This window comes from Triticum aestivum, chromosome 7D (genome assembly GCF_018294505.1).
Source record: "Triticum aestivum cultivar Chinese Spring chromosome 7D, IWGSC CS RefSeq v2.1, whole genome shotgun sequence".
NCBI lineage: Eukaryota > Viridiplantae > Streptophyta > Magnoliopsida > Poales > Poaceae > Triticum > Triticum aestivum.
Window position 1 is genome coordinate 614,860,284 of NC_057814.1, and position 72,089 is coordinate 614,932,372.

The window sequence follows — 72,089 nt, forward strand, 5'->3', positions numbered from 1 at the left end:
GTCCTTCAGCCCGAAAAGGAAGAGGAGGCCCGAGGAGGAGGAGGACGAGTAAGCACCTCGCCCTTCATCATTTCTATCCCTCAGCCTATGCCATCTTCGCTGACATGATCTTATCTTTGCAGCGACACGGAGACGCTGGCCCAGAGGGCGGCGAAGAGGGCCAAGGCTTCGACGGGCGACAAGCCCCCGGCGAGCACTCCGCGCACGCCGGTGTTAGTGGAGATCAGCCCGGACAACAGCCCTCGACGCAGCCCCCGCTCCAGCCCCCAGCGTGAGTTCATTACTCACTCCTCATCGATGGGCGTTGGGGCATGAATCCTTGGTGCTGACCTTGCCGGGTTTGCAGGAGGAGAGCGGCAACAGGAGGAGCCACTGAGGGCCGCCCCCGACACGCCGCCCCCATCGACCACGCCGCCCGGAGGGGCGTCCCCGGCAAGAACATCCACCGTCGAGCCCACGCGCACGGAGGAAGAGGAGGCGGGTTGGGTGCTGGCGGCTCCGTCCCGGCCACGAACGTTGGCGGTGAGGGAACCACTTCTTCTGAGCTTGGTACGGGTAAGCGGCCTGCTTCCCGCCCCTGTTTTTTTTCTTTTCTTTATTCTGAACCTTGATTTTGGCCTCGTTTCATTCTCCTTTCTAGTTTCCAGACCCTCCCTCGACGGACCAGGAATATATCAACATCGTCATCGAGGAGGTCGCCAAGGACGCCGAAGCCAAGGCCGCCAAGATCGCGGCTGGGAAAGCCGCCAAGTCTGCCACCGAGGAGGCCACCAAGGGGCTTGCCGGGGAGACCGGCGAGGCTGCTACCAGGGAGGCCGGCGAGGGGCCGGGGAGCCCGGCAAGGGGCCTGCCGAGGAGTCCGGCGAGGCCGCTGCCGAGGAGGCCGCCGAGGAGCCCACCGGGGAGGAGGTGGCCAACGACCAACCTTCCTCCCCCGCAGCTCCCGCCCCGGGCAAGTACCTGAGGGTGGGCGACGACCTGTTCGTCCGACTCCTAGGGACGGCGAGCACCAGAGCGCCAGCCGAAGGGGAGGTGTTTGATGACGAGGCGCTTGCCACCGCCGGGCTCCAGGTTCTTGACGAACTGAGCGCCGGAAGTGGTGGTTCCCAAGAGGAGCAGCTTCTCCGAGCCATGAGCGCCAACTTACAGAAGCTCCAGGAGCTCCACCGTGCCCGCCAAGACAAAGTGAAATCCAGGATGGCAGCGGTGGACAAGGCGGAGGCGGATTTGGAGGAGCGTGTCGCTCAGACGCAGGTCTGGTTTGGCGAGGCCCGGGAGGAACTGAGGACTGCCCAGGGTGAGCTGGATGAGCGCAAGCGAGAGCTCATCCTGAAGCAGGCTGATATCGAGAAGGCCCAGGAGGCGGCGAAGGAACAGGCCGCCAGGGACGAAGCTGCCCGGTTGCAGCAGCAGGCTCTGCTGGACACCCAGGAGGAAGACCTCGTTGCTCGCGAGCAGGCGCTTGCCGCCACGCTCCGCAGCAAGGACGAGGAAATCGAGAAGATCGTCGCGCAGCGGACCCAGGAGCTGGAGCAGAAGCACAAGGACACACTTGATGCTCTAGCCCTAGACCACGCCGGCAAGGTGGAGAAGCTGGAGCTGGAGCGGGATGGGCTGAAAAAGGAGATCTTGGAGTTGACGGAGGAGAGGGACACGGCCAACCGCACTCTAGCGAATTCACAGGTCACCATCTCCGCCAAGGCCAAGCTGCTCTCCGAGGCCAACGACTCCATCAATGATCTGAAGCTGAAACTGGACGTCTTGGAGCCTTGGAGGGGATGCTTTCGGAGGCCTGGGCCCGTGAGGAGACCCTGAACAAGGCCCTGGAGGACGAGAGGCAGCTGTGGAGCGATGACGCCACCGCCCACGAGGACTACGTGCAAAGCGTAAACCTCTGGATCGGCCGCCTCGTCGTCGTCGCGGGGAAGCTCACCACCCAGCTAGCCGTCATGGGCATGCCGGATGTCAGGTTCTCCCAGGAGACGAATGTAAGCCCCAACGCCAGGCTGACCTTGTTCTTCGAGCGCATCCTCGACGCCCTGGAGCAGCTCCGCTCCAATCGAGCAGCTTATCTGGCCAACAAGGCCCGGAGGCTTTGCCGGGGCGCCCTGACCAGGGTGCTCACCAAGGTGGTGTTCTGGAACCCCAGCGTCGACTTCGCCAACGCGCTGGAGAGCTTGCCGGAGGATGCGGACCTCACGGCGCTCGAAGAGCGTATCGAGCCCATCATCAGCTACGTCGACAGAGTCAAGAGGGTGGAGGGCCAGTGCCGGGACTAGGCACCCCGTTTCTCATCGCCGCTGCGAGTTCATGACCAAGACAATTTTATCTTAAGTTAGAACCGCAGCAACTACTGATGTAATATAACTTTGCAGTATTCTGAAATAGTGTGTGCTATCTTCCTGTTTGATCTTTTCTTGTATGTACGCACCCTACGCTTAGTCGGATAGGCTTGCCAGTGCGTAAACCCGTGCTATGGCGCTTTGAGGAACAGATCCTTAGCAACCTGCCGGGGGGCGCTTGCTGCCGGGCAAGCCACCTTGCCGTTCTCAGCGCGACCGCTTGAACTGTTGAGCGGACTCGAAACAGAACAAGGGCGTTGCCAATAGCGGAAGGGTTCCATTGCGCGCAGGTTTTCCATACAAGGAGCAAGATCTTTCGAGGAGAATAACCTTATATAATAAAAGGAAATTGCTCAAGGTTTTGCGTTACTTAGCTTTTCCATCGCCACGCGGATGGTTATTGCGGCTGCGGATGGCACCAGAGTGTGGCTGATCGACGCCGCCTTCTTCTCTCGAGCCATCCCGATGAGGGAGTCGATGTGTTGGCTTCAAAACCGGATTTTCACAGCCTGCGCCCCCTACCTGGCGCGCCAAAGATGTCAGGGCTCAGGAACGACACCTATGGGATCACAGGGAATCCCTACTACGGTTGGCGGGGCGCGGGCTGCGCAAAGAGTGGGTCTAGAAGAGCAACGCGGGGATTTTTACCCAGGTTCGGGCCGCGAACGACGCGTAATACCCTAATCCTGCTTTTGTGTGTATTTGGTGTTCTTGAGTTCTTGAACTAGCTACAGTGCATGCCCTGTCCAAAAAGTCTGAATCCTTCCTCAGTAACCCTCGGGCCTCCTTTTATACGTTAAAGGGGTCGCCACAGTGGCATACAGGAGGTGGAAAATATCTACAGTGTACAAGTTTATCTCCTGACATCATAGGACAAACGCATTTAATGTGTCGCCTACGTTTCCTCTTGCTTTATCGGGGACGGCAGCAAGGCTTGTCCCGTCCGTCGCGGCCTCGCCTTGCTTCGACGCGTGTCCAAGCTGACGAGGCATGCAGCGCCACACTGGCTAGCTGGCTGTTGTGCTGGTGCGGTGACAGAGTCTTCATGAAGATCTGCATGCCACCACGCAGGTGCTTGCTTAGTTGGTCTGGAAGATGCACGCTGCCACGCAGGCTCTCGCCTAGTTGGCGGGCTGATTGTGGTGTCGGAACGGCCGCGGGGCGGCGGAGCCATGGTGGGTGTGGGCCTGGCTGCGGCCCTGCAGATGCCCCCGGCAAGACCCTTGCCGGGGTCTCGTAGGCGTCCCCGACAAGGGTCTTGCCGGGGGTCTTCGGCCGTCCCCGGCAAGGATCTTGTCGAGGGTCTTCGTCTTCTAGTTCTCATCTAGATTTGCAGGCCTTTGGTCTTCAAAAATATCTGCATGCCACCACACAGGCGCCCCTGAGCCTTAGTCTTGATGTTTGTCGATGGTGTCGGGACTCTCAGGCTCAAGGGTAGCGGCCTTGCTAGTGTCGGGCAAGTTGCCCCGGCAAGGCTCTTGCCGGGGCTGCGTAGCCCGGCAAAGGTCTTGCCGAGGGAATCCACCTTGCGCCTTTGCTCTTCATGCTTCTGGCTTGAGTGCTGCCTTGGCAGTTTTATTCTTTTCCTTCCTCTACCCTGCCAAGCCCGTCCGCAGGCGTGGCTACGACTGCTGGTGCACAAGTAAAGGAGTACAGAAAAGGTCCCTACTTTTGTACACCGACACTCTGGATGTAGAGTAGCGGTTCACAATTCTTGGGAACTTTTGTTGTTTAATTTTGTAGAACAGCTGTGCAAGAATTGTCCTCTTTCAACAGCCCATATCTTCCAACAAAATAGGCTTAATAAACCAGGGCCGGCTCTGGCCCTAGGCGAACATGGGCGACGCCCAAGGGCCCATGTTTGGGGGGGGGGCATCACCGCATATGTGTATGTATACCTCCTGCTTTTATACGGGCTGAAAAAAAGGTTTGTGCTAAAGGGCCCAGCGGAAAAGGCCCCTGATCGGGAGAGGAAAAGGCACAGTATCGATCGACCAGGCACGCAGGACGTCTCGCCTCCTGGTTCGCTTGTCTGTTCGACTTCGACGCCTCGCCTCGGCCGCCTGCCTGCGTCGCTGCGCGGTTGCGCCTCCGGCCCTGACCCCCAAGATCCTGCAGTGGAGATCGCCCAGGCCGTGAATCCGTCTCCCTAATCGCCCATTCGCCCTGCTCTGCTTTGCTCAAGGAGACAAGGAGTCAAGGTAATCTGAACTTCTGAAGTTCTGAACACTGCGTACATACGTATTTGCCTAGTGCCCTAGTCCTCTTAGATCAGCTGATCTGATTATTCTTTAAACTCTTAGGTGTTACAATGCCGCCAAGACAAAAGTCCGGTGCTGAGAAAAGAAAACAAAAAAAAAAGAGAATCAACTCATTGAAAAACAAAGAGGTTCTTTAAATAGGTTCTTTCCGGTGGTAACTAGTGTTGATAATCAAAGGCAAGAATCTGAACCGGGACAAGATAATGATCATAATTCAAATGATGATCCTGAAGTCAATGAACATTCCTTGGATGACAGTAAGTAACTAACTAGCGTCGATTTTTGTAGAAGTGAGTAAGTAAGTAACAACATATTGTTGTATTTAAATGCAGATATTGATGCTGATGTTAATGAGGACAATACGGGAGAGGAAAATCTGCAGCCTTCACCTGATGCTCGGAATGGTGATGAACAAGATGATTCTCTTTTATCTATATATGATCCTAGGACATGGGATAATCTTGATAATCGGAAAAGGGACATTTTAATTGAAAAGGGGCCGGTGAGAGAATTGGGCCTGGAGTTCCCTGCCCGCCCTGATGATGTCGAAGGTAGACGTTTTTCATATGCTTACTATTCCAGAAAATTAGCTAATAAAGAGGTTATGGACAGAAAGTGGTTGGTTTACTCTAAAGAGTTGGACAAAGTTTTTTGTTTTGCCTGCAGGTTGTTCAAATCAAACCAGAGCAGGTCTTTGCTAGCGTCTGATGGATGGATTAAGGGACTGGAAGCGTCTCAGTGGAAGACTCCAAGAACATGAGAGCAGTGTTGAGCATTTAACAAACATGAACACATGGAATGATCTAAGGTTGAGGTTAAGCAAAAATCAAACAATTGATGATGACATGCAGCGGGAGATTGCAAAGGAAAAGGAGCGGTGGAGACAAGTTTTTCTAAGAATAATTTCTGTAGTGAAGTTTCTTGCAAAACGTAATTTGGCATTTCGAGGAACAAAGGAGAAGTTGTATGAACATAATAATGGTAATTTTTTGGGCACGGTTGAAATGATTGCTGAATTCGATCATGTGATGCAAGAACATATTAGGCGCATTCAAAGTAATGAAATACATCATCATTATCTTGGCCACACTATTCAGAATGAGTTGATTTCTCTCCTTGCTGACGCCGTGAAAAAGGTTATCTTACGCACCATCAAGGATGCCAAGTATTTCTCTGTTATATTGGACTGTACCCCGGATGTGAGCCATGAAGAGCAAATGACGCTAATTGTGCGTTGTGTCAGTATGTCAAGTAACATTCCGAGAGTGGAGGAGTTTTTCCTAGAGTTCTTAAAGGTTGATGACACATCAGGATTGGGTCTTTTTAATGTACTGATGACACATCATGACGATAGTAATCTACGAAAATCTTGCACTATTTTTGCACAAACTTTTACTCATGAAAAGTCACATGATGTTGACCTTGATGATTTTTTCTCTGAGTTAAAAGTGTTGAAGGTAACTTTGCCAGATGATTTGATGTCAGCACCTGAGATTCTTCAATTTGTTACAGCTGTAGGTTGCTATCCAAATGTGTCAGTTGCTTATCGGATCCTCTTGACTATACCGGTGACTGTAGCCTCAGCTGAAAGAAGTTTCTCTAAACTGAAACTACTAAAAAATTGTTTGAGGTCAACTATGTTACAAGAGAGATTGAATGGCTTGGCTACCTGTTGTATTGAGAAGGATATCTTGGACAGAATTGATCTTGATACTCTCATCAATGATTTTGCATCCCGAAATGCTCGAAGAAGTTTTTTTGTGAAAAACTGATGTATTATTGTCGATGAACTCAAGTACTTGGTTCTTATTTGAGGTAATCAAACTAGCAGCGAAAAGTATTTGTTATATTTTGCTACTCTTTTATTCCTTCTGCCATGATATGACATAACTTAAGCGCTTATCAGTTACTTATAGACGTCTCTAAATAAGAATGTGTGGTTAGATGTAAACTTTAATATTTTGCGCCTATATATCTATAGATGTGTACATATATTATCAGTGTAGGGGCCTATTTTTCAACTTCGCCCTAGGGCCCCGCAAAATATAGAGCCGGCCCTGTAATAAACACATGTCAGCTTTGATGACAACTAATCACTTAACAGACCAATGGACAGAGGTTTTAAAGCTCATCACTAGCTTGTCAGTAAAAGGCTTGTTCCGGCGAATGATAGCAAGTAGGATATAGAAGTTGTGGCTCACTGGCGAGGACTTGAGATAGCCCTACTGAAGATGGCTAGGCAGGATGGTCATGGCTTGGAGTTATCATTGTTGTGTCTATCCTTCTGGGAGCCATGGGTCATCTGAAATTGTTTCTGAACTTTGATGTACCTAACCTTTTAAAAGTTATGCGTTTTTACAACTTGGTATGATGGCTTGGAGTTTATCTTCACCGATAAGAAGCGCTTTGCAAGAGTTCGGTTATTTGATGATCTACATCACCGGAGCCGGGCACAACTTGTTGTAGTAGACAGTTGGGAAGTCGTCGTGCTAAGACCCCATAGGACCAGCACCCCAGAACAGCAACTGCCGCCGATGAAAAATAATGTAGATCGGAAGGATCCAAACCGAAGACACACGAACGTAGACGAACAACGACGAGATCCGAGCAAATCCATCAAAGATAGATCTGCTGGAGACACACCTCCACACGCCCACCAACGATGCTAGACGCACGCCGGAACGGGGGCTAGGCGGGGAGACCTTTATTCCATCTTTGGAGCCGCCGCCGTCTCGCCTTCATGAGTAGGACACAAACCTTAACAAGATTGAGAAAAATGACTAAAAACGAAGCCCTCCTGCCGGCCCTTGTCAGGATCCATCGCGCCTCCATGGCCCTAGGGCCACCGGAGGCGAGGCGGACCTGCGCCGGCGCCGGCGAGAGGCACAAACCCTAACTTCCTTTCTTGGAGGAGGAGGAGGAGGCGGCGGCGGAGCCCTAGCTCTAGGTACGTGCGTGAGTCAACTGGAGTTCTTGCCTCTGCAGTTATGTTTTCGTACGATATGCAGAATTAACTTATTGTATTATTTTCTCATGACGCTACAATATTTGACATCTTTTTCTAATGGCTCATATCAGGCATTGGTAATTGGATTGCAGACGAGGTGCTCTATTTACACCAAATGCGACACTTGAACTTTGAATTCGTAATGGGCCGGGAAATGTACGCACATCCGCCAGAGATGCTAAAAGGCCTACCGTTCTGAAGAAAAGAAAAGGGAGATGCTCGAAGGCCTACCGTTCTGAAGAAAAGGAAAGGGAGATGCTCTGAAAGTGTACGACTGGTAGTCCGCTAGTCCAGGCATCCCCATCTGTCCCTGATTTTGTCACTCCGTCGGATCCGGGCGTCGATGGAGGGGAGCGCGGGGCCTCGCCGGAGTTCCACCCAGGAGGTAGGCAGCCCAGGCGGCGAAGCGGACCTCATCAGCGCGCTCCCCGACGAGGTGCTCCTCCTCTTCCTCGCCCGCCTCCCCTGCGCCGGCGCCGCCGCGCGCACCAGCGTCCTCTCCCGCCGGTGGCGCGGCCTCTGGGCGCTCCTCCGCCAGATCGTCTTCCGCGACGTGCCCTTCCGCTCGCTCGAGGCGGCGCTCGGCCGCGTCCCGCCTCCCCCGCACGCGGTTTCCCTCCTCTAAATCTCCGTCCCCAAGGAGCAGCGGACAGACAGCGCCGGCGTCAACTCGCTGCTCCGCGCCGCCGCGCGGCTGGAGCCGGAGAAGCTCGACTTCCGCCTCCCCTCCCACTTAACCGACCCGCCTTCCGAAAGCAGTCTCGTCGCCGTCGACCTGCCTTGCTCGCACCGCGCCACCTCCATCTCGCTGGGCCTCTCCACCCCCTTCTCCCTCCGCGTGCCAGCCGGCGCCCAGTTCCCCGGACTCGAGGCGCTGTCCCTGTCGCACTGCACTACCGAGCTCGACGCCCTGCTCTCCTGCTGCCCGCGCCTGCGCACGCTCCGCGTCACCAGGGATTTGTTTCCTAACTACAAGTGCGACATTAGGGTCAACTCCCCATCGCTGCAGGAGCTTGTTGTGCACCACCGGATCAGAGAGACACAACATGTGGACATTATTGCGCCCGCACTTAAGCAACTGGCCCTCTCATTTGCCAATGGCGGCGAGATCAGCATCTCCGTCTTGGCACCAATGGTGGAGAAGGTTTCGTGGAACTGCTGCTACTTGGGCCTCTTGGGGCACCACATTGTGTTTGGTCTTTGGAGCCTCAAGAGGCTGTGGCTACAGACGGCAGAGAGACAAGGACAGCTATCCTCGCTGCAAATTCATGCCCGTGCGGTGCGTCCCCTCTACTGCAATATCTTGACTAAATTAATTTTCTGAATGTCTTGGCAAATTGTTTTTCCAGGACTCGTTTTTACACGCTCAGGCGGACAACTTTACGCGGGAGATAGAGAAACATATGGTTGCTGCCTTCTCTTGTTTAGAGCTACAACTCAGAGCAAATGGGCATGCTTTTGGAGGGTTTGTCTTTCATCTCCTTGGGATGGATAAAATTCGTGCTGCTACACGGAGGCTTAAGGTCATCTTGAAGAGATCAGCGGTAATTCTCTGCTCTGATTATATACGCCAATAATACTTTGTGTGGTTATTCAGATATACATTTTGGGTTTTAGATGGAAGGAGGATGCCGGCTACATTGTCCTTGTAAGTTTCGGAACTGGAGGTTTGAGACTATCTCCTTGGCTGCTCTGAAGGAAGTGGAGTTCGATGGCTTCGAAGGAGAGGATCATGAATTTGATTTATTACAATTGATACTTGGATGTGCACCGACGTTGAAAAGAATGAGTGTGCAGCTGTCAGAAGAGACCTCGGCAAGTCATGAGGGATGCGCAAAGATATACAGCATCTTCAAGGCGTGTTCATCTGTGAAATGCGATGTTTATCACAGTTCTGGTGAGTATATGTTTGGCATACATTATTAGCGTCCTCCTACACAAAACAAAGATATAACTGTTAATCGTTGTGTAAGATTTGTCAACTACGTGGGGTTGGCATGCCAATTATAGAGTTTGGTTGTGCATGTCCAGTTTATTAGCTAATTTAACATACTATATTTCAGCCGAATTTGTGTGCTCGCACCCTCATATTTTGATAGAAATAGAAACTGATTGGTGGATTGGATGATAACAACAATTCAATATTTTTATTCAGCCTTCCTTACCTAAAATTGCTCGTTTGCATTTCACAATCTTCTTCATTCATCTTGCCCTACTATTGTGTGTTTGTATTTGAGTTTCCTGGTTAGCTGAAGTTGTCCCACCTGAATTCATTGGCCTTGGGGTTTCGTACAAATTATTAGTCCCAGTTAAACTCTGTTCAGCACGGACTTTGCTATTTCTTTCTAATGTCAGCATGTATTCCGTTTTATTCAGTGGCAAAAATACAGTTTCTAGATTACCTGAAGTTTGCTGTCTCATCTGAATTTTTCATTGGCCTTTGGGTTTCTTTCTGCTCTCAGCATATTATGTTTTATTTGACAAACATTCCTACACATATAACTCCACATTTGCTGGTTGCGATGCTCTGACGGGACCTTTTTTACAATTTGTCTCCTCGGCAGGGTTAATGCACGACAGCCAAAATTGCCCTTCGATGAGATTCTCGGGTGTGTGGATTCAGGGTGTGCATTGACAAGGTCTCAGGACATTGCTTGGTTGCTTCAACTGATCATCTGGCGTGCTCTTTTGCCACTGTACTGTACTAGCTATATCTAAGGTGCTCGGTTATATCTTGTGTGGTTTCTATGCCATTTGACCATTAAAGTTAACTGCAGTCTACCTATGTCTTTGGTCAATTACTTGAAGGTGATTGTCATTTTAAACCTATGGTTTCAGTTACTTTTGCGCTGTTGTTTCATTGCGACTACGCACTGCATGTTTCCAGCGGGGGTAACATGACCTGCAGTGAATGTTCACCTTACAGCTCTTTCTGCTTATAGCTGTGGTTAACCAAATGGCTCTGTGATAGCTGAGAATAATCAGGCTAAATGCGGGTGTGAAAATCCAAAAACATATTTAGAAGTTTCGAAATAAATTAATAAAAATTATGTGGAAACTTGTATGTGTTCACTACGGATCCATGAAATTTTGTTTTGGAAAATGTAATTTGTACACTGTACAAAAAAAGTTCCGGCCCAAAAACAAACAAAAAGCTGCCTATTAGAAATACATTTTTTTTGTACGCCACGTGTGGAAGTAAAATGTTATGAAAATTTGTACATATGTGTTATACATGCGCGCGCGTGTGTGCGCGCGCGCGCGCGCGCGTGCGTGGGTGTGTGTGTGTGTGTGTGTGTGTGTGTGTGAAATAGGAACCGCCCTGTGTATTTTGCAATTGCCGGGCTAAATACGGGGAGCTCCTATTGGGCGCTCTCTGCGCCACTTAGCGCTACTGGCGCCCACGCAGCCACGCTGTTGGCCCAGCCCAACACGCTCGCTCGCTCTGGTCCCGATTCCTTCGCTCGCTCGGTTCGCAGCCGATTTGTTTGCTCGTTCACAGTTGAGCGGGTCTCCCAACCCCTCAAAAAGAAAGTTGAGCGGGTCTCCCAGATTCTCGAAAAATAAAAGTTGAGCGGGTCTCCCTGTTGCTGTTTGACCGTTTCGCTTAGAAAAGGTAGATCTGAAAAAAAACCACAAATTCAAAAATAGTTTATGAATTTAAAAAAAGCGCAAAAATAAGATAAAAACCATGAGTTTGGAAAAAAAGTTCATCGATTTTGAAAATGATTCATCAAATAAAAAAAGTTCATCTAATTTGAAAAAAATCATTGATTTTCAAAAAAAGGTTTATCAATTTAAAAAAAGTTCATCTGATATGAAAAAGTGCATCAATTTAAAAAAACCATCAAATTTAAAAAAATCATCCAATTTGAAAAAAAACATCAATTTTGAAAAACAAATTGAAAAAAGATCATGGATTTTCAAAAAATAACCACTAAAAGTGAAAAGGTTCATCCATTTGATACTAATAAGTTCATCAAATTTCAAAAAAAGTCATCAATTTGAAGAAAAAATTCACGTATTTGCAAACAATCGTTGAACCGGGTAGAGGAAAAAGAAAAAAAAGGGAACAGGAAAAAAGACAGAATATAAGAAAGAAAAGGTTGTAAGTTGTTAGATCCCACTGGGTGGTGTGGTGGTTACACCAGCGTGTATCAATGAGGGAGGTTGTTGGTTCAAATTGCAACCAACTTGTGCATTCCTTGGGGATCTAAAAACCAGGAAAAAAAAACCTACATAGGCCGGCCCAGAACGGGGGTGCTTTAGGCACCCGTTTGTAAAATACACAATACGGGCACCTGAAATGCCAAATAGGAACCGCCCTAAATACCCGCTACACGTTGTTGCCTTGTTATTCTCTGACTTAGTGAACTGCACGTAAGACAATCTCCTCCAGAGAAACTAGTTAGAGGGTACCCTCTGGGTGAGCTTCTCAAGGGGCGCTGATGAGGAGTGCTCCTGCGCTGCCAAATGTCGCGGCTGGGCGCACCCCGACCAATAAGCTACAGGTTCATGGGAATGGAAGTGGTGGCTAGGTTATCCTCTAACTTAGTGAACTACGTTAGAGAATCTCCTCCGGGAGCACCTAGTTAACGGGCACCCTCTGGATGGCTTCCTAGGGGTAACTCATGGGAAGAGCGAGGAGCGTTCCTACGCTGCCACGTGTTCCGAGTGGGTGGAAGCGATAGGTTCATAGAAACGGAAGTGGTGGCTAAGTGGCTAAGTTTATCCTCTGACTCTGTGAATTGCACGTAGAGAATCTCCTCTGAGGGCAACTAGTTAAAAGGTACCCTCTGGGTGGGCTTCCTAGGGGTTACTCATGGGGAGCGCTCCTACGTTATCATGTGTCATGCACTGGGCTCACCCCATAGGAAACGATAGGTTCACGGGAATGAAGGGCGTATGTGTGGTTTTTTTCGGTTTCCTTGGGGTTTTCTCGATTTCTTGACTTTTTCTGGTTCTATGATTCTTTTTCTATTTTTCTTGTTTTTCCTCGTATATTGTATATAGGAAGCACAACGTGTGCTCCCATAGGCAACATAGGTATGCTTCATGGGGGGAAAGTATCTAGTGCACCGGAGCTTGTGGTGTTGCCAGTGCACCGAACACACGTTGTGCTTCTAAAATATTCAAAAAATCCTGAAAAAATGTAGCACATTCACCGAACATGAATGTAGGTTGTCAAAAAAATTCAAGTCAAAACTCGAAATATAAATTGGAAAAAATAACAAATTCAACACTGAATAGTACATAACATAATTTAGGCTTTAGATTTGGCCCATTATCACATTGATGTCAAATTTATCATTTTTGTATCACAAAAAATGTTTCGAATTTTGATACGAAATTTTGTGACATCGTACATTTATGTTGTGTTAATGTGCTAGATTTTTTCCAGATTTTTTGAGATGTTCTATGGCATACGGTGCACCGGTAGCATCACAAGTACGGGTGCACCGGATACACTCCCGCTTCACGGGTAGCCCAAGGTGTGTTCCCACGGTGGAGCGCAACCAAACGAGAAAGGTGAAAATGGGAGGTAGCATGGTAAAATATAAGATAGCAATTGTTCAGAAGAATTTAGTAATCGAAAACAAGCAAGTAGCACCACTATGGACACTAAGGTCTTGAAGGAACTACTTACACATCATCATGGAGGCAGCAAGGTTGACGAAGAATACTCCGACAATGGCTTCCCCCTCTGGCAGAGCTCCGGAACAGGCCTCCAGATTAGATGCGTGCGAAACAGGAACTTGCGGCGGCGATAAAATTCTTCTAGAAATACATGGAATGGTTCATGTATTTATAGCGGTGGAATCAACATAAGGTGGTTCTCATGGGACCCACACCCCCTGCCGACGCACCGTAGGCCCAGGGCGCGCCGTGTGGTACCTATGGTGCTCGTCTGCTGCTCCTATGAAACTTCTAGGGTCCTTTTTTGTGAGAGAAATTTCCAATCTATTCATCAATCATGGCAGTACAGAGAACACAAGAGGTAATAAAATATACAACCAGGTCTATGGACCACCTAGCAACGACTACAAGCACTGGAGCGAGCCGAAGGCCCGCCACCGTCATCGCCCTTCCATCACCGGAGCCGGGCAAATCTTGTTGTAGTAGATAGTTGGGGAGTCGTCGTGCTAAGGCCCCAAAGGACCAGCACACCAGAGCAGCAACCATCGCAGATGAAGAGAGTTGTCAAAAATTAGCATTGTATTTGGACCTTCCTAGATATGGATTTCCTGTGAAATCAAAAATAAACAAAAAAATATGAACCGGCACTTGGGACTAAATTAATAGGTTAGTTCAAAAAAATAATATAAATTGCTATAAAAAGTATTTAAAGTGATAATATAATAGCATGAAACAATAAAAACATTATAGATATGTTTGAGTCGTATCAATCACTACGGCCATAGTTCATGCATCTCGACCCTAGTTCATGAAAATAAAGCACATAAAAGATGATCACGCATAATCTTGGCCTTGGATGAACTTTTGATTGGCGTCAAACGGACCCTTCTTTTTTGGGGTCCTCTTGCTTGTGTCGGCCGCCATGATCTCCACCTCCTTCGAGATTAGCATGAGCTCCACCTCCTTGGCTTTTGTCATTTGGTCTCATCGATCTCGATCTTCTTCTTTTGTATCTCAAAGTAGGTTTTCATTTGCTCCTCTTTCTCTTGGCGCTTCCTTCCTTTCCTATTTTCTTTTTAGGTCATGAACCCCTTCTATATTTCTTGTAAGGCGGCTATCAAAGCATCAAGCTCTGCATCCAGCTTGGAATTGGTCTTCCCCATCGCCTCTTCTTAATTTCACCTGGTTCGGTGACCAATGAAGGCCCCCTACCTCTTTCTTGGGCGGCATATTGGTCCTTGAACTTTTGGAAATCCTTTATCAACCTCCAACAATGGATCACGGTGAATGATTTGCCCACATTTTGAGCCTTGAAGGCGTCCAAGGCTTGAAAAGTCTACATGAACCAACATAGAGATGAAAACAATAGCATATATTCATATGCATAGCAGAGGAAGAAATTTATCCTCTTATTATGAACATGGGAAGGAAATGTATACCATGTCCTTGATCCCAAGGCCACTCACGAGCCATCCTTTTGATATTCTCATGAGAACCACAAAACTTGTTGCACTCCAATTTATGAAGCCCCATCTCTTTTGAATTAGGATATTGGTCTGGTCACTCTCAAATTTGTAGGGCTCAAACTTCCTACATTCATGAAAGTAATATCCCTTCCAAAATGTTGTTCTTTTTTGCTCGATGTCGGTTTTTGGATCTTGTCCAATTGCCATCCAAGCTTCGCAAACCAACTTGTCCTCATCCACCGTATATACTCCCGTCCCCATGCTTTTCCTCCTCTTTTGTGACCGGCCTTGCTCCTCTAGCTTATCTCAAACTCCAATGGCTCTCCGTCGATGTCGACACCCTCGACTTCAAAGTCTTGGCCACCATTGTACTGACCGCCTTGGTCTTGGGTGTCTTGGCCGGCGACGTCTTGGCCATCTTGAGTCTGGTCGTCATCATATCCCTGCCCTTGGCCACTCTTGTTGATCATCTCCTCCAAGACTTCCTAGTGAGACCTCGGATCGCCCGGCGTTGGTGTGGGTGTTTCATTGAAAAGGTTGTAGGCATCGGAGAAGCTGACCGGGGAGACCACGTGCGGGGGCATCCTGTGCGCCCCAATGGACTGACCGGCCACATGAGTGGAATTGGGATCAAGGGGTGCACCACGGCGGACGTCGGCACATTGTGATCCATCTCTGGCGAGCCGTCCTTAGACGACGTGGCTGCATCGTGTCCGGGAAGGTACCGGTACGTCGACGAGATTGCTGACATGTCCGGGGACTTGGGAAGCGGTGGGCAGGCCGCGGGTGAGCCTGTGCTGGAAGCCGCGGCGGCGGTAGAAATGGCCGTGTCTTTTTTGTCCAAGCCCGTTCAAACGAACTCGGGGAGATGAAATACGTCCGTGCGTTGTTCGAGTTGTCCTAAGCAGCGAACACGTTGAGCGTCCAAGGCCAATTTCGACTCAAAAGCTCGATTTTAAAATAAGGCGTTGAGGCAGGCCCACGGAGGCACGCTCTCGGTACACACACGTGGTGACGTCAGGACGCGAACCGACCTGACCTAACCTCATAGCCCGAAGGGAACCCGACCGTACACGTGCTACCCCACCGAACCCCCCTCCCCTCCCGTCTCGAAATCTCCCGGATCGGCGGACCGACCGACGACCCAGCCAGCCGCAACCCAACCCCAACCCCGGTGCCGTCGTCCCCACGGGCCTCCCCCCATTTGCCGTCGCCCCCAAGGCTCTCCTCCCCCTCAAATCCCCCCTCCCCCTCCCCCTCCCCCTCCCACTCCGCTCCCCACCAACGCCACTTCCCGCCGCCTCGCCGCCGCCGCCCCTCACCTCCTCCGCCCCCTCCCCCACCCACCCCCCCAAACGGAGGACGCATCGGGCCTCCCCCTCCCGCCCCGCCGCCGCATGCAGCCCCCCACCGGTCAACGCCGCGGCCCCGCCGCGCCCTCCCCCCGCGGCGTATGGCGCCCCCGATCCGCCGCCGCCGAGGCCCCCGCCCACCACCGCGACAACGCCGCCCGCTCCTGCCCCTCCCCAACCCCAACCCCAACCCCAACCCCGGCCCTGCCTCGGACGGCCGCGCGCCCCGCCGCCGCCAGCGCCGCCCGAATCGCCACAACAACGGCCCCGCCCCGCCGCCGCAGGGAGAGGGCACCCCCGTCCGGGCCAGCCAACTCCCCCGTGCCGCGGCGGCAGGAGAGGGCTCCCGCGTCCGCGAACACCTCCGCGCTGCGGCGGCAAGAGAGGGCGAACGCCCCCACGCCCGCGGTGGCGGCCGCGGGGGGCGGCGGGTCGGTGCCGCAGCTGGTGCAGGAGATCCAGGACAAGCTGGCGCGGGGGGCGGTGGAGTGCATGATCTGCTACGACATGGTGCGCCGCTCCGCCCCCGTCTGGTCCTGCGGCAGCTGCTTCTCCATCTTCCACCTCCCCTGCATCCGCAAGTGGGCGCGCTCCCCGGCCTCCGTCTCTGACGCCTCCGCGCCGGCCTCCGACGCCTGGCGCTGCCCCGGCTGCCAGTCCGTGCAGGACGTCCGCGCCCGCGACATCGCCTACACCTGCTTCTGCCGCCGCCGCCGCGACCCGCCCAACGACCTCTTCCTCACCCCGCACTCCTGCGGCGAGCCCTGCTCCAAGCCCCTCGGCAAGGCGGATCCTGCGGCCAAGGGCGGTGACGAAGATGATGTCGCCACCAGGTGCCCGCACGTATGCGTCCTGCAGTGCCACCCTGGGCCGTGCCCGCCCTGCAAGGCGTTTGCTCCGGAGCGCCCCTGTCCTTGCGGCAAGCAGTCTATCACGCGTCGCTGCGCGGACTGGAGTACGCCTGTCACGTGTGGGCAGCGGTGCGAGAAGCTGCTGCCCTGCCGGAGGCACCGCTGCGAGAAGGTCTGCCACACCGGCCCCTGCGGTGACTGCGAGGTTAACTTCCCTGCACAGTGCTTCTGTGGCAAGAAAACAGAGACATTGTTGTGCGGCGAGATGGTGCTCAAAGGGAAGCTGTCGGACAAGGATGGGGTGTTCTCTTGCAGTGAGGTTTGCGGCCACAATCTGGCATGTGGCAATCATGCCTGCCAGGATGTTTGCCACCCAGGGCCGTGTGGGGAGTGCGAGCTTGTGCCAGGGAAGGTCACCACATGCCATTGTGGCAAGACAAGGCTGCAGGAGAAGAGGGCTAGCTGCTTGGACCCAATCCCCACCTGTGACAAGGTATGCGACAAGAGATTGCCCTGTGGAGTGCATAGGTGCAAGGTCACGTGTCACGAAGGAGAGTGTCCACCGTGCTTGGTGCGTGTCGAGCAGAGGTGCCGCTGTGGCTCATCAGGCCAGATGGTGGAGTGCTACAAGGTATTGAAGGAAGAGTTCCGTTGCAACAAGCCTTGTGGCCGCAAGAAGAACTGCGGGAGGCACAGGTGCAGTGAGTGCTGTTGCCCGCTGTCGAAGCCATTTGCTCAGCATCAAGGTGACAGCATGGATCCCCATTTCTGCCAGATACCATGTGGAAAGAAGCTCCGTTGTGGACAGCATGGTTGCCAGCATCTCTGCCACAGCGGTCACTGTGACCCTTGCCGCGAGACCATATTCCATGATCTCACTTGTGCCTGTGGCAGGACATCTATTCCGCCACCACAGCCTTGCGGCACACCAACTCCATCATGCCCACACCAGTGCATGGTCCCTCAGCCTTGCGGGCATCCAGCTTCGCATCAATGCCATTTCGGGGACTGCCCACCTTGCGTTGTGCCAGTCACAAGAGAATGTGTTGGGGGGCATGTGATGTTGAGGAACATCCCTTGTGGTTCAAAGGATATCAGATGCAACCAGCCCTGTGGAAAGAACCGCCAATGTGGACTGCATGCTTGTGCCAGGACTTGCCATCCTGCCCCATGTGATCCACCGCCTGCAAATGGAGAAGCTAGTTCAAGCTCTGGGGGCAGAGTTTCATGTGGACAGTTATGTGGTGTCCCAAGGAGGGAATGCAAGCACACTTGCAATGCGCCATGCCACCCGTCGTCACCTTGCCCAGATGTGAGATGTGAACACCGTGTGACTATTACCTGTTCTTGTGGCCGTATCACTACAGCTGTGCCCTGCAGTGCTGGTGGAGCCTACAATGGTGATAGTGCGTTCGATATCTCCGTCATGCAGCAGCTGCCAATGCCTCTCCAACCAGTGGAATCAAATGGGAAGAGGGTTCCTCTTGGGCAGAGGAAACTTTGTTGTGACGAGGAGTGTGCAAAAATGGAGAGGAAAAGGGTCCTTGCTGAAGCTTTTGACATTACCCCGCCCAATCTGGATGCACTCCATTTTGGTGAGAACTCAAATGCGTCGGATTTGCTTTCTGATCTTTTCCGGCGTGAGCCAAAGTGGGTTCTGGCCATAGAGGAGAGGTGCAAGTTCCTTGTCCTTGGGAAGACAAAGGGGAATTCTTCAAGCAACATGAAGTTCCATGTCTTCTGTCACATGATGAAGGACAAGAGAGATGCTATCAGGCTCATTGCAGATAGGTGGAAGCTTTCTGTCCAGGCAGTTGGGTGGGAACCCAAGCGTTTTATTACCGTCCATGTCACACCCAAGTCCAAGGTTCCTGCTCGTGTTCTGGGCTCTAAGCCTGGTGTCCCTGTCTCGGCGTCCCATCCTTACTTTGATCCCATGGTGGACATGGATCCGAGGCTCGTCGTTGCAATGCTGGACCTGCCCAGGGATGCTGATGTTAGCTCTCTAGTTTTAAGGTTTGGTGGGGAGTGTGAATTGGTTTGGCTGAATGACAAGAATGCCGCTGCAGTCTTCAGCGATCCAGCTAGAGCAGCGACAGCGCTGAGGCGGCTGGATTATGGGTCTGCTTACCAGGGTGCTGCAATGTTTTGCCCAAGCAGCATCACTCAGGCTTCTGTGTCAAGCAATGTGTGGGTCGGAGCACAGAGAGATGGAGGGTTGGCTGCAAAGAGCAGTGCCAATCCATGGAAGGCCTCTCAATCTGAGCCCGACCCATCTGGAGACTGGACAGTGCTCAGTCATGCTTCAGGGTCAGTGTGGAAACGTGGTGATACTCCTGCTCAGGTCATGGGTTCTTCAAACCGCTGGAATGCTCTGGAGTCTGATGCTGCAACCAGCTCTGGGCCAACCGACAAACGTAAGCCTCCTCTTCGCACTGAAACAGGATCCAGCAGTTCTGCTCCCCGCGTTGGTGCTGGATCCAGCGCAGCACCAAGTGCTGGGCAATCGGTGAGCAAGCTGCAGCCTGACGTCGAAGTTGAAGACTGGGAAGAATCGTGTGAATGATGAGACCGAGGTAGTTTGGTCAAGATGACTCATTTTTATTCAGATGTCATTTTTATCTCTAATACAATGTATATCGAAGCTGTTACTGTGTCACCGTCAAGTAGTTCCTGGCTGTTGCTGGTTGACTGCTCAGTTGGAAGTATTTTTGCCATGCAATAAACAATGAACCCTTCTCATATTTCCTGTGTTCTTTAACATCACAGTGTTCACAGAATCACAGCTTGTGCAATCCAGTTGTGAGTGTTTGCTGCTTTGGCACTGCTTTCCTAAATTGATTTAAATGTATATTCGTTTATGAAGTTCTTCAGACTAGTTCGTTTCTTACTTACAATGTTTTTCAAACTACTCCCTCCGTCCGGAAATACTTGTCGGAGAAATGGATGCATCTGGACGGATTTTAGTTCTGCATACATCCATTTCAACGACAAGTAATTCCGGACGGAGGGAGTAGTTCTTTAAACTGCTTGCCATCTCCCTGTTATCATGTTTGTTATGTGAAACTAGTTTGTGCAATATACTACTACCTCTTATATTTAGTTACAGAGGAAGTACATAGGAAGCATCTGCTTCCATCTCTGTTAGCATTTGGCTGAAATGACTCTGAGAAATGTGAAAAAGCAACGACTGAAACAGAAAATGCCATACATATGTTAGTAACTGCAGTGATCACTGATCAGTGTATTTTATTTATCAACGGTATTTAGAAAATGCCATACATATGTTAGAAACTGCAATGATCACTGATCAGTGTATTTTATTTATCAACTGTATTTAGAAAGTAATTCTCTTCATTTCCTTAGGGGAAGTTCTCTTTGCTTAACTACTAGCAAAATGCTCATATGTTGCAAATCAAGTTATTTTTTGTTATATTACATCGGTTGTTTAAATGCTTGTGCTATCATAGCCCCTAACTTACTGCAAACTAAAAAGGCAAAATATACACCAATTGAATCAACCGTATGTCCTCCACATAATGGATGTCAACTGTGATAACTTTTTAATAATTAACTTACGTGATCTTGGTGAAGCATGTATTTCATTTTATTTGCCAATGAAAACATTCTGGTTTGCATCTGTATTCATTAGCAAAAAAGATAGTTTCTAGATTACCGTAAATTAGTTGTCTCATCTGAATTTCATGGAACTTCAGGTTTGGCACAAGTTATTTAGTCCGAGTTAGATTCTGTTCAGCATGTACTGCTATTTTTCTGCTCTAAGCACATTCATTTTATTTGCCAGTGACCACTTGACATTTGCTTATTGTGATGCTTAACAGAGCTTTTCAATTTGCCTCTGCTGCAGGGGTTAATGTATGGCAGCCAAAATTGCCCTTCGACACGATTCTCACCCTTTCTTTTGCATCGACAAGATCATCCTTCTCCCATGCTGACCAACTCCATGACCTGGTCTGAAGACTTTGCTTGGTTATTTCAACTGATCATCTGCGTGTTGTTATGCCAGTGCATTGTTGCTAGATATAGTGGGTGGTTGCGGAATTAAATATTGAATTGTTTCTATGCCATTCAACTACTTAAGTTAATGCACTCAACGTATGCCAGTCAGTTACTCTAAACTAGTGATTCTGTTATGCCTACGGTTCCAGTTGCTATTCCGCTGTTTCATTTTGATGTCACACTTCATGTTTTCATTGGAAGTAAAATGCGCAGCAATAAATGTTCTTCACCTTACAGCTCTTTATGCTTATAGCCCCCTTTAGATGAACCAAATGGGCTCTGTGATAGCTCATTATCTTAAACTGAGAGTTATCTTCCTATACAATGAACAGAAGGTGCATCTTGTGCCACTTTGCAAAGTCAGTCATAAGAACTTCCTTGCAGGTTCAGTCATGGTTGTTTTGAACAAAGTAACACATGCACTCTGTACTGTATAATTCAGAGGTGCCTAATTGCATGGCATTATTGAAAAATTATCTCTGAAGGGAAATTACTATCTTTCTGATAATGGGTTAGACACAATCATCTCGGCAGCTCCTTTGAGTTAGCTAGCTAAATTTAAGTTAGCGCTCTCTTCTCATTTCATCTGGACTCAACCGTATGTCCTCCCCATAATGGATGCCAACTGTGATCACTTTTTAGTTACTTAGGAGGTAATCTTGGTGAAGGGGAACAGACCGCCACCAATTCTGATCTTTGTAAGAGTATGAAGAAAGATAAGCAAGCAACTGATAACTCTGGAAGGCTAAAGAAGAAACAATTTCCACTCTTTTAATTGTAGGCCACTTGTGTTGAAAGAGCTTAGCTTCGGTGTAAGGAACTACAGGATGGAAGAAGGCTTGACGTTATCAAAATAATTATTGTTTGGACTTGTTTGATGCCCATGATTTACTGGAGAGTCAATGTTATAAGTCCAAGACTAACCCTCTTTGGTTGGAAAAAGGCTTGACATTGTCAAAATATTTAGTGTTTGGACTTGTATGAACCCCATGATTTACTGGAAGTCGATGTTATAAGTCCAAGCCTAACCTAACCCTCTTCGGTTGAAAATGCATGCCCTCAGAGCCTCAGATTGAACCATATTGTGACTGTTTGTTTGAGAAATGCCACTAATACTATAAATGGCATTAACCTAACCAACTCTCTTACTGAACTTGTTCTGTTAGACAAGATGCCATTTTGTGTTTTCTGGACCTTTTTATATTTATGTTTCCTCGATAAACTCTTGTCTAGCAAAGAGGTCCAAACATTTATGTTCATTATCTACTGTTTCAGTTATTACTTGCTGACTCTCTTTGCTTCAACTCCATTCAAGATGATCCAAGTCAGCGTGCCTGTCTCTGATTTTCCTGCAATGTCACTGCTTATGCAACACACACAGGGTTTCTTATCTACATCTTCAGTGCATATCTTGTACTATCCATTGATCTATTTATTTATTTTTTCACAAAGTAGACGTTGCTCACTCAAGTATTGTTGGCAGTCTGAAACGGTAAATTTTCTGGAGATACTTGTCCTTTAAATTGTGCACAAGTTTCTGACTCAAGTATTGTTGGCAGCCTGAAACTGTACCTCCAATTTCTGAGCTAGGTTCAGTTGCTCTCATTGAGCTGATGTCTCTTGACAATTTTGTGGACTCACTGAGCATGAAGAAGATTGGAATAAAAGTTCTTTTACTCGATCAGGTGACCGCCTTCAAATCGATTGATGATTTTGCCTGTACAATTATTTTTCCTGTGATATACAGAATTAACTTCCTGTATTTTCTTATGGTACCATACTTTAACATATTGCTTTTTTCAATGAGCAGAGTTCCATATCAGGCGTTGGTAATTGGATTGCAGATGAGGTGCTTTACCAGTTATCCATACAAAAATTTGTGAGGCCTGCATCAAAGGCAGCACTTGAACTTCGATTTTGTTATGGGCCTGGAAATGTATGGGTCCTGGGACGGAGGGTTGGACACCTGCCCTTGATTGCTAGAGGCTTGATTGTACAAGAGGGGAAGGAACCATGAATTTATTATATTGTTTATTACTAGCCTCGAACTAGTTATTCAACAAATTATTACTAGCAATGCCATGCACCTGAATCGATCTGATCTTATCGTGAACAACTGAGGTTATCACAACATGGAGATAAAGCTGCTCTGTTCCTTAGATAAAACTACTGCAGCTTCTGCACTTGTTTTGCTGCACTGTTGCTTGGCTGTAACAGAGTTCATGGTATTCTTTGCACTCGAGAACCCATCCATTACTGATTGCCTCAAGCTTAACAAGGGACAGAGCTGAAGCACTGCACCAAAGCATCCAGGAGGTTATTCTAACTTGACATTGTTTTGAGTAATTGTTGTATGCAGCCTTGCAGAATACCCAAGACACTATTAGGTTGTGAAATATGCTGTCAAGCCGATGCTGATTGTGACCCGCTTTCGTGTGGAATGATTGTTTCACAAACGATGGAGCAGCAAGCTTGGTAAATCTGATGGTGAGTTCATCTTCAAGTTCCATTGTGGTTGTCTTATTCCTGAACAAATTGTCCCAGTCTTTCTTTGAAAAAATTGGTCACCGGATATGATGAAGTGTAATGGACCATCTGGAACGCCAGTTGTCATGTTCTCTCTTGTAACCATTTGCCAGGCTTTCATCTTTCTTAGATATATCAAATTTCTGCTTATTGTGGGAAAGAAAATTGAATTCATTACAGCTGGTGGCAGGGTGAGCATTTGAGCAATACCACTTCACGTCTACACCTTGTACCATCCCGAATTTATCTAAAGAGAACAGCCAGCTTCTTGATTTGATCTCCATGGAGTTCGCTCGGCTCAGCTCCACTGGAGTTAATGGAGTTGAGAGGTGGAGGGTTGCCGAACAGGCCCTAAAGCTCTGGTTTGTACTCTCTCCTTATGTGCCACAACTGCAGAAGCTGACCGGGTTCCAATCTGGCAAAGCAGTAGTAGCTCACCCAGGTCAAGCAGGGGCAGATACAGAATGATTTGAAGCCAAGAAAGAGAGTGGCAACATTCAGGACTGCCAGGGAACAGCAAAACAGGGGTGCCATAAGTGCCCCCTCCAGGAAACATGGAAAATTGCTGGTGGCAAGAATCCAAGCATTAAACATAGCATCAAGGACGGTTTCGATACTATGGAACCAAATAAAGCTGGTTCCACTGGAAATGATGATCATGGTTTGGACGAAGCTACTGCTATGCTGCGTAGGGCATCAGACCGGGTTACAGGAAAATCGTCAAGGAATGAATCAAAGCCCACCAAACACTAAACCAGGAGGAAGATAAGAAATTTAGTATATATGCTCCTTACATGTTTTACATTACTGGCCAGTAGATATAAGCTACTCCCTCCGTCTCATAATATAAGAGCGTTTTTGACACTAAACACTCTTATATTATGGGACGGAGGGAGTATTTGAAATCTTAAAATTTGCATAAAAATGCTCTTATATTATGGGACAGAGGGAGTATTTGAAATCTTAAAATTTGCGTAAACATGTCTCTGTTTCCTCAACTACTGCATCATAGTATCATATGAACAGAATATTTATCTGTCTGAACCCTCAGCTTGACGATTGATCTGTGTTCATTATGAAATCCAATGGCCAGATTCTCCTCTCGTGTTTGGGAATGATATGTTTTGAACAAAATTGGACAGAGACTTCATTATAGTAGTATTTGGTGATATTTGATACATGCTGTTGTATCAAATATGGAAAGGTAACCAAAAATAAAAACAGGAATATCTTGAGCACCAACTCTGTGGGCCTGGTTTCTTTCGCGGCTTGATCCGTGGCAACGATTCTTTGGGCTGTTGCTTCGTTGTTTTTGTGCCCTGCGTAGTTGGCATATCATAAATGCCATGATTCTTTGGGCTGTTGCTTCGTTGTTTTTGTGCCCTGCGTAGATGGCATGTCATAAATTTTTGACGCTGATAGTTGCCATACGTGTAGCATGTAGTAACACCGTCCAGACGTTTTTACACTAAAGTTGTCATAAAAAAACAAATCTAAAAAAATGAAACTTGCCATCCAAATAGAAAGTGGCTATGCTTCACAATTAAAGTTGCCATTCTCTTATAACTAAAGTTGCCATAAAAAACGTGTGGACGAAATTACTTCATTCCACACATGTGGGCCTTATCATTTGGGTAAATTGGGTAAATTTTTGGCTGCCATATTAATTTGTTCAAAGATGGGTACACTTGGTTATCTAAAAGGGCAGCGCTAGGGCAACTAAGGTAAGGAAGCCTGTGTAAAATAATGTATTTTTCTTATCACCCACTGCATCATTCAGCTTCTATTTCTATAAAAATGAGGGTGTGGGCACACAAATTTTTCAGAAATATAGTATGTTTAATTAGCTAATAGCTGGGATACATGTGCAACCAAACTCTAAATTGGCATCTCAACCATCCTAAACATGAAAATCAATGAAAATTTGACACTAGGTTTAGATAAAAGTACATAACTTACAAGAACTAGTAGACTACCCGTGCGTTGCCACGGACTCTTGAAATAATTTGCAAGAGTTACATGTTAACTTTTTAAGGTCTCGTCCCGCCAGAGATCCAGACCCCCATCACTGATTCCACCCCGCCTAGGTCGTCGCCTGCCGCTGCGCTGCCCCATCGCGTTCGCCTCCACTTCGGCCGCCCCGACCCCGCCCGCCTCCTCTCCGGCCGCCTTCGCCTCCGGTCCATCCTCCGCCCGGCCCCGCTCCGTCCGCCTCCTCTCCGGCCCTGCTCCGTCCGCCTCCTCTCCGGTCCGTCCGCCGCCCCGCTTCGTCCGCTTCCGCCCCGCGGAGCACGCCGCCGCCCCGCTCCGTCCACCTCCGCCCCGTGCCGCACGTCGCCGCCCCACTCCCCGCTCGGCCGCCGCCCGCTCCCCGAGGCGCTGAAGGGAAAGTCCGGTTTCTTCGGCATGAGGGCGAAGCCCTCCGGGAACTTCGGGCTGGAGTTCTCCGATGCAGGGCAGCGTTGGTGGCTCGGCACGTATCCCACCGCCGATGAGGCCGCTCGTGCCTACGACGTGGCGGTGTGGCGTGCCGGACGGCCGAAGACGGACCTAAACTTCCTGGAGGTCGAGTCCCAGGCCGTGGCGGAGTGGCTCGTGCCGCAGGGCATCCGGATGGAGGAGATACCGGCTAAGAAGGCGAAGAAGAAACCGGCGGTTGTTGTCGCTCCCGGCGAGAGCGACGAGGCGGCGATGGCTTGGTTTGCGTGATTTGCAATTTGCTGCAAAGCCATCTCTAATGAAATGCTATTTGCTACATTTTTAAATAGGAAAATTATTTCGATCAGCCAGCCATAACTCAACAGACCAATCTCTAATGAAATGCTATTTGCTACATTTTTTAAATAGAAAAATTATTCCGATCAGCCAGCCATAACTCAACAGACCAACCCGAACCCACATTTTCTAAAGTAAAAAATATATTTCCCTTAATAGATCAAGATGCCAAAGTGTCGTTTGCCCGAATGGGGAAAACATTTGTAGTCTGCACAGTTGTTATATGTAGATGTATTGTCTACCCAACAAAGGCCTTTTTTAGGAGAAAGGCAGGAGCTTTGCCCAATTCATTAAGAGAGGAAAATAAAATTACAGAATGGCCCTGTTTATGAGGAAAACAAGGCCGAAAACCACGTGATTTAAAAGGGAAAATTGTGCAAAGCCCCGAAAAAAGAAGAGAAACAAAAAAGAAACAACAATTCCGACATCAGCCAACTCGAAACTATACCACCAACTTGCCCACACCCCAGAGATGAGTGGATGAACTCTTCCGAGATGCCTTCAAGAAGGATAACGACGCCCAAGGGCGCCGCCGTTTCCCTCCTTTTCCCGCTAGGATCAGAAATCCTGTATTTTCCATATCCATACAATCGAGTCATTAGGTTTCTGAAATAGTGTAATGGAAAAAGAAGTGCTTCGAATCATTGCTATTTGACTCGGACCTATTCTGAAAAAGTCGAGGTATTTCGAATTGTTTGTTGACACGGACAAAGTAAGCCGTGGTCATCGACCCCCTTCGAAGACTTAAGATTTCGCCCAGAGTGACCCACAACAGCCGGCAGACCTCAGGAGATGGCCGCCCACACCAACAACCCCCACGGCAACCCTTAAAACCAGCAAGCCATGGTCTAGTGAAGAGGAGGAACTCATCGATGACAACTCCAAAGAGGAGGGAGCTACAACGCCATGGTCGCTGGTATCCTTCAACGCCCATCAAACCAAGACTTTCGCCCTAAGCCCCTCGACCTAACCCAGCCCCGAGGAAGGAACTCAGCCACCGCCGATCGAAAGCAAGCCAAGACCACGCTATACGGGCAGCAGCAAACCATGACCACTAGTTCTGAGAGCCCTTCGATCGATCCGCACGACCAACATGGAGGCGAGTCAACACCAACGCACAACACAACACAACCGAGCCTTAGATACACCACGAAAGCCAAAGCTCACGCAGTAAGCACGGCCCGGACGCAGCCCAACCATGCCCATGTCACAGTATCCAACGGCCAGCCCCATGGCCGGAGCGGACAGATCGGGACCGCCATGATCTGAGCCTTCGAGCCCGCTCCCGGGCAGCTGCCCCAGCAACTGAGTCGCCCACGCCTCCTAGGCCACCCACCTCACCACATCCGCCGACGCAAGAGGCACGACACTGCGCTGGCCGTCACCCTCCGCTTGCCGCCCGCCCCATGAGCTCCCCAACTCATGGAGGACACAACCGCGGAGAAAAGGAACCGTCCCCGCCGCCGCCTGCTCGGCGACGGTGAGGGGAGGAGGAGGGTGGGGGTCGCCGGGCTTAGGGTAGCCCATGGGCAGTGGCGGAGCCAGCAAATTGCCAAAGCCCGGGCACGCCGTAAGCTAAACTTTACTTTTGTCTATCAGACACAATAAGTATCATATATTTGGATAAATGTCATGTGCAATATACACACTAATGTTTTATTGATCATAGAAGTAAATAAAAACAGGAATACAATACCAAATAACTCTCCTAACACTAGTCACACAACCTAACCTTTCGACGCCTCGACGACAATAGTACAATCTCCAACGTTCATCCTTGTGCACACAAGAGAATCTACAAGATAAAACACATTAATAATTTATATAATTTTCATTGAAATTAAACACATTAGATAGAATGGAGCGTACCAGTAATATGCTAATTGGACCTGGGCAATTGCCCTTTCCGATACTTCATGGCTTGAAACCGTTTAATAATAGCATCATCATCAAGTCCTTTAAAAATCTCCCGCTCGGTGTAGCAAATCATCAAGTCATTAAACCATGTATCAATCATCTTGCTGCGCAATTTAGATTTGATAATCTTCATTGCCGAGAAAGCTCTTTCGACCGATGCCGTTGAGACTGGCAATAACAAAGCCAACTCTATGATTCTGTACACCAGTGGGAAAACCAAATGTTTCTCAGTTTCAACCATCGTTGTAGCTAAACTTTCAATATCTTTACAAGAAGAAAAGGCCTCATGCCTTCGTACATGAAGAATGTAAGTCTGAAGTTCGTCTCTTATGATTGCACGGTCACCACTAGAGAAATCTCCATGATAAACTTCAGTTAAGCTAGCAAGCTTGTCAACATCAAACTTGGAGAAGGAATTTTTTGGATGAAGGCATGAGAAGGCCACTATTATATTTGAAGATGCTTCATTGAAGCGATGATTCATCTCAGTGCATATCTTGTCAATGGCGACATAGAAGATCTCAACTCGATAGAAATGAAGATTGGTGTAGGTCACACCATCAAGCCTTGAACGACCTCGGACCAGTATTCTTTCATTCATATCCGGCACTGGAATACCTTTGGCGACACAGAAGTGTTGGACTTCGTCGAACAAGCTTTCCCAACCACTTTCTCTCATAGAGGCCAGCCGAGCTTTGACATCACCAACTATTTCAATGGCATTAACAATGTTTATATCTTTTCTCTACAAGACTTGTGAGAGTTCATTTGTGATAGCAAGAAACTTTATCATAAGATGCAATACGAAAGCAAATTTGAAACTCTCCATTATCTCTATCAAACCCGCCGCCTGACACGGTCCACGCCCTTCATCATTGACCTCACGAAGCACATATATGACTAACTTCCACATTCTACTCAAACGAAGCAAAGTTGTATGGTGTGAATCCCATCTAGTATCCCCGGGTCTTGCTAAATTTGTTTCTTGGTTCAAACCTCTTCCACTAAATATCTCACCGCTCTCAAGCTGATCTAAGATATTTTGATGGCGTTCCTCCCTCAGTGAATCCCTTCTCTTGCAAGATACAGTAGTTGTGCTCACAATTAAGGAGACATACTCAAACAAATCATGAATAGAGGAGCAACAACTAGCAACCGAGACAACCACCAATTTGTAAACGATGTGCAAAGCAATTCACATAAAAGGCATAAGGGTTCTCGTCAAGAATTTTCTTTTGCAAACCATTAAATTCACCTCTCATATTTTAAGCTCCATCATATCCTTGCCCTCGTAGACTATGAATGGATAACTTATGATGATCAAGAATGTCAACAAGAGCTACCTTTAGTGCCTCTGATGTAGTCTCACTGGCATGGTATAGAGAGAGAACTCGTTCCACGGTTTTCCCTTTATCATTGACATACCTACATCAAGATTTTTGTAACAAGGTTAAATAAAAGTAGAAAAAACTATGAAATAACAGTTAAAATGAATAATAAACCACTACTAACCTCAACATCACCGCCATTTGCTCTTTGACAGATATATCACATGACTCATCGACAAGCACAGAGAATTTCTTATCACCAATTTCTCTCATGATCGCTTTGGTGACCTCTTCTGCGCAACACTTTGCAAGATCTTCTTGAATTTCAGCAGCAAGCATCTTGCAGTTTCAACTACCATGGTCAAAAGCATTCCTCACTTTCTCATCTCTAGCTTTATGCCAATCTACCATCTCATGGAAGTTACCCTTGTTCAGTGAAGTTGAACTTTTATCATGGCCACGAAAAGCCAAGCCTTGAGCAATGAGATATCTTGCACAACCCAGAGAAGTGTGCAACCGAATTTTGTAAAGTACTTCAGACTCCTTGGATGACCTAGCAAAGTTACTAGACACGCTTTGCCTTTGATTATGAAAATCATCATAATGCAATCTTGCCTTTTTGTGTGCACTATTTACCCCACCAACATGAGCAGGCAATGCCTGATATGCATGCTTCCAATCCCTGAATCCATTTTTGGTGAAGACATCATAACCAAAATGTGTACTACTTCCTGGTTGCTTAAAAAGAAAGCAATAGAAACAAAATGCAGCTTGCTCGGACACACTATATTCTAACCACTCATAATTCTTATACCAATTTTTAGAAAATGCACGGTTCTTGCTACCAATTTTTTTGCGATCAAATTTGACAGTTGGTCGGGTTGGACCCTTCAATATGTGTGCTCTTCTCACCTGATCTTGAATATTCGGATGATAATCAGCAATTAGTTGCCTATGAGCGGGATCACACACAATTTCAGCCAGATTAAACTCATCATCGTCATCGTCCTCAAAATTTACCTCATCATCATCATCATCGCCATCATCCAGCATTTACTGCTCAATCCAGTTCTGAACCTCATCTATCATGTCGTCATCATGTTCATGAACATCACTTGGTTGTGGGTCTTGTGGCGGTTCTTCTTCTAGTGTCAACAAAAAATCTGCTCAACTCTAAAATTTTAACAAGCATAATTAGAGTCGGCAAGCAATCCAATGCACAACTTCTTAAATTACAAATATAACTCACCTAGTTGTCGCTTGCCTCTAGCCCTAATTGTTGGCAGTCTGCTACTGGATGCCTCTTGAACAGGTTGAGTGTTCACTGCCGCTGCTCGTGTCGCTAGTGTCGACGGTGAAGACCCAACGTCCGATCGAGCCGGAGTTGAATTCCCACTAGTGGTACCGGACGATTCGCCGCCTTGGCGCCCCCGCTTACGCTTCCGATCTTGACCGTCGCCCACCGGAGCCAGGGCCGAGGCCTGGCCGCGCGTCATCTCTATTCTCTAATCTCTCTTCTAATCTTGTCGTCCGACGTTGATCTGGCTGCCGGCGGCAGTCTCTACCTCACGCCCTCGCCGCCTCGAAGGTGCAGCTGCGCAGCAGATGTTAGGTCGCGACTAGGTCTCGCGTTCGTGCGCACGCAGACGAACAGGCGACTTGTGGATGGATGGATCGATTCAGATTCTTCTTCAGTACGTGGATTGATCGAGCAAACAAGGCCTATTGGCTGTTGTGGCCCATCTGATTGTTTAGCTTATATGAGTAAGGCCCAAACTGCCGAAAACGCCCGGACTGCCCAGTTAGAGAAGTTTATGTATTTTCCATCGTTTTCTCATGTTTTTGGGCGGTTTTTAGGCATGCGATGGCTAGGAAAGATCGCTATAGTTGAGAAAACCGACGGGATCGAGCCCGGGCACGTGCCCAGGGTGCCCGTACGGTAAATCCGCCACTGCCCATGGGGATGGAGTGACATGGGGCTGGTCGGCATTTTGCTGTCTAGCTGTTTTATCATTTCCAACAAAGGCCTTTCATGCAATATAATTGGGCTATTAAGTTCTAGTATCGATCATACTGTGAGAACAACAAAAAAGAGCATATTGTATACAACGCCACAATAATGATATCATAGACATACATAAAAGTACATGTTAGTACCTTGAGCATTTTAATCCCTTCCTCGTACGTTAGCTTCAACGTTTTCTCTAGGTACTATATATAAATTAGAAGAAGTTGAGACAGTAAATTAAGCAAAAGCACACATATAACAACACAAAACAGTAAGGAGTAATGTCTTACCTTCAGAGGTTCAAATGGATACTGCCTATTTATTGTCTCGAGTTCCTTCCGACAATTTTCATTTGGGTGTTTGAATATTGCTACAATTAGCAATCTATGATATCACAAACCTGAAAACAAAAATCAGTACTTGGTCAGCATCGCTTCAATAGACAAACTAAAGAATTATTTCCTCCAAATCTTCCTTGCCTCAAAGTAGTGCTCCTTAATCTCCATTTCTGCATCCAACCCAATAAACTCACACAGATGCCTGTGAGTGTTTGATTTTTCTGATCTAAATACCGGACCAGCCTCAAACACGCGCCCAAAGCCACCACAGATGCTCATTTGCTTGTATGATTGTGGAGACTGCGCTAAACAAGCAGGCTGGTAATTGTACTCCAGCTTGAATGGAGATGCACCAAGTTCACTTGATCCACCAATCAACTTTGGACTGTGGATCCCAAGTCCGAGAACAAAAACTCGCTGAAAGTCTGCATGTGTATCCAACAATCATGACATGTACTCCCTATGTAAAGAAATATAAGAGCGTTTAGATCACTTCTTTAGTGATCTAAACACTCTTATATTTCTTTGAGGAGGGATTATGGACCAAAAGAAGAAAATAAACATCGCATGCTACAGAAATGGATAATAAAATCTATCTGCATGAGATGCCACATGAATGTCACAAACATAAGCATAGTTTCGATGCACCCTATCTCATGTTGCATGTTAAATACAGGTTTGTGCACGTTGCCTTTTGCTGGTAGATGGAGATACTAAGATGAAAAAATGGTCACACAAAAATTGCTTTTCAAATGTTAATATTACCAAGACTAATCCATGAATAAAATGTATGCAACTATGCACAGTAAAGATACTTAAAATAGTTACTGGACTAAACTCACTGATATAGAGCTATCAAAACCGGAGCCAAGGCTCAAATCTTGAGCAACGATCAAAGCAGACTTCAGCCTTGTGGTTGCCGCATAGGCTCACCACACTGACAACACCAACTCTCTTCCGTCTTCTCAGTTTCTTGACAAAAAATGATACTGCTATTTGCACATTAGGGAGTAAATTATGCTTCAAGCATTCCTCAAACCAAATCGGCAATATGTAGGCTTAAAATATCAGCAGGCAATAGGTAGATGGAGACCGATTTTTCAACACCCGGGTGTCTAGACACCCGGCTATCATGCCGTTCAGGCAATACATGCCTCATTGGGATATGTGTATGGTCGTGCAGCACTGTTTCCATTAGCACGCAAGGTGAACAGTAAAAAGATGTGACACTACAACTTTACCATGGCCTTTCGCTATAAACAATTCTCCACTCACCTGTCACTTCGTGGTGGTCAGTGTGCTTGTCCCTCAAATGAGAGAAGCTGTCGGGAGGAGAGAGAGTCTTTTAAGGCACCGAGTGAGAAGAAAGGTAAGGATAGCCAGCCTTTTTTTTGTGAGCCTGTTTGTGAGAGAGCAGAAATGTCAGAAGAGAGAGACTGAGAGACAATGTAGAAGGAAGAAAAAACAATATGAGAGAGCGATGATGAATCTTGCTATCGTTCAAAATATTTTCTAGGAGAGAGAGCGCAGTGTTCAGTCTCACCATTGCCAGCGAAAAAGCCTCCTTCACGTGTCACACAACACTGTAGGACAGTGCCTGTCCTATCATGCCGTCGAAGACAAGCTACTAGTCAGTACGCCTCTACATGCATGGCTATTAGATAATTCAAATGGGCTGATAAAGCTGGCAGGTCCTGCAAATGGTATTATTTTAGTCAGGCCTTAGCACGAATCTCAGAGGGATTGTACGAAGGTGATAAGGGGGTGCCGGGAGTCCCGGGAGCTACCACACCTTTTCGATGTCACAAACATAAGCATAGTTTCGATGCACACTATCTCATGTTGCATGTTAAATACAGATTTGTGCACGTTGCCTTTTGCTGGTAGATGGAGATACTAAGATGAAAAAATGGTCACACAAAAATTGCTTTTCAAATGTTAATATTACCAAGACTAATCCATGAATAAAATGTATGCAACTATGCACAGTAAAGATACTTAAAATAGTTACTGGACTAAACTCACTGATATAGAGCTATCAAAACCGGAGCCAAGGCTCAAATCTTGAACAACGATCAAAGCAGACTTCAGCCTTGTGGTTGCCGCATAGGCTCACCACACTGACAACACCAACTCTCTTCCGTCTTCTCAGTTTCTTGACAAAAGGGGAGTGGTGTCTACATAACCTTGTAGACCGAAAGCGTTAACGATCTAGAGATCGTGGTTGGCCTAGTCGTACTCGCGTCGCGATCCAATCCGATCCAAGTACCGCACGTTCGACACCTCCGAGTTTAGCACACGTACGGCTCGGCAGCGTCCTCTCCTTCTTAATCCAGCAAGTGCGGTAGAGGAGGTAGATGAGATCTGAACCAACACGACGGCGTGGTGGTGGTGGTGCCGGCGGAACTCCGGCAGGGCTTTGCCAAGCGCTCACGGAACGTGGAGGAGTAACGGGAGGGAGACGGGGCAAGCACGGAAGGGTTGGCTGCCCCCGTGCCTCCCCACTATATATAGGGGTGAGGGAGGGGCATGGCAGCCCTAGCCCCCCTCCCAAGGTAGGGGGCGGCGGCCAAGGGGGGAGGAGTGCCCTCCAAGCCAAGTGGAGGCCCTCCCCCTTAGGGTTTCCCCTCCCCCATGCACATGGGCCTTGTAGGGGCTGGTGCCCTTGGCCCATTAAGGCCAGGGCGCCCCCTACATGCTAATGTATGGGATGTGGTGGAACCCTCCGAGGACTTTCGGACCCCTCCGGAACCCTCTGGAACCTTCCAGTGCTTCCCGGTAGAATACCGAAAAAACTAGACTTTTTCCCGGAACCCCGACAACAACTTTTCATATATAAATCTTTACCTCCGGACCATTCCGGAGCTCCTCGTGACATCCCGGATCCCATCTAGGACTCCGAGCGACCTTCGGATTTTCCACTATTAATATCTCAATACTACCCTAGTGCTACCGAACGTTAAGCGTGCGACCCTACGTGTTCGGGAACATGCAGACATGACCGAGAAACCTCTCCGATCAATAAACAATAGCAGGACCTATATGCCCATATTGTGAAGGAAATATGCCCTAGAGGCAATAATAAAGTTGTTATTTATGTTTCCTTATATCATGATAAATGTTTATTATTCATGCTAGAATTGTATTAACCGGAAACTTAATACATGTGTGAATACATAGACAAAACAAAGTGTCCCTAGTATGCCTCTACTAGACTAGCTCGTTAATCCAAGATGGTTAAGTTTCCATACCATAGACATGTGTTGTCATTTGATGAACGGGATCACATCATTAGGAGAATGATGTGATGGACAAGACCCATCCGTTAGCTTAGCATAATGATCGTATAGCTTTATTGCTATTGCTTTCTTCATGACTTATACATATTTCTCTGACTATGAGATTATGCAACTCCCGAATACCGGAGGAACACTTTGTGTGCTATCAAATGTCACAACGTAACTGGGTGATTATAAAGATGCTCTACAGGTGTCTCCAATGGTGTTTGTTGAGTTGGCATAGATCAAGATTAGGATTTGTCACTCCGTATATCGGAGAGGTATCTCTGGGCCCTCTCGGTAATGCTCATCACTATAAGCCTTGCAAGCAATGTGACTAATGAGTTAGTTGCGGGATGATGCATTACGGAACGAGTAAATAGACTTGCCGGTAACGAGATTGAACTAGGTATGATGATATCGACGATCGAATCTCGGGCAAGTAACATACCGATGACAAAGGGAACAACGTATGTTGTTACGCGGTTTGACCAATAAAGATCTTCGTAGAATATGTAGGAGCCAATATGAGCATCCAGGTTCTGCTATTGGTTATTGACCGGAGATGTGTCTTGGTCATGTCTACAGAGTTCTCGAACCCTTAGGGTCCGCACGCTTAACGCTCGATGACGATTTGTATTATGAGTTTATGTGATTTGATGACCGAAGGTTGTTCGGAGTCCCGGATGAGATCACGGACGTGACGAGGAGTCTCGGAATGGTTGAGACATAAAGATTCATATATTGGAAGGTTACATTCGGACACCGGAATGGTTCGGGTCGTTTCAGATAAGTTTCGGAGTATCGGGGGTTACCGGAACCCCCTGGGAAGCTATTGGGCCTCATGGGCCTAGTGGTGGAAGAGAGGAGGCAGGCCAAGGTGTGCGTGCGCCCCCTAGACCAAACCGAATTGGACTAGGGCTAGGGGGCCCGGCCCCCTTTCCTTCTCTTCTCCCTCTCCTTCCCTCCTTGTCCTTGTGGAAGTAGGAAGGGGGGGGATCCTACTTGGAGGTAGGACTCCCCCCTTGGGCGCGCCTCCTCCTGGCCGGCCTCCTCCTCCCTCCCTCCTTTATATACGTGGGGAATGGGGCACCCAAAGGCACAACAGACAATCTCTTAGCCGTGTGCGGTGCCCCCCTCCACAGTTTCACACCTCGGTCATATCGTCGTAGTGCTTAGGTGAAGCCCTGCGCCGGTAACTTCATCATCACCATCACCACGCCGTTGTGCTGACGGAACTCTCCCTCGGCCTCAGCTGGATCTAGAGTTCGAGGGACATCACCGAGCTGAACGTGTGCCGATCGCGGAGGTGCCGTGCGTTCGGTACTTGATCGGTTGGATCGCGAAGACGTTCGACTACATCAACCGCGTTACTAAACGATTCCGCTTTCGGTCTACGAGGGTACGTGGACACACTCTCCCCACTCGTTGCTATGCTTCTCCTAGATAGATCTTGCGTGATCGTAGGCAAATTTTTTGAAATACTACGTTCCCCAACAGTGGCATCCGAGCCAGGTCTATGCGTAGATGTTATATGCACGAGTAGAACACAATGAGTTGTGGGCGATAATAGTCATACTGCTTACCAGCATGTCTTACTTTGGTTCGGCGGTATTGTTGGATGAAGCGGCCCGGACCGACATTACATGACCGTGTTCATGAGACTGGTTCTACCGACGTGCTTCGCACACAGGTGGCTAGCGGGTGTCTGTTTCTCCAACTTCAGTTGAATCGAGTTTGACTACGCCCGGTCCTTGTTGAAGGTTAAAACAACACACTTGACGAAAAATCGCTGTGGTTTTGATGCGTAGGTAAGAACGGTTCTTGCTAGAAGCCCGTAGCAGCCACGTAAAACTTGCAACAACAAAGTAGAGGACGTCTAACTTGTTTTTGCAGGGCTTGCTGTGATGTGATATGGCCAAGACGTGATGATATATAAATTATTGTATGAGATGATCATGTTTTGTAATAGTTATCGGCAACTGGCAGGGGCCATATGGTTGTCTCTTTATTGTATGAAATGCAATCGCCATGTAATTGCTTTACTTTATCACTAAGAGGTAGCGATAGTCGTAGAAGCAATAGTTGGCGAGACGACAACGATGCTTCGATGGAGATCAAGGTGTCAAGCCGATGACGATGGTGATCATGACGGTGCTTTGGAGATGGAGATCAAAGGCACAAGATGATGATGGCCATATCATATCACTTATTTGATTGCATGTGATGTTTATCTTTTTATGCATTTTATTTTGCTTAGTACGGCGGTAGCATTATAAGATGATCTCTCACTAAATTTCAAGGTACAAGTGTTCTCCCTGAGTATGCACCGTTGCTACAGTTCGTCGTGCCAGACACCATGTGATGATCGGGTGTGATAAGCTCTACGTTCACATACAACGGGTGCAAGCCAGTTTTGCACACACAGAATACTCGGGTTAAACTTGACGAGCCTAGCATATGCAGATATGGCCTCGGAACACTGAGACCGAAAGGTCGAGCGTGAATCATATAGTAGATATGATCAACATAGTGATGTTCATCATTGGAAACTACTCCATCTCATGTGACGATTGGACATGGTTTAGTTGATATGGATCACGTGATCACTTAGATGATTAGAGGGATGTCTATCTAAGTGGGAGTTCTTAAGTAATATGATTAATTGAACTTTAATTTATCATGAACTTAGTCCTAATAGTATTTGCATATCCATGTTGTAGATCAATAAGCTCGCGTATAGCTTCCCCGTTTATTTTTGATATGTTCCTAGAGAAAAATAAGTTGAAAGATGATAGTAGCAATGATGCAGACTAGGTTCGTGATCTGAGGATTATCCTCATTGCTGCGCAGAAGAATTATGTCCTTGATGCACCGCTAGGTGACGGACCTATTGCAGGAGAAGATGCATACGTTATGAACGTTTGGCAAAGCTCGGTATGATGACTACTTGATAGTTTAGTGCACCATGCTTTTCGGCTTAGAACCGGGACTTAAAAAATGTTTTGAAATGTCATGGAGCATATGAGATGTTCCAGGAGCTTAAAAAAATGAAACTTGCCATCCAAATAGAAAGTGGCTATGCTTCACAATTAAAGTTGCCATTCTCTTATAACTAAAGTTGCCATAAAAAACGTGTGGACGAAATTACTTCATTCCACACATGTGGGCCTTATCATTTGGGTAAATTGGGTAAATTTTTGGCTGCCATATTAATTTGTTCAAAGATGGGTACACTTGGTTATCTAAAAGGGCAGCGCTAGGGCAACTAAGGTAAGGAAGCCTGTGTAAAATAATGTATTTTTCTTATCACCCACTGCATCATTCAGCTTCTATTTCTATAAAAATATGAGGGTGTGGGCACACAAATTTTTCAGAAATATAGTATGTTTAATTAGCTAATAGCTGGGATACATGTGCAACCAAACTCTAAATTGGCATCTCAACCATCCTAAACATGAAAATCAATGAAAATTTGACACTAGGTTTAGATAAAAGTACATAACTTACAAGAACTAGTAGACTACCCGTGCGTTGCCACGGACTCTTGAAATAATTTGCAAGAGTTACATGTTAACTTTTTAAGGTCTCGTCCCGCCAGAGATCCAGACCCCCATCACTGATTCCACCCCGCCTAGGTCGTCGCCTGCCGCTGCGCTGCCCCATCGCGTTCGCCTCCACTTCGGCCGCCCCGACCCCGCCCGCCTCCTCTCCGGCCGCCTCCGCCTCCGGTCCATCCTCCGCCCGGCCCCGCTCCGTCCGCCTCCTCTCCGGCCCTGCTCCGTCCGCCTCCTCTCCGGTCCGTCCGCCGCCCCGCTCCGTCCGCTTCCGCCCCGCGGAGCACGCCGCCGCCCCGCTCCGTCCACCTCCGCCCCGTGCCGCACGTCGCCGCCCCACTCCCCGCTCGGCCGCCGCCCGCTCCCCGAGGCGCTGAAGGGAAAGTCCGGTTTCTTCGGCATGAGGGCGAAGCCCTCCGGGAACTTCGGACTGGAGTTCTCCGATGCCGGGCAGCGTTGGTGGCTCGGCACGTATCCCACCGCCGATGAGGCCGCTCGTGCCTACGACGTGGCGGTGTGGCGTGCCGGACGGCCGAAGACGGACCTAAACTTCCTGGAGGTCGAGTCCCAGGCCGTGGCGGAGTGGCTCGTGCCGCAGGGCATCCGGATGGAGGAGATACCGGCTAAGAAGGCGAAGAAGAAACCGGCGGTTGTTGTCGCTCCCGGCGAGAGCGACGAGGCGGCGATGGCTTGGTTTGCGTGATTTGCAATTTGCTGCAAAGCCATCTCTAATGAAATGCTATTTGCTACATTTTTAAATAGGAAAATTATTTCGATCAGCCAGCCATAACTCAACAGACCAATCTCTAATGAAATGCTATTTGCTACATTTTTTAAATAGAAAAATTATTCCGATCAGCCAGCCATAACTCAACAGACCAACCCGAACCCACATTTTCTAAAGTAAAAAATATATTTCCCTTAATAGATCAAGATGCCAAAGTGTCGTTTGCCCGAATGGGGAAAACATTTGTAGTCTGCACAGTTGTTATATGTAGATGTATTGTCTACCCAACAAAGGCCTTTTTAGGAGAAAGGCAGGAGCTTTGCCCAATTCATTAAGAGAGGAAAATAAAATTACAGAATGGCCCTGTTTATGAGGAAAACAAGGCCGAAAACCACGTGATTTAAAAGGGAAAATTGTGCAAAGCCCCGAAAAAAGAAGAGAAACAAAAAAGAAACAACAATTCCGACATCAGCCAACTCGAAACTATACCACCAACTTGCCCACACCCCAGAGATGAGTGGATGAACTCTTCCGAGATGCCTTCAAGAAGGATAACGACGCCCAAGGGCGCCGCCGTTTCCCTCCTTTTCCCGCTAGGATCAGAAATCCTGTATTTTCCATATCCATACAATCGAGTCATTAGGTTTCTGAAATAGTGTAATGGAAAAAGAAGTGCTTCGAATCATTGCTATTTGACTCGGACCTATTCTGAAAAAGTCGAGGTATTTCGAATTGTTTGTTGACACGGACAAAGTAAGCCGTGGTCATCGACCCCCTTCGAAGACTTAAGATTTCGCCCAGAGTGACCCACAACAGCCGGCAGACCTCAGGAGATGGCCGCCCACACCAACAACCCCCACGGCAACCCTTAAAACCAGCAAGCCATGGTCTAGTGAAGAGGAGGAACTCATCGATGACAACTCCAAAGAGGAGGGAGCTACAACGCCATGGTCGCTGGTATCCTTCAACGCCCATCAAACCAAGACTTTCGCCCTAAGCCCCTCGACCTAACCCAGCCCCGAGGAAGGAACTCAGCCACCGCCGATCGAAAGCAAGCCAAGACCACGCTATACGGGCAGCAGCAAACCATGACCACTAGTTCTGAGAGCCCTTCGATCGATCCGCACGACCAACATGGAGGCGAGTCAACACCAACGCACAACACAACACAACCGAGCCTTAGATACACCACGAAAGCCAAAGCTCACGCAGTAAGCACGGCCCGGACGCAGCCCAACCATGCCCATGTCACAGTATCCAACGGCCAGCCCCATGGCCGGAGCGGACAGATCGGGACCGCCATGATCTGAGCCTTCGAGCCCGCTCCCGGGCAGCTGCCCCAGCAACTGAGTCGCCCACGCCTCCTAGGCCACCCACCTCACCACATCCGCCGACGCAAGAGGCACGACACTGCGCTGGCCGTCACCCTCCGCTTGCCGCCCGCCCCATGAGCTCCCCAACTCATGGAGGACACAACCGCGGAGAAAAGGAACCGTCCCCGCCGCCGCCTGCTCGGCGACGGTGAGGGGAGGAGGAGGGTGGGGGTCGCCGGGCTTAGGGTAGCCCATGGGGAGTGGCGGAGCCAGCAAATTGCCAAAGCCCGGGCACGCCGTAAGCTAAACTTTACTTTTGTCTATCAGACACAATAAGTATCATATATTTGGATAAATGTCATGTGCAATATACACACTAATGTTTTATTGATCATAGAAGTAAATAAAAACAGGAATACAATACCAAATAACTCTCCTAACACTAGTCACACAACCTAACCTTTCGACGCCTCGACGACAATAGTACAATCTCCAACGTTCATCCTTGTGCACACAAGAGAATCTACAAGATATAACACATTAATAATTTATATAATTTTCATTGAAATTAAACACATTAGATAGAATGGAGCGTACCAGTAATATGCTAATTGGACCTGGGCAATTGCCCTTTCCGATACTTCATGGCTTGAAACCGTTTAATAATAGCATCATCATCAAGTCCTTTAAAAATCTCCCGCTCGGTGTAGCAAATCATCAAGTCATTAAACCATGTATCAATCATCTTGCTGCGCAATTTAGATTTGATAATCTTCATTGCCGAGAAAGCTCTTTCGACCGATGCCGTTGAGACTGGCAATAACAAAGCCAACTCTATGATTCTGTACACCAGTGGGAAAACCAAATGTTTCTCAGTTTCAACCATCGTTGTAGCTAAACTTTCAATATCTTTACAAGAAGAAAAGGCCTCATGCCTTCGTACATGAAGAATGTAAGTCTGAAGTTCGTCTCTTATGATTGCACGGTCACCACTAGAGAAATCTCCATGATAAACTTCAGTTAAGCTAGCAAGCTTGTCAACATCAAACTTGGAGAAGGAATTTTTTGGATGAAGGCATGAGAAGGCCACTATTATATTTGAAGATGCTTCATTGAAGCGATGATTCATCTCAGTGCATATCTTGTCAATGGCGACATAGAAGATCTCAACTCGATAGAAATGAAGATTGGTGTAAGTCACACCATCAAGCCTTGAACGACCTCGGACCGGTATTCTTTCATTCATATCGGGCACCGGAATACCTTTGGCGACACAAAAGTGTTGGACTTCATCGAACAAGCTTTCCCAACCACTTTCTCTCATAGAGGCCAGCCGAGCTTTGACATCACCAACTAGTTCAATGGCATTAACAATGTTTATATCTTTTCTCTGCAAGACTTGTGAGAGTTCATTTGTGATAGCAAGCAACTTTATCATAAGATGCAATACGAAAGCAAATTTGAAACTCTCCATTATCTCTATCAAACCCGCCGCTTGAGACGGTCCGCGCCCTTCATCATTGACCTCACGAAGCACATATATGACTGACTTCCACATTTGACTCAAACGAAGCAAAGTTGTATGGTGTGAACCCCATCTAGTATCCCCGGGTCTTGCTAAATTTGTTTCTTGGTTCAAACCTCTTCCACTAAATATCTCACCACTCTCAAGCTGATCTAAGATATTTTGATGACGTTCCTCCCTCAGTGAATCCCTTCTCTTGCAAGATACAGTAGTTGTGCTCACAATTAAGGAGACATACTCAAACAAATCATGAATAGAGGAGCAACAACTAGCAACCGAGACAACCACCAATTGTAAACGATGTGCAAAGCAATGCACATAAAAGGCATAAGGGTTCTCATCAAGAATTTTCTTTTGCAAACCATTAAATTCACCTCTCATATTTGAAGCTCCATCATATCCTTGCCCTCGTAGACTATGAATGGATAACTTATGATGATCAAGAATGTCAACAAGAGCTACCTTTAGTGCCTCTGATGTAGTCTCACTGACATGGTATAGAGAGAGAAATCGTTCCACGGCCTTCCCTTTATCATTGACATACCTACATCAAGATTTTTGTAACAAGGTTAAATAAAAGTAGAAAAAAACTATGAAATAACAATTTAAATGAATAATAAACCACTACTAACCTCAACATCACCGCCATTTGCTCTTTGACAGATATATCACGTGACTCATCGATAAGCACAGAGAATTTCTTATCACCAATTTCTCTCATGATCGCTTTGGTGACCTCTTCTGCGCAACACTTTGCAAGATCTTTTGAATTTCAGCAGCAAGCATCTTGCAGCTTCTACTACCATGGTCAAAAGCATGCCTCACTTTCTCATCTCTAGCTTTATGCCAATCTACCATCTCACGGAAGTTACCCTTGTTCAGTGAAGTTGAACTTTCATCATGGCCACGAAAAGCCAAGCCTTGAGCAATGAGATATCTTGCACAACCCAGAGAAGTGTGCAACCGAATTTTGTAAAGTACTTCAGACTCCTTGGATGACCTAGCAAAGTTACTAGACACGCTTTGCCTTTGATTACGAAAATCATCATAATGCAATCTTGCCTTGTTGTGTGCACTATTTACCCCACCAACATGAGCAGGCAATGCCTGATATGCATGCTTCCAATCCCTGAATCCTTTTTTGGTGAAGACATCATAACCAAAATGTGTACTACTTCCTGGTTGCTTAAAAAGAAAGCAATAGAAACAAAATGCAGCTTGCTCGGACACACTATATTCTAACCACTCATAATTCTTATACCAATTTTAGAAAATGCACGGTTCTTGCTACCAATTTTTTTGCGATCAAATTGACAGTTGGTCGGGTTGGACCCTTCAATATGTATGCTCTTCTCACCTGATCTTGAATATTCGGATGATAATCAGCAATTTGTTGCCTATGAGCGGGATCACACACAATTTCAGCTGGATTAAACTCATCATCGTCCTCGTCCTCAAAATTCACCTCATCATCATCACCATCATCGTCATCATCCAACATTTCCTGCTCAATCCAGTTCTGAACCTCATCTATCACGTCGTCATCATGTTCATGAACATCACTTGGTTGTGGGTCTTGTGGCGGTTCCACTTGTGAATTTCTTCTAGTGTCAACAAAAAATCTGCTCAACTCTAAAATTTTAATGAGCATAATTAGAGTCGGCAAGAAATCCAATGCATAACTTCTCAAATTACAAATATAACTCACCTAGTTGTCGCTTGCCTCTAGCCCTAATTGTTGGCAGTCTGCTACTGGATGCCTCTTGAACAGGTTGAGTGTTCACTGCCGCTGCTCGTGTCGCTAGTGTCGACGGTGAAGACCCAACGTCCGATCGAGTCGGAGTTGAATTCCCACTGGTGGTACCGGACGATTCGCCGCCTTGGCGCCCCCGCTTACGCTTCCGATCTTGACCGTCGCCCACCGGAGCCAGGGCCGAGGCCTGGCCGCGCGTCATCTCTATTCTCTAATCTCTCTTCTAATCTTGTCGTCCGACGTTGATCTGGCTGCCGGCGGCAGTCTCTACCTCACGCCCTCGCCGCCTCGAAGGTGCAGCTGCGCAGCAGATGTTAGGTCGCGACTAGGTCTCGCGTTCGTGCGCACGCAGACGAACAGGCGACTTGTGGATGGATGGATCGATTCAGATTCTTCTTCAGTACGTGGATTGATCGAGCAAACAAGGCCTATTGGCTGTTGTGGCCCATCTGATTGTTTAGCTTATATGAGTAAGGCCCAAACTGCCGAAAACGCCCGGACTGCCCAGTTAGAGAAGTTTATGTATTTTCCATCGTTTTCTCATGTTTTTGGGCGGTTTTTAGGCATGCGATGGCTAGGAAAGATCGCTATAGTTGAGAAAACCGACGGGATCGAGCCCGGGCACGTGCCCAGGGTGCCCGTACGGTAAATCCGCCACTGCCCATGGGGATGGAGTGACATGGGGCTGGTCGGCATTTTGCTGTCTAGCTGTTTTATCATTTCCAACAAAGGCCTTTCATGCAATATAATTGGGCTATTAAGTTCTAGTATCGATCATACTGTGAGAACAACAAAAAAGAGCATATTGTATACAACGCCACAATAATGATATCATAGACATACATAAAAGTACATGTTAGTACCTTGAGCATTTTAATCCCTTCCTCGTACGTTAGCTTCAACGTTTTCTCTAGGTACTATATATAAATTAGAAGAAGTTGAGACAGTAAATTAAGCAAAAGCACACATATAACAACACAAAACAGTAAGGAGTAATGTCTTACCTTCAGAGGTTCAAATGGATACTGCCTATTTATTGTCTCGAGTTCCTTCCGACAATTTTCATTTGGGTGTTTGAATATTGCTACAATTAGCAATCTATGATATCACAAACCTGAAAACAAAAATCAGTACTTGGTCAGCATCGCTTCAATAGACAAACTAAAGAATTATTTCCTCCAAATCTTCCTTGCCTCAAAGTAGTGCTCCTTAATCTCCATTTCTGCATCCAACCCAATAAACTCACACAGATGCCTGTGAGTGTTTGATTTTTCTGATCTAAATACCGGACCAGCCTCAAACACGCGCCCAAAGCCACCACAGATGCTCATTTGCTTGTATGATTGTGGAGACTGCGCTAAACAAGCAGGCTGGTAATTGTACTCCAGCTTGAATGGAGATGCACCAAGTTCACTTGATCCACCAATCAACTTTGGGACTGTGGATCCCAAGTCCGAGAACAAAAACTCGCTGAAAGTCTGCATGTGTATCCAACAATCATGACATGTACTCCCTATGTAAAGAAATATAAGAGCGTTTAGATCACTTCTTTAGTGATCTAAACACTCTTATATTTCTTTGAGGAGGGATTATGGACCAAAAGAAGAAAATAAACATTGCATGCTACAGAAATGGATAATAAAATCTATCTGCATGAGATGCCACATGAATGTCACAAACATAAGCATAGTTTCGATGCACCCTATCTCATGTTGCATGTTAAATACAGGTTTGTGCACGTTGCCTTTTGCTGGTAGATGGAGATACTAAGATGAAAAAATGGTCACACAAAAATTGCTTTTCAAATGTTAATATTACCAAGGACTAATCCATGAATAAAATGTATGCAACTATGCACAGTAAAGATACTTAAAATAGTTACTGGACTAAACTCACTGATATAGAGCTATCAAAACCGGAGCCAAGGCTCAAATCTTGAGCAACGATCAAAGCAGACTTCAGCCTTGTGGTTGCCGCATAGGCTCACCACACTGACAACACCAACTCTCTTCCGTCTTCTCAGTTTCTTGACAAAAATGATACTGCTATTTGCACATTAGGGAGTAAATTATGCTTCAAGCATTCCTCAAACCAAATCGGCAATATGTAGGCTTAAAATATCAGCAGGCAATAGGTAGATGGAGACCGATTTTTCAACACCCGGGTGTCTAGACACCCGGCTATCATGCCGTTCAGGCAATACATGCCTCATTGGGATATGTGTATGGTCGTGCAGCACTGTTTCCATTAGCACGCAAGGTGAACAGTAAAAAGATGTGACACTACAACTTTACCATGGCCTTTCGCTATAAACAATTCTCCACTCACCTGTCACTTCGTGGTGGTCAGTGTGCTTGTCCCTCAAATGAGAGAAGCTGTCGGGAGGAGAGAGAGTCTTTTAAGGCACCGAGTGAGAAGAAAGGTAAGGATAGCCAGCCTTTTTTTGTGAGCCTGTTTGTGAGAGAGCAGAAATGTCAGAAGAGAGAGACTGAGAGACAATGTAGAAGGAAGAAAAAACAATATGAGAGAGCGATGATGAATCTTGCTATCGTTCAAAATATTTTTCTAGGAGAGAGAGCGCAGTGTTCAGTCTCACCATTGCCAGCGAAAAAGCCTCCTTCACGTGTCACACAACACTGTAGGACAGTGCCTGTCCTATCATGCCGTCGAAGACAAGCTACTAGTCCAGTACGCCTCTACATGCATGGCTATTAGATAATTCAAATGGGCTGATAAAGCTGGCAGGTCCTGCAAATGGTATTATTTTAGTCAGGCCTTAGCACGAATCTCAGAGGGATTGTACGAAGGTGATAAGGGGGTGCCGGGAGTCCCGGGAGCTACCACACCTTTTCGATGTCACAAACATAAGCATAGTTTCGATGCACACTATCTCATGTTGCATGTTAAATACAGATTTGTGCACGTTGCCTTTTGCTGGTAGATGGAGATACTAAGATGAAAAAATGGTCACACAAAAATTGCTTTTCAAATGTTAATATTACCAAGACTAATCCATGAATAAAATGTATGCAACTATGCACAGTAAAGATACTTAAAATAGTTACTGGACTAAACTCACTGATATAGAGCTATCAAAAACCGGAGCCAAGGCTCAAATCTTGAACAACGATCAAAGCAGACTTCAGCCTTGTGGTTGCCGCATAGGCTCACCACACTGACAACACCAACTCTCTTCCGTCTTCTCAGTTTCTTGACAAAAGGGGAGTGGTGTCTACATAACCTTGTAGACCGAAAGCGTTAACGATCTAGAGATCGTGGTTGGCCTAGTCGTACTCGCGTCGCGATCCAATCCGATCCAAGTACCGCACGTTCGACACCTCCGAGTTTAGCACACGTACGGCTCGGCAGCGTCCTCTCCTTCTTAATCCAGCAAGTGCGGTAGAGGAGGTAGATGAGATCTGAACCAACACGACGGCGTGGTGGTGGTGGTGCCGGCGGAACTCCGGCAGGGCTTTGCCAAGCGCTCACGGAACGTGGAGGAGTAACGGGAGGGAGACGGGGCAAGCACGGAAGGGTTGGCTGCCCCCGTGCCTCCCCACTATATATAGGGGTGAGGGAGGGGCATGGCAGCCCTAGCCCCCCTCCCAAGGTAGGGGGCGGCGGCCAAGGGGGGAGGAGTGCCCTCCAAGCCAAGTGGAGGCCCTCCCCCTTAGGGTTTCCCCTCCCCCATGCACATGGGCCTTGTAGGGGCTGGTGCCCTTGGCCCATTAAGGCCAGGGCGCCCCCTACATGCTAATGTATGGGACGTGGTGGAACCCTCCGAGGACTTTCGGACCCCTCCGGAACCCTCTGGAACCTTCCAGTGCTTCCCGGTAGAATACCGAAAAAACTAGACTTTTTCCCGGAACCCCGACAACAACTTTTCATATATAAATCTTTACCTCCGGACCATTCCGGAGCTCCTCGTGACATCCCGGATCCCATCTAGGACTCCGAGCGACCTTCGGATTTTCCACTATTAATATCTCAATACTACCCTAGTGCTACCGAACGTTAAGCGTGCGACCCTACGTGTTCGGGAACATGCAGACATGACCGAGAAACCTCTCCGATCAATAAACAATAGCAGGACCTATATGCCCATATTGTGAAGGAAATATGCCCTAGAGGCAATAATAAAGTTGTTATTTATGTTTCCTTATATCATGATAAATGTTTATTATTCATGCTAGAATTGTATTAACCGGAAACTTAATACATGTGTGAATACATAGACAAAACAAAGTGTCCCTAGTATGCCTCTACTAGACTAGCTCGTTAATCCAAGATGGTTAAGTTTCCATACCATAGACATGTGTTGTCATTTGATGAACGGGATCACATCATTAGGAGAATGATGTGATGGACAAGACCCATCCGTTAGCTTAGCATAATGATCGTATAGCTTTATTGCTATTGCTTTCTTCATGACTTATACATATTTCTCTGACTATGAGATTATGCAACTCCCGAATACCGGAGGAACACTTTGTGTGCTATCAAATGTCACAACGTAACTGGGTGATTATAAAGATGCTCTACAGGTGTCTCCAATGGTGTTTGTTGAGTTGGCATAGATCAAGATTAGGATTTGTCACTCCGTATATCGGAGAGGTATCTCTGGGCCCTCTCGGTAATGCTCATCACTATAAGCCTTGCAAGCAATGTGACTAATGAGTTAGTTGCGGGATGATGCATTACGGAACGAGTAAATAGACTTGCCGGTAACGAGATTGAACTAGGTATGATGATATCGACGATCGAATCTCGGGCAAGTAACATACCGATGACAAAGGGAACAACGTATGTTGTTACGCGGTTTGACCAATAAAGATCTTCGTAGAATATGTAGGAGCCAATATGAGCATCCAGGTTCTGCTATTGGTTATTGACCGGAGATGTGTCTTGGTCATGTCTACAGAGTTCTCGAACCCTTAGGGTCCGCACGCTTAACGCTCGATGACGATTTGTATTATGAGTTTATGTGATTTGATGACCGAAGGTTGTTCGGAGTCCCGGATGAGATCACGGACGTGACGAGGAGTCTCGGAATGGTTGAGACATAAAGATTCATATATTGGAAGGTTACATTCGGACACCGGAATGGTTCGGGTCGTTTCAGATAAGTTTCGGAGTATCGGGGGTTACCGGAACCCCCTGGGAAGCTATTGGGCCTCATGGGCCTAGTGGTGGAAGAGAGGAGGCAGGCCAAGGTGTGCGTGCGCCCCCTAGACCAAACCGAATTGGACTAGGGCTAGGGGGCCCGGCCCCCTTTCCTTCTCTTCTCCCTCTCCTTCCCTCCTTGTCCTTGTGGAAGTAGGAAGGGGGGGGATCCTACTTGGAGGTAGGACTCCCCCCTTGGGCGCGCCTCCTCCTGGCCGGCCTCCTCCTCCCTCCCTCCTTTATATACGTGGGGAATGGGGCACCCAAAGGCACAACAGACAATCTCTTAGCCGTGTGCGGTGCCCCCCTCCACAGTTTCACACCTCGGTCATATCGTCGTAGTGCTTAGGTGAAGCCCTGCGCCGGTAACTTCATCATCACCATCACCACGCCGTTGTGCTGACGGAACTCTCCCTCGGCCTCAGCTGGATCTAGAGTTCGAGGGACATCACCGAGCTGAACGTGTGCCGATCGCGGAGGTGCCGTGCGTTCGGTACTTGATCGGTTGGATCGCGAAGACGTTCGACTACATCAACCGCGTTACTAAACGATTCCGCTTTCGGTCTACGAGGGTACGTGGACACACTCTCCCCACTCGTTGCTATGCTTCTCCTAGATAGATCTTGCGTGATCGTAGGCAAATTTTTTGAAATACTACGTTCCCCAACAGTGGCATCCGAGCCAGGTCTATGCGTAGATGTTATATGCACGAGTAGAACACAATGAGTTGTGGGCGATAATAGTCATACTGCTTACCAGCATGTCTTACTTTGGTTCGGCGGTATTGTTGGATGAAGCGGCCCGGACCGACATTACATGACCGTGTTCATGAGACTGGTTCTACCGACGTGCTTCGCACACAGGTGGCTAGCGGGTGTCTGTTTCTCCAACTTCAGTTGAATCGAGTTTGACTACGCCCGGTCCTTGTTGAAGGTTAAAACAACACACTTGACGAAAAATCGCTGTGGTTTTGATGCGTAGGTAAGAACGGTTCTTGCTAGAAGCCCGTAGCAGCCACGTAAAACTTGCAACAACAAAGTAGAGGACGTCTAACTTGTTTTTGCAGGGCTTGCTGTGATGTGATATGGCCAAGACGTGATGATATATAAATTATTGTATGAGATGATCATGTTTTGTAATAGTTATCGGCAACTGGCAGGGGCCATATGGTTGTCTCTTTATTGTATGAAATGCAATCGCCATGTAATTGCTTTACTTTATCACTAAGAGGTAGCGATAGTCGTAGAAGCAATAGTTGGCGAGACGACAACGATGCTTCGATGGAGATCAAGGTGTCAAGCCGATGACGATGGTGATCATGACGGTGCTTTGGAGATGGAGATCAAAGGCACAAGATGATGATGGCCATATCATATCACTTATTTGATTGCATGTGATGTTTATCTTTTTATGCATTTTATTTTGCTTAGTACGGCGGTAGCATTATAAGATGATCTCTCACTAAATTTCAAGGTACAAGTGTTCTCCCTGAGTATGCACCGTTGCTACAGTTCGTCGTGCCAGACACCATGTGATGATCGGGTGTGATAAGCTCTACGTTCACATACAACGGGTGCAAGCCAGTTTTGCACACACAGAATACTCGGGTTAAACTTGACGAGCCTAGCATATGCAGATATGGCCTCGGAACACTGAGACCGAAAGGTCGAGCGTGAATCATATAGTAGATATGATCAACATAGTGATGTTCATCATTGGAAACTACTCCATCTCATGTGACGATTGGACATGGTTTAGTTGATATGGATCACGTGATCACTTAGATGATTAGAGGGATGTCTATCTAAGTGGGAGTTCTTAAGTAATATGATTAATTGAACTTTAATTTATCATGAACTTAGTCCTAATAGTATTTGCATATCCATGTTGTAGATCAATAAGCTCGCGTATAGCTTCCCCGTTTATTTTTGATATGTTCCTAGAGAAAAATAAGTTGAAAGATGATAGTAGCAATGATGCAGACTAGGTTCGTGATCTGAGGATTATCCTCATTGCTGCGCAGAAGAATTATGTCCTTGATGCACCGCTAGGTGACGGACCTATTGCAGGAGAAGATGCATACGTTATGAACGTTTGGCAAAGCTCGGTATGATGACTACTTGATAGTTTAGTGCACCATGCTTTTCGGCTTAGAACCGGGACTTAAAAAATGTTTTGAAATGTCATGGAGCATATGAGATGTTCCAGGAGCTTAAAAAAATGAAACTTGCCATCCAAATAGAAAGTGGCTATGCTTCACAATTAAAGTTGCCATTCTCTTATAACTAAAGTTGCCATAAAAAACGTGTGGACGAAATTACTTCATTCCACACATGTGGGCCTTATCATTTGGGTAAATTGGGTAAATTTTTGGCTGCCATATTAATTTGTTCAAAGATGGGTACACTTGGTTATCTAAAAGGGCAGCGCTAGGGCAACTAAGGTAAGGAAGCCTGTGTAAAATAATGTATTTTTCTTATCACCCACTGCATCATTCAGCTTCTATTTCTATAAAAATATGAGGGTGTGGGCACACAAATTTTTCAGAAATATAGTATGTTTAATTAGCTAATAGCTGGGATACATGTGCAACCAAACTCTAAATTGGCATCTCAACCATCCTAAACATGAAAATCAATGAAAATTTGACACTAGGTTTAGATAAAAGTACATAACTTACAAGAACTAGTAGACTACCCGTGCGTTGCCACGGACTCTTGAAATAATTTGCAAGAGTTACATGTTAACTTTTTAAGGTCTCGTCCCGCCAGAGATCCAGACCCCCATCACTGATTCCACCCCGCCTAGGTCGTCGCCTGCCGCTGCGCTGCCCCATCGCGTTCGCCTCCACTTCGGCCGCCCCGACCCCGCCCGCCTCCTCTCCGGCCGCCTCCGCCTCCGGTCCATCCTCCGCCCGGCCCCGCTCCGTCCGCCTCCTCTCCGGCCCTGCTCCGTCCGCCTCCTCTCCGGTCCGTCCGCCGCCCCGCTCCGTCCGCTTCCGCCCCGCGGAGCACGCCGCCGCCCCGCTCCGTCCACCTCCGCCCCGTGCCGCACGTCGCCGCCCCACTCCCCGCTCGGCCGCCGCCCGCTCCCCGAGGCGCTGAAGGGAAAGTCCGGTTTCTTCGGCATGAGGGCGAAGCCCTCCGGGAACTTCGGACTGGAGTTCTCCGATGCCGGGCAGCGTTGGTGGCTCGGCACGTATCCCACCGCCGATGAGGCCGCTCGTGCCTACGACGTGGCGGTGTGGCGTGCCGGACGGCCGAAGACGGACCTAAACTTCCTGGAGGTCGAGTCCCAGGCCGTGGCGGAGTGGCTCGTGCCGCAGGGCATCCGGATGGAGGAGATACCGGCTAAGAAGGCGAAGAAGAAACCGGCGGTTGTTGTCGCTCCCGGCGAGAGCGACGAGGCGGCGATGGCTTGGTTTGCGTGATTTGCAATTTGCTGCAAAGCCATCTCTAATGAAATGCTATTTGCTACATTTTTAAATAGGAAAATTATTTCGATCAGCCAGCCATAACTCAACAGACCAATCTCTAATGAAATGCTATTTGCTACATTTTTTAAATAGAAAAATTATTCCGATCAGCCAGCCATAACTCAACAGACCAACCCGAACCCACATTTTCTAAAGTAAAAAATATATTTCCCTTAATAGATCAAGATGCCAAAGTGTCGTTTGCCCGAATGGGGAAAACATTTGTAGTCTGCACAGTTGTTATATGTAGATGTATTGTCTACCCAACAAAGGCCTTTTTTAGGAGAAAGGCAGGAGCTTTGCCCAATTCATTAAGAGAGGAAAATAAAATTACAGAATGGCCCTGTTTATGAGGAAAACAAGGCCGAAAACCACGTGATTTAAAAGGGAAAATTGTGCAAAGCCCCGAAAAAAGAAGAGAAACAAAAAAGAAACAACAATTCCGACATCAGCCAACTCGAAACTATACCACCAACTTGCCCACACCCCAGAGATGAGTGGATGAACTCTTCCGAGATGCCTTCAAGAAGGATAACGACGCCCAAGGGCGCCGCCGTTTCCCTCCTTTTCCCGCTAGGATCAGAAATCCTGTATTTTCCATATCCATACAATCGAGTCATTAGGTTTCTGAAATAGTGTAATGGAAAAAGAAGTGCTTCGAATCATTGCTATTTGACTCGGACCTATTCTGAAAAAGTCGAGGTATTTCGAATTGTTTGTTGACACGGACAAAGTAAGCCGTGGTCATCGACCCCCTTCGAAGACTTAAGATTTCGCCCAGAGTGACCCACAACAGCCGGCAGACCTCAGGAGATGGCCGCCCACACCAACAACCCCCACGGCAACCCTTAAAACCAGCAAGCCATGGTCTAGTGAAGAGGAGGAACTCATCGATGACAACTCCAAAGAGGAGGGAGCTACAACGCCATGGTCGCTGGTATCCTTCAACGCCCATCAAACCAAGACTTTCGCCCTAAGCCCCTCGACCTAACCCAGCCCCGAGGAAGGAACTCAGCCACCGCCGATCGAAAGCAAGCCAAGACCACGCTATACGGGCAGCAGCAAACCATGACCACTAGTTCTGAGAGCCCTTCGATCGATCCGCACGACCAACATGGAGGCGAGTCAACACCAACGCACAACACAACACAACCGAGCCTTAGATACACCACGAAAGCCAAAGCTCACGCAGTAAGCACGGCCCGGACGCAGCCCAACCATGCCCATGTCACAGTATCCAACGGCCAGCCCCATGGCCGGAGCGGACAGATCGGGACCGCCATGATCTGAGCCTTCGAGCCCGCTCCCGGGCAGCTGCCCCAGCAACTGAGTCGCCCACGCCTCCTAGGCCACCCACCTCACCACATCCGCCGACGCAAGAGGCACGACACTGCGCTGGCCGTCACCCTCCGCTTGCCGCCCGCCCCATGAGCTCCCCAACTCATGGAGGACACAACCGCGGAGAAAAGGAACCGTCCCCGCCGCCGCCTGCTCGGCGACGGTGAGGGGAGGAGGAGGGTGGGGGTCGCCGGGCTTAGGGTAGCCCATGGGGAGTGGCGGAGCCAGCAAATTGCCAAAGCCCGGGCACGCCGTAAGCTAAACTTTACTTTTGTCTATCAGACACAATAAGTATCATATATTTGGATAAATGTCATGTGCAATATACACACTAATGTTTTATTGATCATAGAAGTAAATAAAAACAGGAATACAATACCAAATAACTCTCCTAACACTAGTCACACAACCTAACCTTTCGACGCCTCGACGACAATAGTACAATCTCCAACGTTCATCCTTGTGCACACAAGAGAATCTACAAGATATAACACATTAATAATTTATATAATTTTCATTGAAATTAAACACATTAGATAGAATGGAGCGTACCAGTAATATGCTAATTGGACCTGGGCAATTGCCCTTTCCGATACTTCATGGCTTGAAACCGTTTAATAATAGCATCATCATCAAGTCCTTTAAAAATCTCCCGCTCGGTGTAGCAAATCATCAAGTCATTAAACCATGTATCAATCATCTTGCTGCGCAATTTAGATTTGATAATCTTCATTGCCGAGAAAGCTCTTTCGACCGATGCCGTTGAGACTGGCAATAACAAAGCCAACTCTATGATTCTGTACACCAGTGGGAAAACCAAATGTTTCTCAGTTTCAACCATCGTTGTAGCTAAACTTTCAATATCTTTACAAGAAGAAAAGGCCTCATGCCTTCGTACATGAAGAATGTAAGTCTGAAGTTCGTCTCTTATGATTGCACGGTCACCACTAGAGAAATCTCCATGATAAACTTCAGTTAAGCTAGCAAGCTTGTCAACATCAAACTTGGAGAAGGAATTTTTTGGATGAAGGCATGAGAAGGCCACTATTATATTTGAAGATGCTTCATTGAAGCGATGATTCATCTCAGTGCATATCTTGTCAATGGCGACATAGAAGATCTCAACTCGATAGAAATGAAGATTGGTGTAAGTCACACCATCAAGCCTTGAACGACCTCGGACCGGTATTCTTTCATTCATATCGGGCACCGGAATACCTTTGGCGACACAAAAGTGTTGGACTTCATCGAACAAGCTTTCCCAACCACTTTCTCTCATAGAGGCCAGCCGAGCTTTGACATCACCAACTAGTTCAATGGCATTAACAATGTTTATATCTTTTCTCTGCAAGACTTGTGAGAGTTCATTTGTGATAGCAAGCAACTTTATCATAAGATGCAATACGAAAGCAAATTTGAAACTCTCCATTATCTCTATCAAACCCGCCGCTTGAGACGGTCCGCGCCCTTCATCATTGACCTCACGAAGCACATATATGACTGACTTCCACATTTGACTCAAACGAAGCAAAGTTGTATGGTGTGAACCCCATCTAGTATCCCCGGGTCTTGCTAAATTTGTTTCTTGGTTCAAACCTCTTCCACTAAATATCTCACCACTCTCAAGCTGATCTAAGATATTTTGATGACGTTCCTCCCTCAGTGAATCCCTTCTCTTGCAAGATACAGTAGTTGTGCTCACAATTAAGGAGACATACTCAAACAAATCATGAATAGAGGAGCAACAACTAGCAACCGAGACAACCACCAATTGTAAACGATGTGCAAAGCAATGCACATAAAAGGCATAAGGGTTCTCATCAAGAATTTTCTTTTGCAAACCATTAAATTCACCTCTCATATTTGAAGCTCCATCATATCCTTGCCCTCGTAGACTATGAATGGATAACTTATGATGATCAAGAATGTCAACAAGAGCTACCTTTAGTGCCTCTGATGTAGTCTCACTGACATGGTATAGAGAGAGAAATCGTTCCACGGCCTTCCCTTTATCATTGACATACCTACATCAAGATTTTTGTAACAAGGTTAAATAAAAGTAGAAAAAAACTATGAAATAACAATTTAAATGAATAATAAACCACTACTAACCTCAACATCACCGCCATTTGCTCTTTGACAGATATATCACGTGACTCATCGATAAGCACAGAGAATTTCTTATCACCAATTTCTCTCATGATCGCTTTGGTGACCTCTTCTGCGCAACACTTTGCAAGATCTTTTTGAATTTCAGCAGCAAGCATCTTGCAGCTTCTACTACCATGGTCAAAAGCATGCCTCACTTTCTCATCTCTAGCTTTATGCCAATCTACCATCTCACGGAAGTTACCCTTGTTCAGTGAAGTTGAACTTTCATCATGGCCACGAAAAGCCAAGCCTTGAGCAATGAGATATCTTGCACAACCCAGAGAAGTGTGCAACCGAATTTTGTAAAGTACTTCAGACTCCTTGGATGACCTAGCAAAGTTACTAGACACGCTTTGCCTTTGATTACGAAAATCATCATAATGCAATCTTGCCTTGTTGTGTGCACTATTTACCCCACCAACATGAGCAGGCAATGCCTGATATGCATGCTTCCAATCCCTGAATCCTTTTTTGGTGAAGACATCATAACCAAAATGTGTACTACTTCCTGGTTGCTTAAAAAGAAAGCAATAGAAACAAAATGCAGCTTGCTCGGACACACTATATTCTAACCACTCATAATTCTTATACCAATTTTTAGAAAATGCACGGTTCTTGCTACCAATTTTTTTGCGATCAAATTTGACAGTTGGTCGGGTTGGACCCTTCAATATGTATGCTCTTCTCACCTGATCTTGAATATTCGGATGATAATCAGCAATTTGTTGCCTATGAGCGGGATCACACACAATTTCAGCTGGATTAAACTCATCATCGTCCTCGTCCTCAAAATTCACCTCATCATCATCACCATCATCGTCATCATCCAACATTTCCTGCTCAATCCAGTTCTGAACCTCATCTATCACGTCGTCATCATGTTCATGAACATCACTTGGTTGTGGGTCTTGTGGCGGTTCCACTTGTGAATTTCTTCTAGTGTCAACAAAAAATCTGCTCAACTCTAAAATTTTAATGAGCATAATTAGAGTCGGCAAGAAATCCAATGCATAACTTCTCAAATTACAAATATAACTCACCTAGTTGTCGCTTGCCTCTAGCCCTAATTGTTGGCAGTCTGCTACTGGATGCCTCTTGAACAGGTTGAGTGTTCACTGCCGCTGCTCGTGTCGCTAGTGTCGACGGTGAAGACCCAACGTCCGATCGAGTCGGAGTTGAATTCCCACTGGTGGTACCGGACGATTCGCCGCCTTGGCGCCCCCGCTTACGCTTCCGATCTTGACCGTCGCCCACCGGAGCCAGGGCCGAGGCCTGGCCGCGCGTCATCTCTATTCTCTAATCTCTCTTCTAATCTTGTCGTCCGACGTTGATCTGGCTGCCGGCGGCAGTCTCTACCTCACGCCCTCGCCGCCTCGAAGGTGCAGCTGCGCAGCAGATGTTAGGTCGCGACTAGGTCTCGCGTTCGTGCGCACGCAGACGAACAGGCGACTTGTGGATGGATGGATCGATTCAGATTCTTCTTCAGTACGTGGATTGATCGAGCAAACAAGGCCTATTGGCTGTTGTGGCCCATCTGATTGTTTAGCTTATATGAGTAAGGCCCAAACTGCCGAAAACGCCCGGACTGCCCAGTTAGAGAAGTTTATGTATTTTCCATCGTTTTCTCATGTTTTTGGGCGGTTTTTAGGCATGCGATGGCTAGGAAAGATCGCTATAGTTGAGAAAACCGACGGGATCGAGCCCGGGCACGTGCCCAGGGTGCCCGTACGGTAAATCCGCCACTGCCCATGGGGATGGAGTGACATGGGGCTGGTCGGCATTTTGCTGTCTAGCTGTTTTATCATTTCCAACAAAGGCCTTTCATGCAATATAATTGGGCTATTAAGTTCTAGTATCGATCATACTGTGAGAACAACAAAAAAGAGCATATTGTATACAACGCCACAATAATGATATCATAGACATACATAAAAGTACATGTTAGTACCTTGAGCATTTTAATCCCTTCCTCGTACGTTAGCTTCAACGTTTTCTCTAGGTACTATATATAAATTAGAAGAAGTTGAGACAGTAAATTAAGCAAAAGCACACATATAACAACACAAAACAGTAAGGAGTAATGTCTTACCTTCAGAGGTTCAAATGGATACTGCCTATTTATTGTCTCGAGTTCCTTCCGACAATTTTCATTTGGGTGTTTGAATATTGCTACAATTAGCAATCTATGATATCACAAACCTGAAAACAAAAATCAGTACTTGGTCAGCATCGCTTCAATAGACAAACTAAAGAATTATTTCCTCCAAATCTTCCTTGCCTCAAAGTAGTGCTCCTTAATCTCCATTTCTGCATCCAACCCAATAAACTCACACAGATGCCTGTGAGTGTTTGATTTTTCTGATCTAAATACCGGACCAGCCTCAAACACGCGCCCAAAGCCACCACAGATGCTCATTTGCTTGTATGATTGTGGAGACTGCGCTAAACAAGCAGGCTGGTAATTGTACTCCAGCTTGAATGGAGATGCACCAAGTTCACTTGATCCACCAATCAACTTTGGACTGTGGATCCCAAGTCCGAGAACAAAAACTCGCTGAAAGTCTGCATGTGTATCCAACAATCATGACATGTACTCCCTATGTAAAGAAATATAAGAGCGTTTAGATCACTTCTTTAGTGATCTAAACACTCTTATATTTCTTTGAGGAGGGATTATGGACCAAAAGAAGAAAATAAACATTGCATGCTACAGAAATGGATAATAAAATCTATCTGCATGAGATGCCACATGAATGTCACAAACATAAGCATAGTTTCGATGCACCCTATCTCATGTTGCATGTTAAATACAGGTTTGTGCACGTTGCCTTTTGCTGGTAGATGGAGATACTAAGATGAAAAAATGGTCACACAAAAATTGCTTTTCAAATGTTAATATTACCAAGACTAATCCATGAATAAAATGTATGCAACTATGCACAGTAAAGATACTTAAAATAGTTACTGGACTAAACTCACTGATATAGAGCTATCAAAACCGGAGCCAAGGCTCAAATCTTGAGCAACGATCAAAGCAGACTTCAGCCTTGTGGTTGCCGCATAGGCTCACCACACTGACAACACCAACTCTCTTCCGTCTTCTCAGTTTCTTGACAAAAAATGATACTGCTATTTGCACATTAGGGAGTAAATTATGCTTCAAGCATTCCTCAAACCAAATCGGCAATATGTAGGCTTAAAATATCAGCAGGCAATAGGTAGATGGAGACCGATTTTTCAACACCCGGGTGTCTAGACACCCGGCTATCATGCCGTTCAGGCAATACATGCCTCATTGGGATATGTGTATGGTCGTGCAGCACTGTTTCCATTAGCACGCAAGGTGAACAGTAAAAAGATGTGACACTACAACTTTACCATGGCCTTTCGCTATAAACAATTCTCCACTCACCTGTCACTTCGTGGTGGTCAGTGTGCTTGTCCCTCAAATGAGAGAAGCTGTCGGGAGGAGAGAGAGTCTTTTAAGGCACCGAGTGAGAAGAAAGGTAAGGATAGCCAGCCTTTTTTTTGTGAGCCTGTTTGTGAGAGAGCAGAAATGTCAGAAGAGAGAGACTGAGAGACAATGTAGAAGGAAGAAAAAACAATATGAGAGAGCGATGATGAATCTTGCTATCGTTCAAAATATTTTCTAGGAGAGAGAGCGCAGTGTTCAGTCTCACCATTGCCAGCGAAAAAGCCTCCTTCACGTGTCACACAACACTGTAGGACAGTGCCTGTCCTATCATGCCGTCGAAGACAAGCTACTAGTCAGTACGCCTCTACATGCATGGCTATTAGATAATTCAAATGGGCTGATAAAGCTGGCAGGTCCTGCAAATGGTATTATTTTAGTCAGGCCTTAGCACGAATCTCAGAGGGATTGTACGAAGGTGATAAGGGGGTGCCGGGAGTCCCGGGAGCTACCACACCTTTTCGATGTCACAAACATAAGCATAGTTTCGATGCACACTATCTCATGTTGCATGTTAAATACAGATTTGTGCACGTTGCCTTTTGCTGGTAGATGGAGATACTAAGATGAAAAAATGGTCACACAAAAATTGCTTTTCAAATGTTAATATTACCAAGACTAATCCATGAATAAAATGTATGCAACTATGCACAGTAAAGATACTTAAAATAGTTACTGGACTAAACTCACTGATATAGAGCTATCAAAACCGGAGCCAAGGCTCAAATCTTGAACAACGATCAAAGCAGACTTCAGCCTTGTGGTTGCCGCATAGGCTCACCACACTGACAACACCAACTCTCTTCCGTCTTCTCAGTTTCTTGACAAAAGGGGAGTGGTGTCTACATAACCTTGTAGACCGAAAGCGTTAACGATCTAGAGATCGTGGTTGGCCTAGTCGTACTCGCGTCGCGATCCAATCCGATCCAAGTACCGCACGTTCGACACCTCCGAGTTTAGCACACGTACGGCTCGGCAGCGTCCTCTCCTTCTTAATCCAGCAAGTGCGGTAGAGGAGGTAGATGAGATCTGAACCAACACGACGGCGTGGTGGTGGTGGTGCCGGCGGAACTCCGGCAGGGCTTTGCCAAGCGCTCACGGAACGTGGAGGAGTAACGGGAGGGAGACGGGGCAAGCACGGAAGGGTTGGCTGCCCCCGTGCCTCCCCACTATATATAGGGGTGAGGGAGGGGCATGGCAGCCCTAGCCCCCCTCCCAAGGTAGGGGGCGGCGGCCAAGGGGGGAGGAGTGCCCTCCAAGCCAAGTGGAGGCCCTCCCCCTTAGGGTTTCCCCTCCCCCATGCACATGGGCCTTGTAGGGGCTGGTGCCCTTGGCCCATTAAGGCCAGGGCGCCCCCTACATGCTAATGTATGGGACGTGGTGGAACCCTCCGAGGACTTTCGGACCCCTCCGGAACCCTCTGGAACCTTCCAGTGCTTCCCGGTAGAATACCGAAAAAACTAGACTTTTTCCCGGAACCCCGACAACAACTTTTCATATATAAATCTTTACCTCCGGACCATTCCGGAGCTCCTCGTGACATCCCGGATCCCATCTAGGACTCCGAGCGACCTTCGGATTTTCCACTATTAATATCTCAATACTACCCTAGTGCTACCGAACGTTAAGCGTGCGACCCTACGTGTTCGGGAACATGCAGACATGACCGAGAAACCTCTCCGATCAATAAACAATAGCAGGACCTATATGCCCATATTGTGAAGGAAATATGCCCTAGAGGCAATAATAAAGTTGTTATTTATGTTTCCTTATATCATGATAAATGTTTATTATTCATGCTAGAATTGTATTAACCGGAAACTTAATACATGTGTGAATACATAGACAAAACAAAGTGTCCCTAGTATGCCTCTACTAGACTAGCTCGTTAATCCAAGATGGTTAAGTTTCCATACCATAGACATGTGTTGTCATTTGATGAACGGGATCACATCATTAGGAGAATGATGTGATGGACAAGACCCATCCGTTAGCTTAGCATAATGATCGTATAGCTTTATTGCTATTGCTTTCTTCATGACTTATACATATTTCTCTGACTATGAGATTATGCAACTCCCGAATACCGGAGGAACACTTTGTGTGCTATCAAATGTCACAACGTAACTGGGTGATTATAAAGATGCTCTACAGGTGTCTCCAATGGTGTTTGTTGAGTTGGCATAGATCAAGATTAGGATTTGTCACTCCGTATATCGGAGAGGTATCTCTGGGCCCTCTCGGTAATGCTCATCACTATAAGCCTTGCAAGCAATGTGACTAATGAGTTAGTTGCGGGATGATGCATTACGGAACGAGTAAATAGACTTGCCGGTAACGAGATTGAACTAGGTATGATGATATCGACGATCGAATCTCGGGCAAGTAACATACCGATGACAAAGGGAACAACGTATGTTGTTACGCGGTTTGACCAATAAAGATCTTCGTAGAATATGTAGGAGCCAATATGAGCATCCAGGTTCTGCTATTGGTTATTGACCGGAGATGTGTCTTGGTCATGTCTACAGAGTTCTCGAACCCTTAGGGTCCGCACGCTTAACGCTCGATGACGATTTGTATTATGAGTTTATGTGATTTGATGACCGAAGGTTGTTCGGAGTCCCGGATGAGATCACGGACGTGACGAGGAGTCTCGGAATGGTTGAGACATAAAGATTCATATATTGGAAGGTTACATTCGGACACCGGAATGGTTCGGGTCGTTTCAGATAAGTTTCGGAGTATCGGGGGTTACCGGAACCCCCTGGGAAGCTATTGGGCCTCATGGGCCTAGTGGTGGAAGAGAGGAGGCAGGCCAAGGTGTGCGTGCGCCCCCTAGACCAAACCGAATTGGACTAGGGCTAGGGGGCCCGGCCCCCTTTCCTTCTCTTCTCCCTCTCCTTCCCTCCTTGTCCTTGTGGAAGTAGGAAGGGGGGGGATCCTACTTGGAGGTAGGACTCCCCCCTTGGGCGCGCCTCCTCCTGGCCGGCCTCCTCCTCCCTCCCTCCTTTATATACGTGGGGAATGGGGCACCCAAAGGCACAACAGACAATCTCTTAGCCGTGTGCGGTGCCCCCCTCCACAGTTTCACACCTCGGTCATATCGTCGTAGTGCTTAGGTGAAGCCCTGCGCCGGTAACTTCATCATCACCATCACCACGCCGTTGTGCTGACGGAACTCTCCCTCGGCCTCAGCTGGATCTAGAGTTTGAGGGACATCACCGAGCTGAACGTGTGCCGATCGCGGAGGTGCCGTGCGTTCGGTACTTGATCGGTTGGATCGCGAAGACGTTCGACTACATCAACCGCGTTACTAAACGATTCCGCTTTCGGTCTACGAGGGTACGTGGACACACTCTCCCCACTCGTTGCTATGCTTCTCCTAGATAGATCTTGCGTGATCGTAGGCAAATTTTTTGAAATACTACGTTCCCCAACAGTGGCATCCGAGCCAGGTCTATGCGTAGATGTTATATGCACGAGTAGAACACAATGAGTTGTGGGCGATAATAGTCATACTGCTTACCAGCATGTCTTACTTTGGTTCGGCGGTATTGTTGGATGAAGCGGCCCGGACCGACATTACATGACCGTGTTCATGAGACTGGTTCTACCGACGTGCTTCGCACACAGGTGGCTAGCGGGTGTCTGTTTCTCCAACTTCAGTTGAATCGAGTTTGACTACGCCCGGTCCTTGTTGAAGGTTAAAACAACACACTTGACGAAAAATCGCCGTGGTTTTGATGCGTAGGTAAGAACGGTTCTTGCTAGAAGCCCGTAGCAGCCACGTAAAACTTGCAACAACAAAGTAGAGGACGTCTAACTTGTTTTTGCAGGGCTTGCTGTGATGTGATATGGCCAAGACGTGATGATATATAAATTATTGTATGAGATGATCATGTTTTGTAATAGTTATCGGCAACTGGCAGGGGCCATATGGTTGTCGCTTTATTGTATGAAATGCAATCGCCATGTAATTGCTTTACTTTATCACTAAGAGGTAGCGATAGTCGTAGAAGCAATAGTTGGCGAGACGACAACGATGCTTCGATGGAGATCAAGGTGTCAAGCCGATGACGATGGTGATCATGACGGTGCTTTGGAGATGGAGATCAAAGGCACAAGATGATGATGGCCATATCATATCACTTATTTGATTGCATGTGATGTTTATCTTTTTATGCATTTTATTTTGCTTAGTACGGCGGTAGCATTATAAGATGATCTCTCACTAAATTTCAAGGTACAAGTGTTCTCCCTGAGTATGCACCGTTGCTACAGTTCGTCGTGCCAGACACCATGTGATGATCGGGTGTGATAAGCTCTACGTTCACATACAACGGGTGCAAGCCAGTTTTGCACACACAGAATACTCGGGTTAAACTTGACGAGCCTAGCATATGCAGATATGGCCTCGGAACACTGAGACCGAAAGGTCGAGCGTGAATCATATAGTAGATATGATCAACATAGTGATGTTCATCATTGGAAACTACTCCATCTCATGTGACGATTGGACATGGTTTAGTTGATATGGATCACGTGATCACTTAGATGATTAGAGGGATGTCTATCTAAGTGGGAGTTCTTAAGTAATATGATTAATTGAACTTTAATTTATCATGAACTTAGTCCTAATAGTATTTGCATATCCATGTTGTAGATCAATAAGCTCGCGTATAGCTTCCCCGTTTATTTTTGATATGTTCCTAGAGAAAAATAAGTTGAAAGATGATAGTAGCAATGATGCAGACTAGGTTCGTGATCTGAGGATTATCCTCATTGCTGCGCAGAAGAATTATGTCCTTGATGCACCGCTAGGTGACGGACCTATTGCAGGAGAAGATGCATACGTTATGAACGTTTGGCAAAGCTCGGTATGATGACTACTTGATAGTTTAGTGCACCATGCTTTTCGGCTTAGAACCGGGACTTAAAAAATGTTTTGAAATGTCATGGAGCATATGAGATGTTCCAGGAGCTGAAATTGGTATTTTAGACTCATGCCCGAGTCGAGAGGTATGAGACCTCTGAAAAGTACTTTGCCTACAAGATGGAGGAGAATAGCTCAACCAGTGAGCGTGTGCTCAGAATGTCTGAGTACTACAATCGCTTGAATCAAGTGGGAGTTAATCTTCCAGATAAGATAGTGATTGACAGAGTTCTCTAGTCACTATCACCAAAGTTACTGGAACTTCGTGATGAACTATAATATGCAAGGGATGACAAAAACGATTCCCCAAGCTCTTCGCGATGCTGAAATCGGCAAAGGTAGAAATCAAGAAAAGCATCAAGTGTTGATGGTTGACAAGACCACTAGTTTCAAGTAAAAGGGCAAGGGAAAGAAAGGGAAACTTCACAAGAATGACAAGAAAGTTGCCACTCCCATGAAGAAGCCTAAAGCTAGACCCAAGCCTGAAACTGAGTGCTTCTACTGCAAAGGAAATAGTCACCGGAAGTGGAACTGCCCTAGATACTTGGCGGATAAGAAGGATGGCAAAGTGAACAAAGGTATATTTGATATACATGTTATTGATGTGTACTTTACTAGTGTTTATAGCAACCCGTCAGTATTAGATACTGGTTCAGTTGCTAAGAGTAGTAACTCAAAACGGGAGTTGCAAAATAAACAGAGACTAGTTAAGGGCGAGGTGATGATGTGAGTTGAAACTTGGAAGTGATTCCAAGGTTGATAAGATCACCACCGCACACTCCCTTTACCTTCGGGATTAGTGTTGAACCTAAAATAAATGTTATTTGGTGTTTGCGTTGAGCATGAATATGATTGGATCATGTTTATTGCAATACGGTTATTCATTTAAGTCAAAGAATAATTGTTGCTCTATTTACATGAATAAAACCTTCTATGGTCATACACTCAATATAAATGGTTTATTGAATCTCGATCGTAGTAATACACATATTCATAATATTGAAGCCAAAAGATGCAAAGTTAATAATGATAGTGCAACTTATATGTGGCACTACCATTTAGGTCTTATTGGTGTAAAGTGCATGAAGAAACTCCATGTTGATGGACTTTTGGAATCACTTGATGCTTGCGAACCATGCCTCATGGGCAAGATGGCTAAGACTCCATTCTCCGGAACAATGGAGCGAGCAACTGATTTATTGGAAATAATACATACTGATGTATACGGCCCGATGAGTGTTGAGGCTTGCGGCAGGTATCGTTATTTTCTGACCTTCACAGATGATTTGAGCAGATATGGGTATATCTACTTAATGAAACACAAGTCTGAAACATTTGAGAAGTTCAAAGAATTTCAGAGTGAAGTGGAAAATCATCGTAACAAGAAAATAAGGTTTCTACGATCTGATCGTGGAGGTGAATATTTGAGTTATGAGTTTGGTCTTCATTTGGAACAATGTGGAATAGTTTCACAACTCACGCCACCTGGAACACCATATAGGGTAACGCAGCAGAAAACAAAAAATTTCCGACCTACGCACCAGCCCAGGACCACTATGGAGACTGCATACATGGTTTGATCTTTTTCGTTACCGACTCGTAGCGCAGCGGGAAGTAGAGTCAATGACGATCGGCGGTGCAGATCCCCGCAGCTAGGATTTACAACCTCCCAACCGCGAGGATGTATACCCTCATCTGCTCCTCAGACAGCCCTCCAGGAGGCGGTCGAACAGCCCCCCCGGACGGTGTCGCGGACAGCCCTTCGGGAGGACCTTCGAAACTCGAACGGTCACTCGGACAGCCCTTCGGGAGGACCTTCGAAACTCGGACGGTCACACGGACAGCCCTTCGGGAGGCACTCACGAACTAAGACCGAAACTACGATCTCTCTACAGAGTTGCACACATACGGTGTCATCTATCCGGCAGGGCTTCGCCGTCCAGAACTAGTTCCTGCCGGAACCAAGACAGCCTTACGGCTCTACGAAACTCTTTTCGTGGGAGGGAGAGAAGAAGCCATATAATGCATGGCATGTGTATGAGAGCAAGGGATGAGTGTGGAGGGCTGCCCCTCCACCTCTATTTATAGGAAATCCCAAGGGGGTAGGGTAGTTTCACAAAAACCCAAAATGCACATGAATGAAGTCCTTCCACAAGGACCTAGGAGTGAAACCAAGGAACAAGAGGGTCCCCAAGGGGGGATACCCCATGTGGCCGGCCACACCCCCATGAGGGGCCCAAAAAATGGCTCCTATCCATCCATGTCATCCCCAAGATCTTTTGGAGCAAAGCCCCAAAAGGTGGCTTTCCATAAAGTAACCATAAAGCTGATTTTCACTATTCACGACGACATTTTTCAGCGTCTGATCGAACTGAAAATATTTATGTGGGCTAAGAACATTTCCAGTACCCACTAAAATGATTTTCAACACGTTCCGAAACAATTCCGGTTTTAGTGATTTTCATCTGCGAAACGCATCTGAAGTGGCTCCGGCAGCTCCGGAACATTTCCGGTTTTTATCTCAGAAAATTCCAAAAAGCTTCCAGAATGATTCTGGCATCCTCCAAGAATTATCAGGCATGTGCCGAAACCAATTTGACTTAATGGTGTATCCCGAAACAACTTTTCGGTATCATCGAAACTTATCCGATGACCTCTCTCTGCGGTACGATTCCGCTGTCCGAAACTTTTCGGTGTCCGAAACTTTTTCGGTGATTTTCTCTCAGACTCCCTGTCTAGTATTCAGCAGATAGATGACCCTTAAGCGTGTGACCCTATAGGTTCGGTGAAGTATAGACATGACCCGGAACCCCTTCCGATCAATGATCAACATCGGAGCCGTGGACACCCATATTGACCCCTATACCCACACGAATAAATATTCGAGTGAACCTCCAGTTGTCGTGTGCTATTCCTGTTGCTTCGCGATATGTTACAAATACCCGAGGTGAGACATGTTGGCATTCCCGTGGATCAACAACTTGTCCACTATGCTAGTTACCTCGTTACCGGTATTGTTCTCTTTTCTCGTTATCGTGTTCCGGCATCCCCGTGATCAAATCACAAAGTGTCTGGCCAGAAAATGATGGATACCGTAACACCGAGAGGGCCCAGAGATATCTCTCCATCGTCGGAGGAGCAAATCCCAATCTTGAGCTATCAAGTTACTTGACACACTTTTCCATGAACCCGTAAGCCGCCGTAATAGCCACCCATTTACGGATGACGTTTAACAAACCCCAAAGTTCATGAAGCAAGCATGAAGAAACTCGATACTCTCATGGTCTAAGGAATCATGCAAACGTTAACCATCTCTGTGTTATGTACCAATAAACTTGTGACGAATGAATCTTATAGCATAACATCATGCCGGGTCGATTCAACACAAATGTTCTCTTAACATTATGCCCTCAAGGTTGCTGACATAGACATGCCCATGATCAGGAAAACATAACCATCATGCAACACTTGAGCTAGTCTTAGAGGCCAGACTAGGAATACATTTTACCGTTTATTATTCCACACGTGCATATGAGTCTTCCTCCGAGCCTCGTGGTTATTGCAGACTCGAGAACCATAGCAGTTATAGCATGGAACATAAACATAATTATGAACTCGGAGATAAATAATATCATTTATTATTGCCTCTAGGGCATATCTCCTACAGACTCCCACTTGCACTAGAGTCAATAATCTAGCTTATGCTAATGCACTTCACACCTGTGGCACACCGGTGTAACTATGCTTCGCTTGTGGTATAGCCTAATGTCCAACGGATCTGATGACTTCAGTTCCGTGTGTATCTTTGCATGTCCTCGCGTTTTCACGTTTTCACAAAATTCATATTTTGTGTGGACTTGGCTTTGTATGTATGTGAATCACAGGTCGAACCTGGATTCCTCAGACTGAGTTATGGAGCAACTACCTGCAGTAGTGTCCCATTGTCAAAAGCCATCTTGGAACTATACTAAGTTCATGAATGAACTATATGATTCAACATCTTCTTTGTCGCTTCTAAAGCGTCAACATACTTAGCCTGAGTTATGGAGCAACTACCTGCAGTAGTGTCCCATTGTCAAAAGCCATCTTGGAACTATACTAAGTTCATGAATGAACTATATGATTCAACATCTTCTTTGTCGCTTCTAAAGCGTCAACATACTTAGCCCTGGTTATGCATTAGAGATAGCTGCATTCATGTTAAATAGGGCACCATCTAAATCCGTTGAGACAACACCGTATGAACTGTGGTTTGGCAATAAACCTAAGCTGTCGTTTCTTAAAGTTTGGGTCTGCAATGCTTATGTGAAAAAGCTTCAACCTGATAAGCTCGAACCCAAATCGGAGAAATGGGTCTTCATAGGATACCCAAAGGAGACTGTTGGGTACACCTTCTATCACAGATCCGAAGGCAAGATATTCGTTGCTAAGAATGGATCCTTTCTAGAGAAGGAGTTTCTCTCGAAAGAAGTGACTGGGAGGAAAGTAGAACTTGATGAGGTAATTGTACCTTCTCCCGAATTTGAAAGTAGTTCATCATAGAAATCAGTTCCAGTGATGCCTACACCAATTAGTGAGGAAGTTAATGATGATGATCATGAAACTTCAGATCAAGTTACTACCGAAACTTGTAGGTCAACCAGAGTACAATCTGCACCAGAGTGGTTCGGTAATCCTATTCTGGAAGTCATGTTACTAGACCATGACGAACCTACGAACTATGAGGAAGCTATAATAAGCCCAGATTCCGCGAAATGGCTTGAGGCCATGAATTCTGAGATGGGATCCATGTATGAGAACAAAGTATGGACTTTGGTGGACTTGCCCGATGATCGGCAAGCCATTAAGAATAAATGGATCTTCAACAGGAAGACAGACGCTGATGGTAGTGTTACTATCTACAAAGCTCGACTTGTTTCAAAAAGGTTTTCGACAAGTTCAAGATGTTGACTACAATGAGATTTTCTCACTCGTAGCGATGCTTAAAGTCTGTCCGAATCATGTTAGCAATTGCCACATTTTATGAAATCTGGCAAATGGATGTCAAAACTGCATTCCTTAATGGATCTCTTAAAGAAATGTTGTATATGATGCAACCAGAAGGTTTTGTCAATCCTAAAGTTGCTAACAAAGTGTGCAAGCTCCAGTGATCCATCTATGGACTGGTTCAAGCATCTCGGAGTTGGAATATATGCTTTGATAGTGTGATCAAAGCATATGGTTTTATACAGACTTTTGGAGATGCCTGTATTTACAAGAAAGTGAGTGGGAGCTCTGTAGCATTTCTGATATTATATGTGGATGCCATATTGTTGATCGGAAATGATGTAGAATTTTCTGGAAAGCATAAAGGAGTGTTTGAAAGGAGTTTTTCAAAGAAAGACCTCAGTGAAGCAGCTTACATATTGGGCATTGCTATCTCTTGAGCACTGCGTTGGCTTTCCCTTGAAGAGGAAAGGGTGATGCAGTAAAGCAGCGCAAGTATTTCCCTCAGTTTTTGAGAACCAAGGTATCAATCCAGTAGGAGGCCACGCTCAAGTCGCTCGCACCTACACAAACAAATAAAAACCTCGCAACCAACGCAATAAAGGGGTTGTCAATCCCTTCACGGTCACTTGCGAAAGTGAGATCTGATAGATATGATAAGATAATATTTTTGGTATTTTTATAATAAAGATGCAAAGTAAAATAAAAGGCAATAAAAATGGCTAAGTGTTGGAAGATTAATATGATGCAAAATAGACCCGGGGGCCATAGGTTTCACTAGTGGCTTCTCTCAAGAGCATAAGTATTACCGTGGGTGAACAAATTACTGTTGAGCAATTGATAGAATTGAGCATAGTTATGAGAATATCTAGGTATGATCATGTATATAGGCATCATGTCCGAGACAAGTAGACCGACTCCTACCTGCATCTACTACTATTACTCCACACATCGACCACTATCCATCATGCATCTAGAGTATTAAGTTCAAAAGAACAGAGTAATGCTTTAAGTAAGATGACATGATGTAGAGGGATAAACTCATGCAATATGATATAAACCCCATCTTTTCATCCTCGATGGCAACAATACAATACGTGCCTTGCTGCCCCTGCTGTCACTGGGAAGGGACACCGCAAGATTGAACCCAAAGCTAAACACTTCTCCCATTGCAAGAAAGATCAATCTAGTAGGCCAAACCAAACTGATAATTCAAAGAGACTTGCAAAGATATCCAATCATACATAAAATAATTCAGAGAAGATTCAAATATTGTTCATAGATAAACTTGATCATAAACCCACAATTCATCGGTCTCAACAAACACACCGCAAAAGAAGATTACATCGAATAGATCTCCACGAGCATCGCGGAGAACTTTGTATTGAGATCCAAAGAGGGAGAAGAAGCCATCTAGCTAATAACTATGGACTCAAAGGTCTGAGGTAAACTACTCACACATCATCGGAGAGGCTATGGTGTTGATGTAGAAGCTCTCCGTGATCAATGCCCCCTCCGGCAGGACGCCGGAAAAGGCCCCAAGATGGGATCTCACGGGTACAGAAGGTTGCGGCGGTGTAATTAGGTTTTCATGGATGCCTCTGTTGGTTTGGGGGTACGTAGGTATATATAGGAGGAAGAAGTACGTCGGTGGAGCAACATGGGCCCCACGAGGGTGTGATACGTCCATTTTGCATCATGCTTTTATATCGATATTTATTGCATTATGGGCTGTTATTACACGTTATGTCACAATAATTATGCCTATTCTCTCTTATTTTACACGGTTTACATAAGGAGGGAGAATGCCGGCAGCTGGAATTCTGGGCTGGAAAAGGAGCAAATATTAGAGACCTATTCTGCGCAACTCCAAAAGTCCTGAAACTCCACGAAAGTTATTTTTGGAAATAATAAAAAATACTGAGTGGAAGAAATACGTCAGGGGGCCACCACCTGCCCACGAGGGTGGGGGGCGCGCCCTAACCAGGGCGCGCCCCCTGCCTCGTGGGCCCCCTGTTGGCTCTCCGGTGGCCATCTTCTGCTATATGAAGTGTTTCGTCCAGGGAAAAATCATAAGCATCCTTTCGGGACGAGACTCCGCCGCCACGAGGCGGAACCTTGGCGGAACCAATCTAGGGCTTCGGTAGAGCTGTTCTGCCGGGGACACTTCCCTCCGGGAGGGGGAAATCATCGCCATCGTCATCACCAACGCTCCTCTCATCGGGAGAGGGCAATATCCATCAACATCTTCACCAGCACCATCTCCTCTCAAAACCCTAGTTCATCTCTTGTATCCAATTCTTGTCTCATAGTCTGGGATTGGTACTAGTAGGTTGCTAGTAGTGTTGATTACTCCTTGTAGTTGATGCTAGTTGGTTTATTTGGTGGAAGATCATATCTTCAGATCCTTTATGCATATTAATACCCCTCTGATTATGAACATGAATATGCTTTGTGAGTAGTTACGTTTGTTCCTGAGGACATGGGAGAAATCTTGCTATTATTAGTCATGTGAATTTGGTATTCGTTCGATATTTTGATGAGATGTATGTTGTCTATCCTCTAGTGGTGTTATGTGAACGTCGAC

At 46.7% G+C, this 72,089-nt stretch overlaps 1 protein-coding gene and 4 pseudogenes across 2 annotated transcripts; 2 read left to right on the forward strand and 3 right to left on the reverse strand.

Annotated features, from left to right (window-relative positions):
- Positions 1-7,866: 7,866 nt before the first annotated feature.
- On the forward strand, positions 7,867-10,533 carry LOC123168286 (uncharacterized; annotated as a pseudogene).
- Positions 10,534-16,061: 5,528 nt separating this feature from the next.
- LOC123171449 (NF-X1-type zinc finger protein NFXL1-like) lies at positions 16,062-24,441 on the forward strand (annotated as a pseudogene). The gene is made up of 4 exons (XR_006485284.1): positions 16,062-16,348; positions 16,398-19,492; positions 20,785-22,621; positions 22,747-24,441. The product of XR_006485284.1 is annotated as an NF-X1-type zinc finger protein NFXL1-like (transcript).
- A 3,675-nt stretch (positions 24,442-28,116) lies between these two features.
- Positions 28,117-31,472, reverse strand: LOC123171427 (zinc finger MYM-type protein 1-like; annotated as a pseudogene).
- Positions 31,473-41,310: 9,838 nt separating this feature from the next.
- LOC123171428 (zinc finger MYM-type protein 1-like) lies at positions 41,311-44,677 on the reverse strand (annotated as a pseudogene).
- Positions 44,678-54,519: 9,842 nt separating this feature from the next.
- On the reverse strand, positions 54,520-56,941 carry LOC123171429 (zinc finger MYM-type protein 1-like). Its single transcript, XM_044588936.1, has 3 exons — positions 56,070-56,941; positions 55,957-55,981; positions 54,520-55,908 (listed from the first exon to the last, which is right to left on the reverse strand). The coding sequence occupies exons 1-3, from the start codon at positions 56,939-56,941 to the stop codon at positions 54,520-54,522; spliced, it is 2,286 nt and encodes a 761-aa protein (XP_044444871.1).
- Between the last annotated feature and the right edge of the window lie 15,148 nt (positions 56,942-72,089).

Bases quoted from the DNA above. Each gene is read 5' to 3' on its own strand.
- LOC123171429 (XM_044588936.1), bottom strand. From the start codon at position 56,941: ATGTTGGATGATGACGATGATGGTGATGATGATGAGGTGAATTTTGAG. The intron at 55,982-56,069 runs GTTAGTAGTGGT...ATCTTGATGTAG, and splicing joins CAAATGGCGGTGATGTTGAG to GTATGTCAATGATAAAGGGA. The intron at 55,909-55,956 runs GTGGAACGATTT...ACTACATCAGAG, and splicing joins TCAATGATAAAGGGAAGGCC to GCACTAAAGGTAGCTCTTGT.